Raw genomic sequence first — 72089 nt, 5'->3', positions numbered from 1 at the left:
TGTTTATATCTATTTCCCTTGTTTAAAAATTTGTCATGAAGCATCTCTTCATCTATTATAAAGTTTTTTTTTTTTTTGGTCTCTCTATAATAAGATTGTTTACATGTAAATACCATGTGATTGTCATTATCAACCTCTGTTTTGTTTCATTTTGTACCGTTGTAAGTATGTGTTTTGTATGAGGCTCACAGGGAAGATTGGGCTAGACCTACCTGTGTTGCCTCTATAAATAAAGTCTTTATTATTATTATTATTATTATTTAGTCTAATTTGTTAGAAATGTATATAACATGTTTGTAACTATTTGTCACAAAATTCTACCTCCATTAAATGAAATTTATATGTGGGGAACCATGAAAACTGAAAGCGTTATGTAAACACAGTGTGTAAATAAATAATGTAAAACGTTTGAATGTTTATTTGATCAGTAAATACAGTATTTTACAGATTTAATGGCTGCCATTTGTCTTCATTCTATACCATTACCAGTACTTATTACAACTTCCTCACATGAGATTCAGCTTCCTTGCATGCTTGAAATAATACAAATTCCCCTAATGTATGAAAAAATAGAACTTCCTAACATGTGTGAGGCACAACTTCCTCACATTCTTCAGATACAACTTCCAGACATGTGTGAGAAAACATATTAACTTTCTAGCATGTAGTTATGATATACGGAAAACAACTTCGCAAATGAGATTCAACTTCCTAACAAATTTGAGATAAAACAACTCTTCCCACATGTATGTGATAATAGTACTTTCTCACATGTATTAGATAATAGATCTTCATAACATGTATGAGACACAACTTCCCCACATGTTGGTGATAATACAACCTTCTCACATGTATGAGATAACAGAACTTCCATAACATTTATGAGGTACAACTTCTCCACATGTTGGTGATACAATCCTGAGGAAGCAAGGCCTGCACAATACTTTGAACTTTTATGGGGGAATGATCTGTGGAATACATTAGTTAGAGAAACAAACAGGTATGCCAGACAACAGAGAGAGAGGAATCCACCACCAACCTTTGCTCCAAGATGGCGGCCGGTAGATGTTCGACAATGAAAGCATTTCTGGGACTTACTTTCATCATGGGGATACTTCATCTACCTTCACGAAATGATTATTGGAGAGTCAGCAAAAGAATGTTCAAGACAGCGTTCAATTCTGTGATGCCAAGGGACCGCTTCAACTTGATTTGGAGATATCTCCATCTGCACGACGAGGCACCAGACCAGCAGCCAGATAAGCTCAGGAAAATAAGACCACTGATTGACTATCTGAATGACAAGTACATGAGTGCATTTACACCACATGAAGCCTACAATGCTTATGTCTTGGCGAAGGACTGTCACCCAGAAATTGTTCAGCGTGAATGGCCGCAGTTTCAGGACTTTGTCGAGGACTTGGTTGAGGATTTGATCGGGGATTACGCTCCCCTACGAGAAGCACCACTGGGCAATCTAGTGAACCAGCAAGCTGTAGCACCAACAAGGCACAAGATAACTGCTGGTTTCTTCCAGAAAAAAAAATCATGTAAGGACTGTAGAAGGAAAGCTGCCCCAGGGGCTCGTGTAACTGACACTCTTCAGGGATGTGAAACTTGTGGGGTTGCGGTCTGCAAAAAGTGTGTTGCTGAGCACATTCAGAGAGGAATTGCTTAGTGTAATAATGAGAAATAACAAGTTTAAATAAATGTGTGGAGATTTTTAGTGTAAATAAATGAAGGAAGACAAAAGCTAAGAAAAGCCTAACATGAATTGTGTACATATTGTAAAAATAACGCGCGCCGAGGAAAGTGTCGTGAATGTGAAATTTAGTGATTTATTTCATAAAAAAAATAGAGAAATAAAGTGTAAAAAGTGTAAAGTGCTGATGGAATGTAGTGTAATAGTATATATAAATGGATTTATAAACTATGGAGTGCATGATTTGGATATAACTGTGATAAAAAAAGGAATTTTAAGATGAAATTTTCTGTGTTATTTAAAGTTTAAAATTCTGCACATTTTGTACATTCACATATATGGCATATCAGTATTGCATCATATATAAATTTTTGTTTGAAAATGTGAGAACAGTTTTTACATTGTTTTTTTTTACATTTGTATATTTTTCTATGAATAAAATTTTTATTTATTTTTTCACACATATCAATGAAATTTATATTGATGAATAGGTATTTTTATCCTCTTTAATAAAATGTATATAAGTTACATGTTTTCTTCAATAATTATTTAGTTATATCCAACTGAAATGAGTAACCCCCCGAAAAAGCCTATGGCTTATCAGTTATTGGAAAAATTCCCAGATATTCAGGTATTGTTATCTGATTTGGTTCCAGAATGAAATGGGTTAATACAACTTTCTCATATGTAAAGATAATACAACTTCCTTACATGTATGAGGTACAACTTCCTAAAATGCATGATAAATATTTTGAGCCACAACCATGAGAAAACCAACACAAGAGCACCGCCTTGCCGGTGCTGACGCTCATCTGATTTTTTTGGTATAATAGAAATATTGTCCTACCCATGATTTTCTAAGTCTAAAAAGGGCCATCATTCTTGCAAAAAGCAGGATAGAGTTATGTTTCTTGACGTACAGTGTCCACTTATGATGGTGAAAAACAGTTGCAAGTTTTAAAGCAATAGCTTTGATAGTTTATGAGAAAAGTTGACATAAACATGATATTCAGCCAAGAAAATGATTTTTCTAAGTCCAAAAGGGGCAATAATTATTGCAAAAAGCAGGATGCAGTTATGTTGGTTGCTGTACAGGGTCAGCTTATGATGGTGAACAAGAGTTGCAAGTTTTAAAGCAATAGCTTTGATAGTTTAAGAGAAAAAGTTGACCTAAACATAAAACTTAACCAAGAAATCTGATATTTTCTAAGTCCAAAAGGGGCCATAAATCTTGCAAAAAGCAGGATGGAGTTATGTTTCTTGCTATACAGGGTCAGCTTATGATGGTGAACAAGTGTTGCAAGTTTTAAAGCAATAGCTTTGATAGTTTAGGATAAAAGCTGACCTAAACATAAAACTTAACCAAGAAAACTGATTTTCTAAGTCCAAAAGGGGCAATAATTCTTGCAAAAAGCAAGATGGAGTTATGTTTCTTGCTGTACAGGGTCTGCTTATGATGGTGAACAAGTATTCCAAGTTTCAAAGCAATAGCTTTGATAGTTTGGGAGAAAAGTTGACCTAAACATAAAACTTAACCAAGAAATCTGATATTTTCTAAGTACAAAAGGGGCCATAAATCTTGCAAAAAGCAAGATGGAGTTATGTTTCTTGCTATACAGGGTCAGCTTATGATGGTGAACAAGTATTCCAAGTTTCAAAGCAATAGCTTTGATAGTTTAGGAGAAAAGCTGACCTAAACATAAAACTTAACCAGGCAACGCTGACGCAGACGCCGACAACCGCTCAAGTGATGACAATAACTCATCATTTTTTTTTCAAAAAATCAGATGAGCAAAAAATGGCTTTGCGACCAGCATGGATCCATGTATTCTGGTTAGGATCCATGCTGTCCACAAATAGTTTCTCTAATTGCAGTAGGTTTTTAATGCGAACAGCATGGATCCTGACCAGACTACGTGGATGCGCAAAACCACTGTGTTGGTTTTCCCATGGCGCGGCTCATATATAGATAGTAAAAGAAAGAAGAGCTGTCCGTAAGACAGCGCGCTCCACTATTCAGGGATTTGACAGTAAAATGAATATATGTCTGAATAATAGACCTCTATTTTAAAAGGAAAATACACCAAGGGGCATAATTCCATCAAATACACTAATTTGAGTTATTAGGATTGTTAAACCACATGCAGATAATAATGATAAAGATATATTTTGAGTTTCAAGTCATTATCTTATATAGTACCAAAGTTATGTCCAGAAAACGAAGTTTGTAAAAAATTTAAGTATAAAAGGGGCGTAATTCATTCAAAAATACAAATCAGAGTTGTGGGGATTGTTACCAGACATGCAGATGATGATGATAAAGATACATTTTAAGTTTCAAGTCTTTATCTTATATTGCATTAAAGTAGTATCCAGAAAGCGAAGATTGCATCTACAAAATATAGTTCATAAGGCCATCCTTAAAAAATTGTTTGTTTGCAGTAACGCGACCCAGAAGTTTTAGTGTGTTTTTTTTTTTTTTTTTTTGTATGCTAATTGTACAACACCTGCATTTTCTTTTTAATACTCTGGTTTATACACCTTTTGGGTACTAACACTTCTCTGTAGAATGCTAACTTGATTGTAACATATCTGCAAGGGTGGTAGTTTTCACATAGTATGAATACTAATATTAATATCACCTTTTTAATAACAATAAAAACAACAGATAGCCTGACACCAGTCAGAAACAGATCTTATCATCTCCATATGAAACTTAAAAATTTAAGATTATCAATATATTAAACAAAAATAATTGGCCAGACCTTTTGAATGTCCTTGCACTGGTTGGGGTAATAAAAAAACATTACATTCGTTAGGATTCCTACTCCAATGGACAGCATTGAAGTACATAGCAAAATCTTTGATATTTTACCCTGTAGACCTGAGTCTGATTACTAGCACCACACTCCTTCAAAGTCTATGTATCATGTAATTTTTAGACAATACTTAATTGTTTTACATTGTTTACTCAGGGCTTAAGCTATGCTAATATTTTAGGGAGAAGTCATTTCTTCCTCAGCTAAGATTATGGAGAAGTGGAGAGATTTTAGGGAGAGGTGGAGTGATTTTAGGAAAACGTGGAAAGATTTTTAATAGCGCCATGACATGCAAGTTGAAAATGGAACTAACTAGAAAATGTTTTTGTAAAAAAGTGCATGTCTCCCCCAATGCAAAGTCCTACAGGCAAGAAGTCAATAGGGGTCAGGAGCAAAAATCAAAGAGACACTGATGGTTGGCTGCAATAGGGATCATCTACTTGGCATGTCCAGTCATCCCGCTAAATTTCAACACTCTTGGCCTAGTGGTTCTCCAGTCACTGTTCAGGCTCCTGTGACCTTGACCTTTGATCAAGTGACCTCAAAATAAATAGGGGTCATCTACTCTGCATGTCCAATCATCCTATTAAGTTTCAACATTCTAGGTCAAGTGGTTCTCAAGTTATTTCCAAAAAATGATTTTACATGAACAGGCCACTGTGACCTTGACCTTTAACAGACTGACCCCAAAATCAATAGGGGTCATCTACTCTGCATGTTCAATCATCCTATGAAGTTTCAACATTCTGGGTCAAGTGATTCTCAAGTTATTGATCAGAACTGGTTATCAATGTTCAGGCCCCTGTGACCTTGACCTTTAACGGAGTGGCCCCAAAAACAATAGGGGTCATTTACTCTGCATGAACAATCATCCTATGAAGTTTCAACATTCTGGGTCGAGAGGTTCTCAAGTTATTGATTGGAAATGGTTTTCCATGTTCAGACCCCTGTGGCCTTGACCTTTAACAGAGTGACCCTAAAATCGTTAGGGGTCATCTACTCTGCATGACCAATCATCCTATGAAGTTTCATCATTCTGGGTCAAGTGGTTCTCAAGTTATTGACCGGAAATGGTTTTCAATGTTCGGGCCCCTGTGACCTTGACCTTTCACAGAGTGACCCCATAATCGTTAGGGGTCATCTACTCTGCATAACCAATCATCCTATTAAGTTTCAACATTCTGGGTCAAGTGATTCTCAAGTAATTGACCGGAAATGGTTTTCAATGTTCAGGCCCCTGTGACCTTGACCTTTAATGGAGTGACCCCAAAATCGATAGGGGTCATTTACTTTGTATGTACAACCATCCTATGAAGTTTCAACATTCTGGGTCAAGTGGTTCTCTAGTTATTGATCGGAAATGGTTTTCCATGTTCAGGCCCCTGTGACCTTGACCTTTGACGGAGTGACCCCAAAACCAATAGGGGTCATCTACTCTTCATGACCAATCATCCTATGAAGATTCAACATTCTGGGTCAAGTGGTTCTCTAGTTATTGATCGGAAATGGTTTTCCATGTTCAGGCCCCTGTGACCTTGACCTTTGACGGAGTGACCCCAAAATCAATAGGGGTCATCTACTCTTCATGACCAATCATCCTATGAAGTTTCAACATTCTGGGTCAAGCGGTTCTCTAGTTATTGATCGGAAATGGTTTTCAATGTTCAGGCCCCTGTGACTTTGACCTTTGCAGGGCGTCAAGTGCTTTTGGGAGTCAAAAATATAGGTAGGATCCTGAAATATAGGTATTTGGGGGCCAGAAATATAGGATTATATAGGTTGCTTATAATGAAGAAAACAAGTCAGACAAGTGTTTTATCCTCCTCCACCACCTACCAGCACTCTCTTTTATTAAACATAAAATACAAAGGAACAGAAAAAGTGGCTACTTTTATGATTTTAAACAAATAACATTTTAACATATATCTTACTTTCATAATAAACTATTAATTCACCAACAGACAAAACCTTACCAATACTGGTACTCAAATCAGTTTAACAGGGAATTAGGCAAACCAAGCCATATTGCTAACAACATATATCAGTACATTGTTAATACAAGTATAAAATATTGTGTTGGGCCTGCATTTGTACATGAATGAAAAAGAAAACAATTATAATCAAACCATCTACAGAACAAAATTACAACAGTTTCATACTTATGAATACCATGATCTCTGTAAACATGATAACACATGGAGTCCCTTGACCCAGGGTCCTATAATATTGTTACATTAGACCTTCTTGGATTTCTTGGCATCTGTTTCTTTATCTTCATTCTTTCTCTTGGATGAATGCTTTTCTGATGAAGGACTTGACTTGGAAGAAGAGGCAGCTTGCTTGTCTGGTTCAGATTTTGAAGTTCTTGTTGAAGCAGTGGCAGAGCTTTTGGAACTTGATATGGCTGATTCTTGTTTCTTTCCTTTGCTTGATGATTTAGAACTGCACTTATCTAGTCTGTTAACCAGTAACTGTCTCTTTTGCTGCTCAACTTCCCTTTGGTTTTCACGTACCCTGTCCATTTCCTTTTTTATACCCTCTATCTTTGATGTGGCTGTTGCTATCATCATTTGTGCTACAGAAGCATCTTTCATGTCACTACTTTCAACAGCTTTAGACAGCTTTTTGTTCCCATCTTTTAACAGTTCCTCTGCTACAGTCAACCTTGTCTGAATCTCCATTTCTTTTTTAAGCAGTGTTTTTTCTTTTTCAAGCATGGAGGTCTTATTCTTCTCTTCTGTTGCAAGTTCTTCCAGTCTTTTCTTTTCAAGCCTTTCTTTCTCTCTCTCCTGTTTCTTTTTCTCTCTTTCTTCTTTTTCTGTCTCAATCCTCTGTTTATACTTGTTATGGGCCATTTTTGCTGCCAGAAGTATTTCACTGTTTAATGGTATTTTGTGAGGTTGCACATCTACAGGATCACTGAACTTAACTATGTCCTTCACAGTTCTGATGGCAGTAACAGTTTTCTCACTCAAGGCAACTCTGTCCTTAGTCACTACACTAGTGTTCACTGACAAACTTCTCTCAACCTCTGAATTTCCATGTGGTAATACCAGAGCTTTCTTGACAAGTTGGGGTAAAAATCTGTACTTGAGCTGCCCACTATCAAGCTTCTTCACAAACACTTGTCTCCAATAATGGTCAATTCTATCTTCTTCTTTCAAATCATCTTCTGTTTGATATACCTTCCATTCATCCACAATATTAACAGTCATATTTTCATCAAAATGCATCTCCCTGGACAAAATTTCAGCATCAATTACAGACATGAAAGCTTTAAGAAATGGAAAATATTCAAACTGAAAAAAGAGCTTCCATTACTTAAAGCTTTACTAAAGCTGGGCTGGGCAGGGTCGTTACACCTGAAAGGAATACAAATTTCAATGCCTAAAAGGTAACAGCATATTTATAAACTCAATTATCATAGAATTACTTCTTTTTTAATGGTCTGAATGACCTTTGTATTCCTTGCTTACCACACAATTTCCAGATTATAGGTATTTATAGGTATTTTGGCAAAATATAGGATTTTATAGGTTATTATAGGTAGAGGGCTAAAATATAGGAAAATATAGGTAAATATAGGTAACTTGACGCCCTGCCTTTGACAGAGTGACCCCAAAATCAATAGGGGTCATCTACTCTTCATGACCAATCATCCTATGAAGTTTCAACATTCTGGGTCAGGTGGTTCTCTAGTTATAGATCGGAAATGGTTTTCAATGTTCAGGCCCCTGTGACCTTGACCTTTGACGGAGTGTCCCCAAAAGCAATAGGGGTCGTCTACTCCAGCAGCCCTACAACCCTATGAAGTTTGAAGGTTCTAGGTCAAATGGTTCTCCAGTTATTGCTCGGAAATGAAGTGTGACGTACGGACGTACGGACGGAAGGACGGACGGACAGGGCAAAAACATTATGTCTCCTGGGGGAGACATAAATATACTTATTTTTTTTTTATTATTATTATTTCCTGCCTTTGTTTAAGTCTATTGATTTAAAGTAAATAACAAATTCATTGAAAATATCAGTGATTCTGTTTTCTTTACCTTCAGTGTAAACCTAATTTCTTATCCTTGTGAATCTAATGTGATTAAACTGCAAATTAAAGTTTTTTTTCACTCTTGCAATGATTGCCTTAACCAAGAAAAGCCTAATCTGAATATGAATACAATTAAAAACAAGAGGGCCATGATGGCCCTATATCGCTCACCTGTTATCATTGCACTTGAGGACAAGAAGGTCCTCAGAAAAAATATCTAAGTCCAAAGAACAGGAACAACAAAGGAAAGAAATTTAACCAAAAAGAAAAACAAAATTCTTACAAGGTACAGATATGTCAAAATACACCTAAAAATTGGAGGTACCATCCATGTTGTACCACAGAAAAGTGGTCTCGGTTTTTCCCTACGGCCAATAATAAAAAAGTTACTAATAATAGGCTATTTATAGTAACGTAAAAGGGAAGTAATTCAAAAGAAAATTAATGTAAGTTAACAAAAGAAGGATCTGCCAAATAAATCTAATGACATAAATGAAATTTCAGATCAGTATCTTCATTAGTTACGGAGATATACCCATTTTAATTTGAAATAAAGGGAGGTAATCTGAAATAAAATCAGTCCATAGTTATTTACCCTGATTGGCTCGGTCCAACTAATGACAATAATGAAATTTCAAATAAGTCCTGTAAGTACTTACTGATATAAATCCATTTTGACTACAATCAGTGGTGGTAATCAGATATAAAATAACTCTGGAAACTATGACTGGATCTGATTTGTCATGGAATCCAAGATTTATTGTTGTCGAAGATATTTTGGAAGTTTGTTTCAAATAAAACCATAAATGAAGTCTCTATATGGCTGCAAAAGCCAAAATAGCCAATTCTGGACATTTAAGGGGACATAACTCTGGAACCCATGATGGAATCTGGCCAGTTGAAGAAAGGAACCAAGATCTTGTGGTGATACAAGTTGTGTGCAAGTTTGGTTAAAATCAAATCATAAATGAAGTTGCTATTGTGCAGACAAGCTAGGTCAAAATAGCTAACTTTGGCCCTTTCAGGGGCCATAACTCTGGGACCCATTAGGGGATCTGGCCGGTTCAACAAAGGAACTGAGATCTTATGGCAACACAAGTTTTGTGCAAGTTTGATTAAATTCAAATCATAAATGAAGCTGCTATTGTGCAGACAAGGGCAAAATAGCTAATTCTGGTCCTTTCAGGGGCCATAACTCTGGAACCCATAATGGAATCTGGCCAGTTCAAGAAAGGAATCAAGATCTTATGGTGATACAAGTTGTGTGCCAGTTTGGTAAAAATCAAATCATAAATAAAGCTGCTATTGTGCATACAAGGTCAAAATAGCTGATTTTGGCCCTTTCAGGGGCCATAACTCTGGAACCCATAATGGGATCTGGCCAGTTCAAGAAAGGAACCGAGATCTTATGGTGATACAAGTTGTGTGCAAGTTTGGTTAAAATAAAATCATAAATGAAACCACTATCGTGCAGAAAAGAAATTGTTGACGGACGCACGGACGGACGCACGGACGCACGGACACACGACGGACGACGGACGAAGGGTGATCACAAAAGCTCACCTTGTCACTATGTGACAGGTGAGCTAAAAAGCCAGGTTATTTCCATATCAGCAAAAAATCAAGCTCCCAGTGCTAATGCACTCAAAGTCAAAACACAAAAACCCATAAAAGCATTTCACAGTCACTTCTTGAATTAAATACGTAATAGTTATAGTATGTGTGAGAGTGTGTTACCAGGATATATCAGAGCTAGGGGTACATTGAGGGTATTTTTCTCTGCACATATTGTTGAGGCCGGTAGGCCGAGACAGATATGTGAAGAGAAAAATAACGAGATGTACCCCTAGCTCTGATATATCCTGGTAACACACAAGCACTACATATTATAACTGTTTTATCGCATAGTTTATCATTAAATTTATATATTATTTTCATTTAAATTTGTTTATTATTATTTTTACTATTTTGATTCCCTTTCTGCGCCTCGCTGACTGAAACACTAAAACTTCTGTTTTAGAAAATGTGTTCCCCAGATAAAAAGTACCCAACAAATTTCTGCATTGGTTTTAAATCTTTGCATTTCATTGGCCAGACATATTGTAAAACTTGTTGTTTTGTTTGTAAAAAAAATCAAAGAAAAAGAAACATTTGAGAAATCTCAGAATTTCATATATTTCATGTATTTCTGAATTTGGCAATAACTACCAAGGAGAAATATTCTAGTTTATTTATTCTTTTACTTAATAAATGTAGGTGTTTGTGACAATTCTTTCTCTGTGAACTGTAAATTGGAGCTAAAATCATCTTTTCTTTGAAAGGAAAAAAATTATCATCTTTTCTTTGAAAGGAAAAAAATTAGACTCCCTTGATAGGACCTCAATAGAGAAAAAGTGTTCCGATATATATCGGAACAGTTTTACTGTACTGATATATATCGGAACACTTTTTTTCTTATGAAACTCCATAGAGATTTCCGTGTTGATATATATCGCAACAGTTTTGTAAGATATAGTAGACGCAACTTGACCGCGATGGTTGACCTTAGGCTGATTATTCATATCGGTTATTTCATTATAGAAATCAAGGGTGCTTAGGGGAGCCGTGTATATTTATATGGAATTAGTTTGTAAACAATGCAGTATCAAAGTATATATACTTACATTTGATCAATTAAAACTTTCCAGTACACTAATTTATATTTACACAAAATTATATTTCCTTTTTCTCGTGCAGCTCGTGTTTTACGTACACTCCTTTTCAATAATAGGTTGTGCCTCATTATGTATTATAATGCAAAGGTCAACCATCGGGGTCAAGTTGCGTCCACTATATCAGCACAGTTTTGTAGTAATAATGTGTGTTACTATGTATAACATGCTGCAAAGATCAAAGGAAAATTGCCGCACTATGCGATAAATGTCAATAGCAGTGACATCACTATGACATCACACAGAATACACTCTTCTTTGATCTGCTAATGTCTTCTTTGATCTGCTACTGTCGGCACACATTAAAAGAAACAGTTGTCAAACAGGTTAAACCCAGTTTCTGATGGCAGGTGTCAAAAATTTGCATGAATTTCAGTTACATTATTTAAGTCACAGAAAGTTTCAGTAATAATAATATGTTTCTAAAGTCTGGGTTTTGAAAAATAGGAAAAAGTGGACCCATGGAAATTTAATTTCACTTAAATAGGAAAATCTAGAAATGTAAACATTATGGATTTCTTTCGCTGGTTTTGGTCATTGCATTGAAAGGATGTTTAACTTTTATAAATAAATTTTCAGGTAAGAATATTTTGTTTGTCTAATATTTTTGACGTTTATTGTGCTCTTTCCAAGTGACTTGTGCAGTGTCACTGCAGTTTTATCCTCGGGGCAGATTAACAAGATAATGCAACGACAAAAGATCGAAACTAAAATTATTATTTGTTTGCAAAATTGTTTGAGAAATTATGATAGAACAATATCCAATAAATTATCTATTCCAGATGTTTTACATACGAAAAAAATCATTATTTTACAAATCTAAAACTCGGTTAAATATGTCTGCAGTATTGCACAGATAACACTATGTACCACGATTTGTCCATGTGGAATTTTCTAAACAACTTTTTGCATGATTTTTTTGTAGTATATATCAGGAAATCGGCAGGGCGTTCGGTAGACCCGAGGTTCTGGGTTTTCACTCGCACTTATCAAGAAAAACTCGTATTTGACCCGCACAAAAAATGTCCCATGCGTCGGCTTGACCCGAGGAAATTTTCTTTTATGCGTCTCGAGTTCGAAAGTACTGCCCCTTGTCAATCAAAATCCCGGTGAATTCCAATATTGTTCGCCGCCATAAGCGGAAGTATGGCAGTAGGCCGAGCTTGGTATATTAATTAGCTTCTGGCTAATGTCAATCATGCCACGCGCCAACTGACACGTGGGCTTCTCGCGGTTTGTATTTGGTACAATAATGTCCGTCATTGCCAAAGGTATTTATTGATAAATGTGTAAAAGTTAATTGATAAACAATGCATAGAAGAGCAGCCTATTATCGTATTTGTGTCACTTGTTAATTAGCGGTATACAGAAAGCGTAACATTCATATATTTTGTTTCTTATCGGTCATATGGATCATTCATGTAGTTGAACCTCAACGAACACTGTCTAGGAAAACTTAGCGATACAAACAGTTACCCAAAAGAAATAACGAAACAGGAAAGAATAAAAACATGGCACTGAAAAATTTTTTTTCCAAGTTTTGGGTTAAAAAATTGTTTGAGTCGCGGCGATTTTCGTGAGTCGGTCGCGTTACTGCAATAAACAATTTTTTAAGGATGGCCTAAAGCCCGGATATTAGGCCTAAGTTGCCCGGATGAGTATGACGTTGTTACTTTTTTAAGTAAAGGCCCAATCCTGCAGCCAATTAAATTGCCCATATCGCACACACGTAGGTGCGTGACCGATGACGTTGAAGTACAGTAGTTCACCAGTTGTATACTAACAAAATTATGCTTCCAGGAAAAGATCAAGGCCTGAAATCTTTGAAAGTGATACTGATCCAGATGAGTCAGAATTTGAGGGTTTTTCTGAATCAGATATAAGCTTGGCATCGGACACTAGTACTACAGAAGCGTCCGAGTCTGTGTCTGTTGTCAATCTTCATCAGCCTGCCTCTGTGCATTCATACAACCGCTTCATGGGAGGTGTAGACCAGCATGACCAGCTGCGACTAAATTACAGTATAGGACGTAACTCCAAAAAGTGGTGGAGGTACCTGCTTTGGTTTCTCATCAACTGTGTAATTGTAAATTCATACATTTTGAATAAAGAAACACCACGGCGCCCAAGGACAAAGAAGAGGTATACTCATCTAGATTTTAGGATTGAGCTGGCGCAAGGTCTCATAGCTGGCTTCTCCAAAAGGAAGCGCAGAGCCTAAGAAATGGACAGGGTTGGGCTTGTTGAGGGAGAGAATATCAATGGCCACATAAACTGCAAATTACCACATCCAAAAGGATGGTGTAAATACCTCCTAAAGCAAAATTAATGGGAATTAGGAAAGAAACTGTGTACGGATGTGCAATTTGTAAGGTTCACCTGTGTCCTGACAATTTAACATGAAAATAATTCCAAGTATAACAACTTTGTGACCTTGACCTTTGGATATAATGGGCTCAGCCCCTGCACATACTTTGTTTGTATGCTGGACAATATTTATGTGAACTTACAGTAAGATATAAGCAATACTAACAAAGATATGACAGAAAAGCAAAGGAAAGCGAAGATTGCCAAAAAACATTAAGTATGAAAGGGGCATAATTCTGTCAAAAATAAATAAGAGTTATGGGGATTGTAACCACACATGCAGATGATGATTATAAAGAAATATTTTTAATTTCAAGTCATTATCTTTTAAAGTACCAAAGATATGTCTATAAACAAAGCTTTCGAAAAAATTTAACATGAAAATAATTCCAAGTATAACAACTTTGTGACCATGACCATGGTATAATAGGCCCAGCCCCTGTGCATACTTTGGCTGTACGCTGGACAATATTTATGTGAACTTACAATAAGATATAAGCAATAGTAACAAAGATATGACAAATAAGCAAAGGTTGCCGAAAAACTTTAACCTTAGAAATAACCAAAGTATAACACCTTGGTGACCTTGACCTTGGATATAACAAAGACTGCGTGGTGCCATTAATGGACTTTGCAGAAAATTACCGTTGTGTGAATCAGGACGAAATTTAAGCTGCCTATTACAATTACCAGCAAGCAACTGTGTTCTCCTGTTGAAGCTTACCGATGCCCTGACTGCTCAGACGGGATTGTTTAAGAATCAGCGGTATCAAAAATCACCAGATCTCAAGCACGTTAGTGACGCTGCTCATGAGTTCATTAAAGAAACAGATGAATACTTGAAAGAGACTGTATCATTTTCACATGAGATACAGATGATTTAGTGACCAGTCCTGTGAAAAAAAAGATCTTGTAGGGAAATGGGAAACCTGCACACTACAAAGTACAAAGAAAGGCACAAGTAAGACCAGAACCAAGACAAAAGCAAAATCTAAGCGAATTAAGAAGAAAATGGAAGAAAACGTTAAAAACACAAAATCAGAACAGAGTACTGTCTTGTGGGTGAAGACGCTCATCTGATTTTTTGTCTCTGTTTAATAGAAATATTGACCTACCTATGATTTTCTAAGTCCAAAAGGGGCCATAATTCTTGCAAAAAGCAATACAGAGTTATGGTACTTCCTGTGCAGTGTCAGCTTTTAATGGTGAATAAGTGTTGCAAGTTTTAAAGCAATAGCTTTAATAGTTTAGGAGAAAAGCTGACCTAAACATAAAACTTAACCAAGAAACCTGATATTTTCCAAGTCCAAAAGGGGTCATAAAGATTCATAATCCTTGCAAAAAGTAGGATGGAGTTACGTTTCTTGCCGTACAGAGTCAGCTGATGATGGTGAACAAGTGTTGCAAGTTTTAAAGTAATAGCTTTGATAGTTTAGGAGAAAAGCTGACCTAAACATAAAACTTAACCAGGCGACGTCGATGCCGATCAAGTGATGACAATAAGTCATCATTTTTTTTGTTAAAAATCAGATGAGCTAAAAATGAATCTGAATGAGAAAGAAAACATGACAAAAGCTGAATCCAAATCAATGAATCTGAATATGAAACGAAGCAAGACAAAAGCCGAATCAGAACCTGGTGCTGACCAAACACAAAGAGCAAACAAATCTGATGTACCGAACGGCCATAATGACCCATTTCTTAACTGTTGCATGTTTCATGAATTGAACCAGTCACCCACTGCTGGTACTAAGACATTCTGTAACACCAACAAAGTTATTGACAACAGTTCTCTGCCTCTCGTTCAAGAGGATATTCCATTGAAATCTACTTCCCAACTGTATCCATGTTCAATCTATGGTGACGGCAATGGATGGATCCATAAACCGATCAATAAACTCCGCCCCTTAGTTACTGTTGCTGCTTCCAACAAGCTTCTTTCAAAATGGCGGATTAATGTACATTAGCGATTGACTCGCTAGAAAGTATTTCAGATGACATCTTTGTGAAATACTTACCAAAATGTGAACCAAAATGCACAAAGATAGCTGTCAAAGAGGCTTAGTTGTTTTACTAAAGATTATGTACATGACATTAAGGTAGACTCAGAAGAAACCACGGTAAAAGTTAGCGCCAAATGGTGGCGACTTATCAAAGAAAAACACTTTCCATCTTTGCTAGATATTCCTGACAGGAAAAATATTGAGTCCTTATGCAAATACATGGTATAATCACAATCTTAGTTATCTTTTAAGAAATTACGTCTTAGATATGCAAATACATGGTATAATCACAATCTTAGTTATCTTTTACGAAATTACGTCTTAGATTACTATATAAATTATTTGAACAAAATAGTATGTCCACTTCTGTCGTATAGAGACTGTATTTCCACACTAGGCTTATACGATAAAAATATCAAACATCATGTGCAGTCACATATGGTGTAAATGATTTCTTACATCAAGATAACATTTTCAACAGATAAAGAAATTTATTAATTGGTTCAATAGTTTTATATTAACGTTGCGTAATACTCTAATGTTCTTATTTTACAAGTATGTTTTGCGATCGCGCTGCTGTTGCAACTGACTGTGGACCTGTCGATCACCGCTGTGATATCAATTGTTCCCATTATATTATAATATATATTTGTAAAATACCATGCAGTTGTCTTAAAAATAAACATATGTCCATGCTTAGTGTATATTTCAGAACTAATTTTTGCGTGAAAACTTGCAAAATTTTGAACATTTGGTAGTCATATTAATTTTATTTTCAGTGCGATCAGACATTGCTCGCATATCATAGGGCTGATTAAATCTCCTCCACAACTTATATACCCTAAAATTGTTAGGGTTCATCTACTCTGCATGACCAATCATCCTACGAAGTTTCATCATTCTGGGTCAAGTGGTTCTCAAGTTACTGACCGGAAATGGTTTTCAATGTTCGGGCCCCTGTGACCTTGACCTTTCACAGAGTGACCCCAAAATCGTTAGGGGTCATCTACTCTTTATGACCAATCATCCTATTAAGTTCCAACATTCTGGGTCAAGTGGTTCTCAAGTTACTGACCGGAAATGGTTTTCAATGTTCAGGCCCCTGTGACCTTGACCTTTAATGGAGTGACCCCAAAATCAAAGTATAGTGTCATGCAGTGACAAGTGTTAAACAACGGTTAAATTATTTGTTTTGAAACGTTTAAAAAGTAGTTGTATAGATCTATGTAACAACCCGAATTTTGTTAATAATTTTTTTAAAAATTACACGCTGTCATTATAAATTGAAATGCTTTATTTCTTACTAGATAGATAAAATCTTGCAGTGTCAAAGTAATTGCTTTTAAATGTCTGTTAATAGACTTATTGCATTTATTACATAATCTTTATATCTGTTTAGTAAGATAATAATCATTTGACACGGAGACAAAGGTCCCTGACCACGTGAAATCTCACTAGGTGTCGCGGTATGCGAGATTTGTTGCTAGGGGACATGTAGGTTTCCTGCAATATCATTGGTTAATTTTATCGTTGTCATGAACCTCATAAAAAGTCAATGATAACAGAAATTTACGAAGAATTTTACCTACGAAATATGAAGGACATATACTTCTGTGTTTCGTGTCGAGATATCCGCCTAGATAATTACAAAGTTTTTATTAATGCTGTCGTGTGTTTAGAAATCGTTGTTGGTATGTGACATCCATATATTTTGTTGAAAACTGAATAAAAGAAGAAACAGAATCTGGATTTTGCTAATTCCCTCAATTTAAGCGGACAAATACATATTCGAAAAAACATAAATTGAGCTAACAATATTCCCCAAAGAAATTTCATGAACACGCGCAGCGTCACACTAGTATTCTGTATTATATAAAATGTTAATTTAATGTAACTATTCTGAAGAAGAGAAACCACCAGTAGCCGAGACATAATTATAGAACTACAGTCTTTTAAATTTTTTCTTTCAATTATTGAAAAATTCCGATACATATGTAATTCCCAGATTTTTCTTTTCATAATTATCAAATTCCCTGAATTTTCCATGCAGGGAATTTTTTCCCCAGCTTTTTTCCCTGTTTCCAGAGTCGGTGGCCATCCCGTATATGGTTCCTGTTTTGTACATTGTAGTGTCTACATCAACTTTGCTCAGAATGCTGTATCTTCACCAGACCTTGTCTACTGTTACCATAGTGTAAACATCATGTCACCAGACCATTTCAAGCATTCAGCTCCATGGTACCTTATGCTGAATACATGGAACACCATGGTCTGGTAAACACTACTGCAAACATCTACATGTATGTGGTCTGGTGAACACAACAGCATTCTGAAAAAAAAACAAACAAGATGAAAGATACACAAGCAGTATCCTAATAACAACACTTAAAAGGGGTGAAGAAATACAGTAGTATAACCATTACTTGCTTTAAACTGGCACAGCAAGCAGTCTGAACAAAAATATAGGTTTTGAGTGAAAATTACAGGCTATTTGGCCATTTTAAAGGTTTTTCCTTAAGATTTAAAGGTTTTAAAGGTTTGCTCTGAAATTAAAGGTTTTTAAAGGTTTCACTAGGAGGCCTGCCTACATTTGAACTTGACCTAGATCTGGTCAAGGCAATTATTCTGACCAAATTTATTCAACATCAATTGAAATACACAGTCCCCATCACATACAAAACGTTTTTCTTTCATTTGACCTTACGACCTACTTTTTGAACCCGGAAGAACCATATTTAAATTTGTCCTAGTATGATTTGATTCTCTCCATCAAGGCATTCATTCTCAATAAATTTCATGAAAATCCAGTGTAAAATGCAGTCCCTATCAAGGTTTTTCTTTCATTTGACCAGGTGAACTAGTTCTTGACCCTGGTTGACCCATATTAAAACTCAACCTAAATTTTATACAGACAAACGTTCTGATCAAATTGTGTGTATAAAACATGAGAACCTCAGGGCACTCTAGTCACCCCAGGGGTACAATTTGAACAATTTTGGTTGAGGACCATAAGACAATGCTACAAAGTATCAAATGCCTAAGTCCTGTGGTTTCCGAAAGAAGATTTTTAAACTTTTTTTCCTATATAGGTCTATGAAAAATTTGGGATCGCCAGGGCCGGGCCATATTTGACCCTAGAGGGATAATTTGAACAATCTTGGTAGAGGACCACCGGATGATGCTACAAACCAAGTAAGATTGGGCCAAAATTATGACCTCTTAAGTGTTTATATTAAAGAATTCTGACGAGTCGACAGACAAAAACGGACAAAGGGTGATCACACAAAAGCTCACCTTGAGCACTCAGTTTAAATCTGATAAATGTGATAATTTCAATACTAATAGAAATTTTTTAAACACAGTTAGAAAAGTGCACCACAAACCTGGAGTTTATCAAGACACTAGAGGAGGAGGGTGTTAGCAGACTGACTTCCAAAAGAAAGACTCCTGGTAAGATTCCTTTTCTCCATGACTGATGAATACAACGAATATGGCGATTACTCTGTAACACAATGTTTAACAGTTTAGTTTATACATATATATATGTACTTATTTTGTTTTTGCTGGATTTAACTACAGCTTCAAGCTCAAAGGAACCACTCACTCGTCCAATGCCTGAAAAAAAGGTGCTAGTGTCATAACATTTCATGGCTGTGACCCCATTGGGGCTCGAACTTACAACCACTAGACTGATCTGCCGACACCTTATTCACCAGATCACTCCTCCTGTTGTTACAGTTTGATGTTCGATATAGTACTGAACAAAATATTTTTTACCCATAATAACTGTGCTTGTCTAATTTGGAAATTTTAAAGGCCAAGGAATTTTACAGCAAATAATAATAATTTGATAATTAATATTTCAGAAACAAGAGCTAAAAACCGGGAATGGCCAGCATCTAGTGGAACAGTTGAGGCACCATACACAGACGAAAACCAAGAATTGACAATTCTTAAAACCAAGAATGCAGGTGACACTTTTTTTTTCTACAACTTGAAACATGTTTTCCATATATATTCTCATGCCGGGATATTCTTTGACTTGAATTTGGGATAATTTAAACAAACTTGGTAGAGAACCACTAGATGATGTTGCATTACAAATGCTAAAGCCCTAGGCTTTGTGGTTTGGACAAGATTTTAAAAGTTTTCCCCTATATAAACCATGTGACACCCTGGGAATATTTCACTACAAAACTCATGCATATTTCTCAATATACATCTTATAATCTCTAAATATTCAGAATAATTAAAATATGCATTTAAAATTCATACAACAGGAAAGTTCACAGTTGCCGTGGAAAGATTATCACCAGGTATGAAGGAGTACTTGATCAGGCCAATATCTGAGGCATGGGTACATAGCATTAAGGATTCTATTAAAATGACACCAACAAGTTCAGTGACAAGACTGCCAGTCCTACTGGATCCAATTCAAGTAAGAAATGAGAATAACAGGTTACTGTCTTTTGAGAAAAAGTTTCTCAGTCCTGGAAAGAGCAGGACAGCCCAGCCCTTTCACAGAACATATTTAGCAGAGTTTGAGAAATCTCTTTCTCCAAAGACATTTACCTGTTATTCTATTAATTTATCATGCGTAATTTATTAACACATTCTTATTCCAAATAATTTCGATGATCAGATTCTTTTGTATTTGTGACAGGGCATTCAAAACAAATGGACGGAATGACGGACGGACCAGATATAGTGAGTGATTTGAATAGCCCACCATCATATGAAAAAAAATATGTAAAAAAGTAATTCTGTGAAAAAATGCCACTTGGACCAGTATTGCGTTAAGCCAGCAATGTGTTTCTGATTGTAAGGTACTAACCAGTTACAATTTTTCATTATTACTAATACAAGAGATCACAGAGTGATCTTGGCGCCCACCAATGTGCCATTTTGGAGTGTTCCAAATTTCAAGACTAACTGACTAGCTCAAGGTCAAATTTCATTTCCGTACACAACACTGTGCATGTGGTCCAAATTCGAAAGCTGTAGCTTGAGAAATGTGAAAGTAGGTCACTAGATCAATCTTAAGGTCAAAGTTTATTTTGGTACACAAAACTATGCAAGTGGTCCAAATTTGAAGGCTTAGCTTGAGAAATGTGTAAGTAGGTCACTAGGTCAAAATCAAGGGTCAAATTTCTCTTCAGAACACAAATCTATGCATGTGGTCCAAATCTGAAGCCTGTACCTTCAAAAATGTGAAAGTAGGTCACTAGGTCAATGTCAAGGTCAAAGTTTGTTTCGGTACACAATCCTATGCATGTGGTCCAAATTTGAAGGCTGTAGCTTGAGAAATGTGAAAGTAGGTCACTAGGTCAAAATCAAGGTCAAATTTTATTTCAGAATACAGAACTATGCATGTGGTCCAAATTTGAAGCTTGTACCTTCAAAAATGTGAAAGTAGGTCACTAGGTCAATGTAAAGGTCAAAGTTTGTTTCGGTACATAAAACCATGTATGTGGTCCAAATTTGAAGGTTGTAGCTTGAGAAATGAGAAAGTAGGTCACTGGGTCAAAATCAAGGTCAAATTTCATTTCGGAACACAAAACTATGCATGTGGTCCAAATTTGAAGACTGTACCTTCAAAAATGTGAAAGTAGGTCACTAGGTCAAAATCAATGTCAAATTTCATTTTGAAACAAAGAACTATGCATATGGTCCAAATTTGATACCTGTACCTTCAAAAATGTGAAAGTAGGTCACTAGGTCAAAATCAAGGTCAAAGTTTTTTCAAGTGCACAAAACTATGCATGTGGTCCAAATTTGAAGGCTGTAGCTACAGAAATGTGAAAGTAGGTCACTAGGTCAAAATCAAGGTCAACTCATGTCAAGGTTCATCTTGCCACTCAAAAATATACATGTCCAAATTTGAATGTTGTAGTTATTGACAAGAAGATTTTAAAAGCTTTTCCCTATATAAGTCTATATGAACCATTTGACCCCCGGGGCGGGGTCATATTTGACCCTAGGGGGATAATTCAAACAAACTTGGTAGAGAACCACTAGATGATGCTACATTACAAGTATCAAAGCCCTAGGCCCTGTAGTTTTGGACAAGAGGTTTTTCAAAGTTTTTCTCTATACAAGTCTATATAAACCATGTGACCCCCAGGGCGGGGCCACATTTGACCCCAGAGCAATAATTTGAATCATCTTGGTAGAGGACCACTAGATAATACTTCATACCAAATATCAAAGCCCTAGGCTCTGTGGTTTTGGACAAGAAGGTTTTCAAAGTTTTTCCCTATATAAATCTATGTAAATTATAGAAATAAACAAAGGGCCATAACTCACTCATAAATTGTTGAACCAGTCTGATTTTCAGGGGGACACAACTAGGGTACCAATACATCATTCTGACAAAGTTTGGTCAAAATCCCCCCAGTAGTTTCTGAGGAGATGCGATAACGAGAAATTGTTAACGGACGGACGGACGGACGGACGGACGGAATGACGGACGGACGGACCACGGACGCAGAGTGATTTTAATAGCCCACCATCTGATGATGGTGGGCTAATAAAATTGTTACAATTTAAGATAACAAGCATGGAGGATTTCAGTCCTGAAATACTTGAAAATGACAATGTAAAATTGATTACACTGGGAGGTAATCATTTGACAACAGCTATTCAAGAGTTGCTTCATGAGGAGAGACAAAACAGTATGTTCGACTGTCTAAGGTAAAATACTTTAAAGAAAGCAATGGAAATCAAAACTATTTTCAGTTTTGGGTGAAAACAGTTATTCAACAGTATTTTCAGTTATGTAATGGCGGGCAGTTAACCTAACCAGTGTTCCTGGATTGTGTACCAGTACAAACCTGTTCTGCGCAAGTAAATGCCAACTAACCCACATGAATCAGAAGCGGTGAACAAATGCCTCGCCCAGGGCTAAAACTCACGACCCAGAGATCCGTAGATCTGCGCTCTCCCTATTGAGCTAATTAAAACATTTACAGCAATATAAACATAATGTCTATTTTTCATTCCTCTGCTATGTACAAATATTACCTTACAACTTTGGTATTATCTTCACACGTTTATAAGTTAATATCTTATCAAAAGTGGCACTTATAAATTTACAACTACCTACATTATTTTACAAATGTACAAAACTACTGAATAACTGTATTTCAATTTGACAATGATTTTAACGCTTCATATCTGGTTCAAGCACGGGGATAAGACTGCTTCCCAGAGGTCTTTCCTTATCTAAAGAACATTGTAAACTATAAAATTATATCTTGAAAAAATGTTTTTTCAACTACATAACTTAATTACCACAAATCTTCATTTCAGAGAAATTGACATAGAACTTTTCATTGGATTAACTGTCACTGAAGGAAAATTTATAGCAAGTATACACAATCAAAAAAGTACCACAAAAGAAGTACTTTTCCAGGTAATACCACTCCAGCTATTAACTACTTTTACAATTCAAATTTCAAGTTTGAAGAAGAGACAATGGGTTATCAATAAGTATGTCTCAGACACATGGTTCATACAGGACTTGGCAAAAAAAAATTCAAGGACTTTTTAAGGACTTTTTATGGATTTTCAAGGACTATCTTAATCGCTTTAAATCTTAAATTACAAAACCATTTAGGCTCTTCATAAGGCATTATGACAGAAGAAAAGTTACAGAACAGTTTTATTTTCCATAAGCTACAACAGCATATCTTAACCTTTATGAGATCTTCAATGGGATTACCTTTTATGAGCTATATTTGCCTGTTTACATACTTAGTACATGTTTGTTATAAGTCTTTCAAGCTCTCAAGACTAGTTTTCAATTTGTCCTCAAGGGACTTCACTTCTTGTTTTCGTGTGTGATTTCAACGCACTTTCTCCCATAGTTCCGACATCAATGAGTTTATCACATACACTTATGCTTGTCTGACTTAAACTCCTTTAACCACGATGAATAATCATCCTGTGTAAGCCATTTATTGGCGAAACTACATTTATTTTTTGGGCCACTCATTGTTGTTGTTGATAAGTCACGCTACAATGACCTTGCGCATAATATTTTAACGTTGTGAAAATCGCTATTCCGTATCTAACTTCCGTACCGAAACGGTGTTCAACTAGCGTTCCCTCCGTGGGTGTGCATGTATTTTTATTTTACGCCGTTTTTTCGCTCGTTTTGACTTATTTATTATTTATTTTTGTATTTCTCCCCTACAATACGATTGCACCCCCGTTTTTAGCAAAATTTAAGGACTTTTCTACCTTTTTTTTCATAATTCAAGTACTTTTTCAGGGGATTTTTGGAAGAAAAAAATCAAGGACTTTTCAAAAACTTAGGATCAAATTCAAGGACTTTCAAGGACCTGTGCGAACCATGAGACAGGTTACTACTGGTAATGTCAATTTAAATTGGGATGGAATATCTAAATTACAAGCTTCTTGCATTTTGAAACAGAATAAAACATATGAAGGGTCTTTTATTAATATCAACGCTTGTAAAGCTGTGAGATTTTACAGAGCTCTCCACAAGCCCCGGCGGCCGGGGATCTCGCCAGCTACTGACGGATGTACCTCCGGCTACTTTCCTCAAACTGAAGAAAAAAATGAACTTCAAAATGTAAAATAATAACCCAAAATTAATTGTTGAATGAAATCATAAACAAACCGCTACCATTATGGGCCTACCATTACTTTATACAATTTACCCACGCTTAATACCAAAATTCATGAAGATTTATTGAAAAATACAGTCTGTATCCCATACACAAGGTTTTCCTTTGATCTGACCAGGTGACCTAGTTTTTGACCCCAGCTGACCCTTTCTCGAACTTGGCCTAGATTTTATCAAGGTAATCATTCTGACCAAAATTCATGAAGATTAATTGAAAAATACAGCCTCTATCGCATACACAAGGTTTTTCTTTAATTTGACCTAGTGACCTAGTTTTTGATCCCAGATGACCCCTTTTCAAACTCAACCTAGATTTCATCAAGGCAATCATTCAGACCAAAATTCATGAAGATTAATTGAAAAATACAGCCACTATCGCATAAACAAGGTTTTTCTTTGATTTGACCTAGTGACATAGTTTTTTACCCCGGATGACCCCTTTTCGAACTCGGCCTAGATTTCATCAAGGTAATCATTCTGACCAAGTTTCATGAAGATCAATTGAAAAAATAAAGCCTCTGTCGCATACACAGGCTAAATGTTGATAGATGACAGACGCTGGACATCGAGCGATCAGAAAAACTCACCTGAGCATTGCTCATAGTGAGCTAAAAATACAGCCTCTATCCCATATACAACGTTTTTCTTTGATTTGACCTAGTGACCTAGTTTTTGACCCGAGATGACCCATTTTCGAACTGGGCCTGGATTTCATCAAGGTTATCATTCTGACCAATTTTCATGAAGATTAATTGAAAAATAAAGCCTCTATCGCATACACAATCTAATTTCATCCAAGGGAGATCATTTGAAGAATCTTGGTAGAGGCCCACTATATGATGCTACACAATAAATACCAAAATGCTATGCCCTATGGTTTTGGACAAGACGATTTTCAAAAAATTTCCCTATATATGTCTATATTAACCATGTGACCACTAGGACGAGACCATATTTGACCCTTGGGGGAAAAATTGAACATTGAAAGTTTTTTCCTTTTGGTTGCTATGGAAACCAGAGTTCTGCATGGAATTAAATTGTTTGAAAAGTTTTGAAAGGGAACAACACAAGGATCATTACTGTTAAGTTTGGTGTAACTTTGCCCAGTGGTTTTCAAGATTTTTTTAGAGAATGTTGATGGACGCACGACACACAACGGACATTGAGCAGTCACAAAATCTCACCATGAGCCTTTGGCTCAGGTGAGGTAAAAACTTGCAGACGAACCATGATGACAGGCACACTTACTTCACACTGCTGTAACTCTCTTTAGCTGGCTTCCATTTCTCCGGTTCAAATTCTAAACTTCCTCTCATATAATGCCTGTATGCCTGAAACAAAATCCGGAACATTTGACCTGTTCTAGCATGCATAGTGAAGAACATTTGTGCCAGGTTACATTAAAATCCCTCCATGAATGAAGAAGACATGCTCCAGACAAAGTCATTCTTGTGTCTGACCTTTGGTCTCTAAATGTGACCTTGACATTAGACCTTGGGCCTGGGTTTTGCGTATGACATGTTGTCTCATCCAGGGGAATACTTGTGCAAACTGATATCTAAATCCTGTTTTGTATGACAAAGTTATAGACTGGACAGGAAAAAAATTCTATTGACCTTTGATCTCAATGTGACCTTGACCTTTAAGCTAGGGTACTGGGTGTGGTGCATGACACGTCGTCTCATCAAGTGGAACATTTATGCCAAGTACCATTGTAATCCCTTGATGGATGACAGAGTTCTGGATCAGACAGGAAAAAAAACCTTATTGACCTTTGTAATATTAAAATCTCTTCATGGATGGCATGTAGAAATGGCATTGAAAAGCAAACTACATGTATTTGTAAATTTCTGCATTTATCGCAGTCTTTACACAAAATTTAATCCTATCACGACAGATCATTGTTGTGTTTGCCTTATTTAATTTTTTTCACGGGACACTATCTTCGTTGGTTTACGGAAATTCCAAATTCGGCGAAGCTTGGCGAGTGAATTAGTGACCAGCTGGTCATTAAATATTTTATGGTTTTTTATCCATTCGTATCTCAACAATAGTTGGCCATCCAAGTCTAACTAACAGGCAAATTTGTTCATTAGACTGTTCTCTACAAATCTACAAAGTTATTTGCTTTATGTTAACGGTGATTTTTAACAGGATTATAACTTTTAACGTCTGAATTTCCTCTTTTTTTTTGTTTTCTTTTTGTTTTTTCTTCTTCTTTTTTTTTTGTTCATACTGACATTGGCCCAATTCAGCAAATAATACTCAAGGTACGGAGGGTAAATCAGACAAACAGGACATTAGTTTGGTTTGGTCTCAGTTAATTACCGATAAATCGTGTCAAATGGTGAGTGATTACATTTATGAATTGTCAAGGTACTTACAGGAAATTTATACAAAATTTAGTGAAATAACAAGAGCTGTCACTATGGGTGACAAATGCCCCCGAAGTAGGCACAGGAATGCCACAGTTGTATTCGCAAAAAATAAATTTGTGTCCTTGACCTAAGAGGCCTCGGTCACGTATGACACATCTCAATATGGTTAACCCTTATCATGCTGGACACAACTTAATCTGCCTTTGCAAACAGTGAAGATCATGACAAGTCTGCACATCTGTACAGTCTGATCAAGATCTGCAGTTAGCCATTCAGTCGGTATAATTTTGGTAATTACCCCTTTTAACAGTTGGTGGTACCGTCCAAATTGAAAGATGGAATAGTTCATTACAGAAATTTAGCAAGGGAAGGTATGGGTTAAGATCTGTGTCAAATTATTTTCAAATCCCTTGATAAATGGCAGAGTTATGGATCAGACAAGAAACAATTTTGACTTTTTTTTTTCTCTTTTTTTTTTTTTGGTTGGATTTAATGTTTCACCGACATGGCCACATTCCAGCTTTAATCATGGCCAGATCCAGAAATTTTTGACTGGGGGGGACCAGTCTTGAACGGAGACATCAACGCCGAGGCGTTTTCGAGGGGGCGCCTTTGCCTATGTTAGGTAGGGATTCAGGGGTCAAGTGCGGATCAGATTGACTCCCCCTGTAATTTTTTGAAGTACATGCATACGATGGTGGCCTCTGATGCATTTTAGGTCTGAACTTTAAGGTATTGGAGGAGTATGATACTCTTGATTGGGGGGGTCAGGGATCTCCCCCTGGACAATTTTGAACTACAGGTATGAAATGGTGGCCTCTGGTGCATTTCTGGGTCTAAATTTTGAGGGGCATCTTTGATGAGTACAGGTCACTTCTTGGCCAACTGGGGGGGCACGGGCCCTGGATCCAGGCTTGTTAATGGTGTATGAATACCCAAGGTACCCCTCCGAGCACTATTTCAACACAAGCAGGCACCTGGGTAGAACCACCGACCTTCCTAATTAAGCCAGCTGGATGTCTTCCTCACATGAAGAATTCAACACCCCTTGTGAGGCTTGAACCAACATCGATGAGGGGCATTAGTGACTTGAAGTCAGAGACCATAACCAATCAGGAACGGAGACCCCTACAAATCTTGGAGCTAAGGGTCTGGGTCTTGCAAATGACACATCATCCATTATAGGGAACATTTCAAACTCCCGTCATCAACGGCAGAGTTATGGACCGAACAAAAGACCATGTTAACCTTTGACCTGTAAGTGTGACCTTGAACTTAGAGCTAGGGGTCTGAATCTAGCGCATGACACTTTGTCTCAATCTAGCTTTTAGTAGCCGTGTAAAAAAGATAGGGTCGTGCGCTTGATTTTTTGCTACCGTATACTGATTTGAAATGTTTTGACCTCACGCAATTTTTTTATAATGGCAGTCTATGGGAAAATCACAACTTTCATAACATTTTCTCAAAAAGAATTTTTCTACAATGTAGATTTTGATGAAACTTCTCGCAGTCGTAAATAAACATATGGTCTATAATGTGGTGAAATAAAATGTGTAGGTCCATGTGCTTGTTTTTGAGATATATGACCATGATTGAAGCAAACCATACATATCAAGCTCATTTTAAGACATGTATTATTTTAAATTATTTAAGATGTCAGATGTTTGAATATCATATTTCTAATTCAGAAAGATAGTAACAGTGTCATTGCAATAAATTTACTCATGGGTTGTTATGACACAGAATGATTTTCATTTCCGTACGCCGAATCCAGGCCGGATTTACCATATTCTACATTTTCCGGATAAGTTACGTTACGCCATCATTTCCGGTTTATCAAACGTGCAAAACTACCTTAATGGGCATAATAAATACTTCCAAGTGTTAATAATTAATTCCTACCTCTGGAACTATTAGCTAGGTACCATGGATTTCATGCAAGTGCAGTTCAACACCTAATGAGACATAGAGCTCCATATGGTTTGCAACCTTCACTTTCAGCTTATAAATGCACATGGAACCACTGAAAAATGTATCAATTTGACCACCACTTTCAGTAACATATAATTTATTAAAAAGCTGAAAAAATAAAAAAAATAAACAGTACTCTTAATGAAAAATTACAGGAGAAGATAGCAGTATGCCGTGAGATTTACAACATTTATGGAGAAACTGAGGAAAACTGGAAAGAACTTGTGGCAGCTTCACTTGGCTATTTACTAGGACAGGTATTTCGCATTTCAAATCTTTATTAAAATGCACATTACCTACTGCACAGTAAATGGGCAATTTTTTTTCAAAAAAACATGTAACTGCATTTCATTCATAGAGGAACATCTGCTTCAAGTTTTGTTAAAACTGTATTCAATGTGTCTTATGAGTATTCAAATACTGCAATTAAAAAAAAAGCACTTAATCAACCAAAAAAAAATATTTGAAAGCCATTTAATGGCTGAAAATAGGCCGTTTTTTCATGTAATGTGTTAGCACTGGATATTTTACAAATATCTAAGATCTAGGCCTTCTGATTTATTTTTAGAAAAATTTTTATTTTCCTTTGTAAAATCAAGTGACACCTTGGGCGGGGTCAATTTTGACCCTGGGGGTCATGATTTTAACAAATTTTGTAGAGGTCCTCTATGCAATGCTATATGTCAAATATCTAAGCTCTAGGCCTAGTGGTTTATTTTTAGCAAATTTATGAAGATTTTCCTATGTAAAATCAAGTGACCCCAGGGGCAGTGTCAATTTTGACCCTGGGGTCATGATTTAAGCAGAGGTATACTAGGCAATGCTACAAAAAAGAAATATAGAAAAAAAAATAAATTGTTTAATAAATTTTATTCTTGTGTCTTCATTTAATAGGTTGTTATCCAATTAAGTATAATATTATAAATGATAACAGGAAAAATCTGAGTATGGCTGTTTTTTTCCTTCTCTGCTTCGACAGGTAAAATAGAAAAAAAATTCTTCTCTTCAGGCAAATTTTCACAAGTTTCTTGAAAAGATGTACTGGTTTAATGATTTAGTGAATTTTCTCATCTTAATGACAGTTAACACCTAAAGAAACAAGCTTTTTTCATTCCCATGCAACCTCAGTCCCCTTGCCCAACCACTGATAGAAAATGATGAATAAAAACAAAAATCAGCAAAAAGTTATGTATTATTTTACTTTTTCAGGAAGTTAAAACATAACACTTCATGAACAAGAGTGCCAGAATGTCACAGTATATGCCCGTCACAGCAAATTTCTTTACACTAGCACCTGTATTTGCAAATGGAATTTTAATTTTCTAGTTGTTTACAATGGTTTTTTTTAGAGATACATGTAATTGTAATTCTTTTATTTTTCTAAGTCCACGAAAAAAATCCTTATCAGGTAGAGATTGCTTAAAATACACCCAAAATTTGAAAGCAATATCAATGTTGTACCACAGAAAAGTGGTCTTGGTTTTTCCCTATGGTAAATTATAAAAAAGTTACAATGAAAGTTATTTATAGTAACAACTAAGGGAAGTTAATCTTTAAAGAGAGAGAAAAAAAAAAGAAAAAAAAATTACATGTCCATAAAAAATCCTTACCAGGTAGAGATAGCACAAAATACACCTCAGAATTGGATGTAAAATGCATGTTGTACTACAGAAAAGTGGTCTCGATTTTTCCTTACGACTTGTAATGAAAGTTACAATATAATCTATTTATAGTAACAGCAAAGGGAAGTAATTCAAAAGAAGGGACCAGTGCATGACACTCCGTCTCATGACAGGGTTTTTTCTGAGCATTTTTATAGCCGTTATTCGGCTATATTCCCAATGCCAAAAAGTATAATGTATTTTTCCCAAAATTAATGCAAAAATTCCCAATCTATATTCTGAAAAAAAAAACTTCATCAAAATTGCACAAGGATTGACCAAGTTATGGACAATTTCGTAATGGAAGTATGTTAAAGAAGTTCTACAATGTGGAACAAGTGTATGAGAAAGTGCTTACAAACATCCTTACTATACCCTATTTGACTAAATATTTCCCAATTTGGAACATTTATGCATCAACATTCCTAATTCTGGGGGTAAAAGCTATGTTCCCAAATTAGCTAGAAAAAACCCTGCATAATGGCGTACAATTGTGCCAAGCTACATCAATGTCCTTTCATGCATGAAGATATGTGCTGGACAAAGTTTTCATTCTTGTATCCTTTGACAACTAAGTGTGACCTTGACCTTAGACCTGGTTCTTGTGCCTGACATTCCCTCTCATTATGGTGAACAACTGTGCCAAGCTACATCAAAATCATTCCATGCATGAAGAAGATATGCTCCGGACAAAGTCTTTCTTGAATTTTTCAATCTTGTATCCTTTGGCCTGTAAGTGTGACCTTGAATTTAGACCTAGGGACCTGGTTTTTGCGCAGGACATTCCGTCTCATGATGATATTGTGGCAACTTTCATCAAAATCCCTCCATGCATGAAGAAGATATGCTCCAGACAAAGTAATTCTTGAATTTGACATTTGACCTCTAAGTGTGACCTTGACCTAGGGACCTGGTTCTTGCACATGACATTCCATCTCATGATGGTGAAGAACTGTGCCAAGTTTCATCAAAATCCCTCCATGCATGTAGAAGATATGCTCCGGACAAGGTCTGTGGACGTCACCCGCCCGCCAGGGGCGTTCCCATAATACATCCCGTTTTTCAAACTGGCGTATGAAAAGGCTTAACAAGTTAGAAATCTTGAACTTTAATTTCTGACTTTGATGCTAACACATTCGGCCCATTTACTGTGCAGCAGGCAACATACTAATAAGAAAAGAGCTTTCCGTAACAGATGTGCAGCCAACCCAGACTATTTGAATTATTGTCCCAGAAGCAGGAAAATGTAATGCAAAAAGGTTAAATATCAAAAGAGTTTTAAGTCAATTTGACCAAAATGCCTATCAGAGTTAGAGACTTGCTGCTATCAACTACTTTAATAACCACAAAAGACACATGTGAAGTTTCAATTCAATATCTGCATTAGTTTTGGAGATAGAATTTGCCCAAATTAGATGTCAGAGTCACGGGACCCAGTGCAGATTGGTTATTGATCTAGAAAAAGAAAAAATAAGTTTCAATGTGGACAATTCACTGCCTGGAACCTTCTGTCCAAATTCATACTTGCATTTGACATCTACAAAGAACATTTCAATAATTAACTTATACAAAAGCTCATTAAAAACTAGAGTTGCTTTCAAAATTTGAGATAAAGGAATGTCTCCCACAACTGCCTGCTCATCTAAATAGTAGGTCAGTCTTTATATACTGTTTACTAGAGCACATGCGCATGCACTTTTTTGACACCAAAAGGAACTATAAATTATACTACTTTTAACAGTAGTACAAAGGTCCTTCTGGTGTCAAAAAGGAAGTTTGAACATTTCTTGATATTTTAAGTGCCATAATTCAGAGTGCCAAGTTATCAAACTTGGAATAGCACTTACTCAACACATGACATTCTTTTTAAATTTGGTGAAAACTGGATGAGAAATGTTCGACTTAAAAGAGTGCGGACAAGCTTTGTGACAGACACACACACAGAATCAGTATGTGACCAACACCACTGTGTGGTGGGAGATGTAACAAGAGGGTAAAGAAAGCCCTGTATCGCTCACCTAACCAAATAGTAACCCCTTATAACTACCTTTTGATGAGATCTGAACTAGTGCAGGGTTTTTCATCAGGAGATTGGAAAGAGCCCTTGACATTTGAATTTGGGAAATAAGAGTTTTTTCTTTCAATTTTGAGAACATAACATATACCCTCAATATTGGAAATTTTGACACATAAACATTCCAAATTCGGACATATTTAGTCCCATAGTAATATAGTAAGAATGTGTTTAAGCATTTTCTCATACACTTGTTTCACATTGTACAACCTCTTTAACATACTGCCATTACAAAATTGCCCATGATTTGGGCGCTGTTTGTGCAATTGTGATGAGATTTTTTCAGAATGTAGATTGGGAATTTCTGCACTTATTTTTGAAAAAATCAATACTTTTTGGCATAGGGAATATAGCCCAATATAAACGGCTATAAAAACAAGCAAGGAGAAAAAAAAAAAAAAAAAAAAAAAAAACAACTGAATTTATGCATAATAATTGGAAATGACATTAAATTCACCACAGATGAAATTTCCCATTGTGATAAATGCCGTTTTTATACTAAAACTCGTTGATAGTGTAACGATTACTGAAAGCATAAAGGGAAGTAATTGTTATAATAGTATAAAATTTACTTGTTGGTTAGCCCAGTCGAAGACAGGCCTGTGATATGTTTGTCTTTTTTTCTCTCGATTTTTTGTTCCGATGACCAATTTTCAAGAAAATACAGTCATAAATGTGGCCTATATAGTGTTAAAAAACTAAGGCTTTTTCTTCGGTTTTTAGGTCACCTGCATGACATACTTTTTAAAACCCATCTCAAGCAGATATGAATTGGATTTAACTATCATCAAGATTAACATTCTTACCAAGTTTCATATTGTGTATAAATGTGGCCTCTGGAGTGTTAATAAGCTTTTCCTTTGATTTGACAGTATGACCTAGTTTTGAGTTGACCCCAGATTACCCAATACAAAACCCATCCAATATTTAATCAAAGTTAACATTCTGACAAGGAAACATCCTGACGAATTTTCATTAAGACTGGGCCAAAATTATTACTTCTACAGTGTTAACAGTTGAACTGCATTGTCGATGAATGACTTCGAGAAACACACAATCATGTAGATCATAAAAACTCACCTTGAGCAGTTTTTGCTCAAGTGGGGATAAAGAACCCGACATTATTTTTAATCACAACATAAACTTGTTTCTTGATAAAAATTAATAATATCTTTTACAGACTGTCAAGAAAGACAGTATCAGCACAATCCTTGCCCCAGCAAGTTATGATACAACTAATTATGAACTGGCAGCGAGGATTTTTGATGATTATAGACAAAGTCACCCTGACAAAAGTTTTCCACAACTTGTAAGTTGCATCTATTACTCTTGTAGAGTACGTAAATACCTCAAAACCTTTCTCAAGACTGATCACCTTAAATATATATTTCTGAAACAGATCTGAAGATATTTTGAGTAAAATTCTAAACGAGTTTATATTTCTGACATTTCTAAAAAACTTTAACCAAATTCGGTGCTAGTAGAAAAGCACCGCTATTCCCCGAATATTCTAGCTAAAAATACAAAGAAGAAAAAAAGAAAGAAAAAAACTAAACTTGTGTCCTGTCAAGCTGGGCTGATTAAATATATACTTTTCTTGTGTGTTATTTAAAGGAAACTCGTATACATACAGATTCCATTTCTTGTCCAAGACGAGGACATCGTTGGTGAAACAGACCATTTAATACTGTTTCACTGTCCAAGTAAAATACAATACAAAACTTATATATTTTATAAATTCAGTAAGTACAGTGTATACAGCCTACAAGCCCAAACACTTTGTCATTTCTTTATTGAATAGGCGTACAGTGTTTTGGCGAATAGTGGAACAGTTTTACAGGGCTCCAGATAAGATGCGTATTAGCGTACTTTACGCTTTGAAATAATGCATATACGCATGTGCGATCATTTTTAAGCGTATAAAAACGTTTAATTAACTAGAAAATGCTTTTGTAAAAAAGCGCATGTCTCCCCCAATGCAAAGTCCTATAGGCAAGAAGTCAATAGGGGTCAGGAGCGAAAGTCAAAGAGACACTGATGGTTGGCTGCAATCGGGATCATCTAATTGGCATGTCCAGTCATCCTGCTAAATTTCAACACTATTGGCCTAGTGCTTCTCAAGTCACTGTTCAGGCTCCTGTGACCTTGACCTTTGATCAAGTGACCGCAAAATAAACAGGGGTCATCTACTCTGCATGTCCAATCATCCTATTAAGTTTCAACATTCTAGGTCAAGTGGTTCTCAAGTTATTTCCAAAAAATGTTTTTACATGAACAGGCCACTGTAACCTTGACCTTTAATAGACTAACCCCAAAATCAATAGGGGTCATCTACTCTGCATGTTCAATCATCCTATGAAGTTTCAACATTCTGGGTCAAGTGGTTCTCAAGTTATTGATCGGAACTGGTTATCAATGTTCAGGCCCCTGTGACCTTGACCTTTAACGGAGTGACCCCAAAAACAATAGGGGTCATGAACAATCATCCTATGAAGTTTCAACATTCTGGGTCAAGCGGTTCTCTAGTTATTGATCGGAAATGGTTTTCAATGTTCAGGCCCCTGTGACCTTGACCTTTGACGGAGTGACCCTAAAATCAATAGGGGTCATCTACTCTTCATAACCAATCATCCTATGAAGTTTCAACATTCTGGGTCAAGTGGTTCTCTAGTTATTGATCGGAAATGGTTTTCAATGTTCAGGCCCCTGTGACCTTGACCTTTGATGAAGTGACCCAAAATCAATAGGGGTCATCTACTCTTCATGATCAATCATCCTATGAAGTTTCAACATTCTGGGTCAAGTGGTTCTCTAGTTATTGATCAGAAATGGTTTTCAATTTTCAGGCCCCTGTGACCTTGACCTTTGACGGAGTGACCCCAAAAACAATAGGTGTCGTCTACTCCAGCAGCCCTACAATCCTATTAAGTTTGAAGGTTCTAGGTCAAATGGTTCTCCAGTTATTGCTCGGAAATGAAGTGTGACGTACGGACGGGCGGACAGGGCAAAAACAATAATATGACTATCCTAGAGGGGGGGGGGAGACATAATTACAGAAACTCCTGCAATGACTTTTTACTAGCGTAAACAAAATCTGAATCATCTAAAGGCTTTACATAACAAAGCACGGTCAACATTAATTCTCCCACACAGAACGTACAAACGCATTGAATGGTACTTTATAAGTTAAACTATATTATATACCCAATGCATTCGTAAATCAAATAGTTGGGAAACAATACTGATGGTAACGATAGTGTATTTTAAAGCGGTGTCGATTTAAAATATCAACCTCCGGTGTAGAGTAAACAACAAAATGTCTCTTTCTAAGATTGTAAAAAGTGAACAAACACTATGCATCTTTAAACCAACAAGAACGATCATTAAAACATATTTAAAGCTATATTGAGTATTATACTGGATTCAGTAGCGGGGTTTTAAGCCAAAGTAATCCAAGGGAGAACAAAAAGCAAAAACTTGAATGTTGAATTGAAACTGAACTGCAAAGAAATTCATGGGTGTTACACCAAATTAATAAATATGTTATAAAACCGTTTTCTTTTTTCACATTTACAAATTTTCAGGAGTAAAATTACTCCTAGTAAATTTTAGACTTTACCATTTTACTCATTCACAAAAATTATGATGAGTAAATACTCATAGGCCAAAAAAAATATCTGGAGCCTTGGTTATATATACTGGTACTGATGATAAACCCGAACAGAAAATGAGGTTTTTTACCTGTAACTTTTTTATTTCTGCAAATTGAAATCAATGGTCGGTATCAAAATAAACCTTAAACTTTGCTGAAAAATTTACATAATTCAAATTCATATTTAGTAAGCAAACTCACACAAAGTGAGGGCTTGAAAGGGGTATGTAAAAAGGGGACTGTATGAACGTTGACTGATGATAAATTCGAACACTTTGTCGTTTACAAAATTTTCTTGGTATTATTATTGAAACATTCCCCAAAAAGCTACAACAGTCATTCCTGATCAAGTAATGAAAAGTTAACAAATGTCTGGCCTTCATGTTTCGACAGTGAGCATGCACAAAAAAACACCCTCTTCCCCAGTAATTTTGGATAAATATTTTTTATACAAATTTATGTAAGTCACTTATTTATACAGAATATTTACCAATTTTGTTTTTGGTTTTCACCAGTTGGGTGTTGTAAGTGGAAACTATTTGATAGTGTGTTCAATTTTATAAATAACCGATTGTAATCGAATATTTCCAAGGTGTCCGACTTTATCATCTGTCCGGGTTTATCATCAGTACCAGTAGGGTTTTGCGACTAGGCGGTCAGAGCATAATTCAGATGCATGTTGAATTAAACAATATTTAAACCATCCAGGATTGTAAATTCATATTTGTAGGTTTATACTACCGTATTTTCCCGAATTAAGCACCCCCCCCCCCCTCCCATTTTGGAGGGGGAAAAAAGCAAACAAGAACGGGAAAAAAATCACCATCCTCATTTTTATAAGTCCATATAATAAGTAATTTACAGCACTAAAGTCAAATGTATTAAAAAATTAAACACACACTTTTATACAGTGAGTCCATGTACCGTAAGTCCAAAACATTTGTACTAAGTACGGTACGTAGCCAATCATCAAACAGAACATTAAACGATTGATTTGTTTTTACACCACTCGCGCACACGCTTCCTGCCGAATTTAAACAAACTTGCAGCAATGTGTTTACCATATACCCTTTTCTTCGGCAGTTTTAAGAAATTTTAATTTAAAAGCAGGCACAGCAGCGTGTCAAACCATTGACATTGTGTATTGCACTATTAGCTCCCCGCATGTACTAAGGAAAATGTTATTGGAGTACACAGCTGTTTGGGTCATGACGTAATGGGTAGTGTCCCGAGCGTGGAATACACGAGGTACCGTATTTAAATGCATAAAAGACACACTGCATTAAATTGGATGCCAAATAATTATGTTTTTTGGGTGGGGGGGGGGGGGGGAGGGGGGGAATTAAACAACACAGAAACACTTTACAGCTAGTTTGAACGATGTTTTTAAGTTTTGTAAAAATTTTCATTTTTAATTGTTTTACCTCAAATAAACGCCCCCTCTTTGGAAACTCAGGGGGCGTTAATAGGGGAAAATACGGTATTTGCATGGATTTATAATTTAACATTCGGAAGCGGTTCTGACACGTATTTCACTCGCAGTTCCTAAATAATGGGCATTTTTAGCTTGGATGCATTGTCTTTTGCTTTGATCTGCTGGGTTTTGGGTGAAAATACATTTTAATTTCATGTGTTAATGTCTATTTAACAGCAGTTCATTGCAGAGACTTTTATCATACATTGAAAAATATATACAAGAATATTTATTTCAAATTGCTACAGAAAAAAATAAAAATACTCGCTACTGACAGCTTCCAAAAAATGGAAAAACTGAAGTGAACGCCAAGTTACTGGCGACTTCCGTTTCGGTGTACAGTCTATACACTGTGAGCAAGATACAGTGTGCGACATTAACGGTAGCCCAATCGCCAATGGCTACGAAAATTCGGCTCGGGCAACAGAAAATCGGCAGACCGTAGCCCGTCGGGCTATAAAAAATTCTGAGGAATAAATTTATCAAAAAGATCAATGCAAACGTGGGAGCAAAATAGTTGCTTTGAAGCTTCAAACTTCACTTAAATCCAGTCTCAAAGCGAATTCAAGTCGCCCGAATTTTTTTTTGGATGCGCACCCGCTAATCTTTTGACAATTTGCACCATGTCATAATGTACATTGAATACACATACACACTCGCCGATAGCATAATTTAAGCTCCGCCTACTTCAGGTACTTGTGAGATTTTCGCAAGAAGTGTTGAAAGCAAATTAAATTATCGGTTTCACCAGAGGCAATTGTAATAGGCCAATCAGCGCGGCGGTTACGTCTTTGACACTTAGCATTTAATTGTCAACACGTGCAGTCGTATTCTAAAGAATTGTCAATTACGTATGCAATTAATTGGAATTATAGACACAATTATTTGGTATCCATGGTAAAAGAACGACATGTAAAGTATTAACTTCGTAAAACTAACTTTGATGGATGAACTGATTTGAATACCGGTATGTATTTCTAGGTTTGACACAGTTTACTTCAATTCAGTTTTATTGGAATGAGAAACTGTTCATACAAGTGGTGACTTGGTATAAACTGGAACATCTGATACGGGGACTGGAAACCGGCATTTATCTTATCTTACTCACATTTCACTGTGAGTAAATCAATTATTTACTAATTTCGTGTTCCTATACTACAAAAACAACAACAACAACAGGTTTTAGGTAACAGGCATTAGTATTTGGCAGCATTTCAATCGACATGTATTGGCAGCAAAAATATATATTATATTATATACAAGCGGTACATAAAGCTACTTCTTTGATATTAAGTAGCGAAGTGTCTTTAACACATCAGCACTTGAATGTTATTTTTACGTACATAACTCCATGTATCCGAATAAGAATTGTTCACATTATCCATAAAGGTTATGAATGTTCTGCGTCATTATATAGATCCTGAGGGCGGCAAATGTTCCAATAGTAACTGCTTCTCAAACTACTTATTACGTAAAATTCCATTCAAGTTTATTGTTATTTGTTCTGTAGGAGATATAAATAGTAGGAACATGACCAATGCGATGTGTCTGACATCAGTATCTGAAAAAGACTAACTACATATGTTAAATATAATGTCAAAATTAAGCAAAGACACAATATCAAAACGTATGCAGCAGTTCTTTGCAACTGAAAAAGAAACAAACTTCATCATTACTGAAGAGACTGTAGACTTGCTTGATGCTGAAAGAGGGAGGGTGGGAGGGTTAGTATGCAACAAAAACAACTTCGGTGTGTAACTGCCAAATACCTAGCCTCGAGTGATTGACAAAGGCGAAATCCCCAATACATAACGCTATAGAAAATCGCTCAATCGAAACAAAGAAGCGCGAAACTATCAAACCTTGAAAAACATAGACTAGCTTAAAACCCAAAATAGACTAGCAACCACATACTAGTAACAGCGAAAAACGTAAATAATTTTATTTACTCACATTTCACTGTGAGTAAATCAATTATTTACTAATTTCGTGTTCCTATACTACAAAAACAACAACAACAACAGGTTTTAGGTAACAGGCATTAGTATTTGGCAGCATTTCAATCGAGCAAACAAAGAAGGTAAATGATTTTAATCTAAATATAAACGACTTACTTTATAAGAAGTTACTAAGTTTTTTATAAGTAATTTATAAGATGAAGAAAAATAAAAACATGTTAATCGACCGACCAATTTAATCGTTACAAGAGGAAAGCTACTTTAGTGATAAATATTATTTCTATTATTATGGAAAAAAATGATACTTATTGAGTACGTATGTTCTACATTCTCCGCATGGTAGATATGGAAAACGATCTATGCAAAAGATGGAATTTCAGACAACCCCTCATAAAACGAAATGAGACTGAAGATGTGTCATCTAAACCTGTAACAAATGAACATATTTAATCACAAATAAAGCATTCCCTGTTCATTTAACAGTCAACTCGATACTAAGAGACGCCCAGAAATCAATCAACGGTTAATGTCAAAGAAAGGCGAATAACACAGATCTGTCAAAGGTCAACGCCATAAACGACACGAACACCGCTCAAAACCGATATCACAGACACGATTTCAATTCAATAGACGGCGAACGCAAAAGGCAACGCAAGTATAATTAACTCAAGTTTCATCGACAAAAGCGACGCTCCCATAATTCAATGATCAACACCATAAACTGCACGATCGCAGTTAAGTCGGTAGTCAACGCCATAAGCGGCACGATCATATTGCAATCGACAGTTACACTACAAACGGCAAGACCACAGTTTAATAAACAGTCAACGCCACAATCACAGTTCAATCAACGGTCAACTCCACAGACTGCACGATCACAGTTAATCGACGGTCAACGCCACAAAAAGCACGATCACAGTTCAGTCAACGTTCTACACCACGAACTGTAGGACCACAGTTCAATCGGGTCGACGTCATTAACAGCGTGACCACAGTATGCCATAGAGGACAGGACCTCAGTTCAATAAAAGGTCAACGCCATAAACAGCACGACCACAGTTTTATCAACGGCCAACGCCACAAAAACGGTACAGCCACAGTTCAATCAACGGTCGACGCCGCAAACTGCACGGCCACATTCAATCAACGGTCGACGCCGCAAAAGGCACGGCCACAGTTCAATCAACGGTCGACGCCACAAAAGGCACGACCACAGAGCAATCAACGGTCAACGCCATAAACGGCACGACCACAGTTCGATCAACGGCCAACGCCACATAACGGCACAGCCACAATTTTATTGATAGTCAGCGCTATAAATGACACGATCACAGTACAGCCCATGATCAACATATAAATCTAAACACTTATCTTTGTTTGTTGAGTCCATCTTCGCATACTCTTTATAAGGTAGAGATACATCTTTAATAAGTAATGATCGATCTTGGAAATTCCTCACAATACACGGTAAATCACAAATCGATCCATCATTGTCCAACACTTGTCCTGCCAAGTGAATCATCTTTAAACTGTATTAATTCCCCGTTGAAATAAATCCAAAGGTACTGATTTGTGTATTGAAATTGAAAAGAGACTGAATACTTTTAAATCTCACTGAAACAATCATTTTTCTTTGCTATATTAAAGAACACTGCAAACCTAGACTAAAAAATACAAAATTAGTCAATTGATCATTTATTAATCACAAATATATGTACTTGAATATGACATGCTGCTTTATGGGCATACAATTAAAAAGTTAATTGTGCGACAAAAATAAATGCTTATAAAGCATTTCTAAAATGAATCACGATTCAAAGTACACATATGTGTAAGAACGAATATTTCACAAATACTGACTGTACTAAGTTCATAAAGAATTACACACAAATCTTCTGTGCACAACAGAGTTCTGTCCACTTATAACCACCGATCATAACTGTTCACTGTCTACGAAATTAAAACGTAGAATATCACTGAAACAAGTTCAAAGATTTAAATTTAAGGTTACTGAAAGTCTATCCTGCAATGAGTCTTTAATATAACCGTCTTTTGCGGTTTCAGATCGCCATCTACCATGTCTTTTCCAAAGACGGTCTTTTGTTCCGGAATTTGCACTAAAAGTTGCGCCACCAGAACGAAATGAATGAAGTCCGAATAACTTATGATCTAACCCAAGCTGATTTAGTTTTTCAATAAATAATTCTCTGACTCTAGAATAAGATAATGGCTTATTAGCTTTACGTAATACAAACTGTTTAGTACTACTACAAAACTGAACTGCTCTGAAAAGATACTGACCAGAGCCCTTAATTAAACAAGCTGCACAAAAGTATCTATCCAATAAAGTTACAGGACACGTGATATTTCCTGTCCGTGCCAAAACTACATGCTGACCATCTCTGTATATATCTGTCTTTGATTTTTCAATTTTGATAGAACAATAATTATCAAAAAAATTGAATGTTACATGCTTTTAAATTTAAAGCTTCACTGATTCTAAGAAAACCAGCAAATGAAATGACAAAAAGTGTAATAAGCCTCAAATCTGCCAGCGTGCAATTTTCAGAAGCGAATTTATTTACTAAAGTCGATAAAATTTCGACAGTTATAGGTTCTTTTTTGATGAGAGGTTTAGAAACTTTCCTCAAGCAGCCTTCTAAACAAAGTTTAAGCCATTCATCAGAAGAAGGATTAGAAATTTCGCCATTAAGTAAATGTGCCCATTTTATAGCGTAGAAAATTGAGTTCAATTTAGATTTGCTGCAAGAAGTATTTGTATTTTGCATAACAGATACTAAATATAAAGCTACCGTGACCGGTGAAGCCGGAAGGGATGAAAATTTACATTTTTTGCACCATGATACGAATTTACTAAAGCAGTTCTTATACTGACATACGGTAGACTTTTCCTTGCTCGATAAAACAGCTTCTTTCACTTCTGAAAACATCCAAGAGGGCAGAGCCGGATTACTACATTTATCCATAACATCATCCCATCTGTTGGATTTAAAAAGTCCTGTTAAGAAATAAATACAGATAACACAATGCAGCTAATATTTTCACTAAGTAAACATGATACATGTATATAATACAATGGCTAACATTCTCAGTCATAACGCAGTTATCTCCCTTATATGTCACACTCTATCCTGATAACTAATACTTTGCTGGTAAATTTTTCAGAACCAAAAATAGTGTTTTTGAATTTACCTTGAATGTAAATATCAGAACTATTTCTAAAAGCTAAAGTATCTTTAATAAAATCTTTATTTATTGAATTCGGGCCAAACAATAGAGGGAAAAACGGACTAGATGGCCAGTACGGAGCTATCAACGTTCCTTTTGCTCTGCAGAATACTAAATGATTGATAACTTTGGGTATGTAAACTACTGGAGGTACCAACCAATTATTTTCATTTTGCCAGTTTAAAGAAAAGGCATCAACATTTTCTGAAGAAGGGGTCCAGTACAAGGAATTGAACCTTGGTAGTTTGGTATTGTAATCATTTGCGAAACGATCTATAGTGTGTGGGCCAAACATTTGATCAACAAACTGAAAAAATGTATCTGAAACACCATAATCATCATAATCAACCATTTTGCTAAGACTATCAGCAACTGTGTTTTCGTTTCTTCTAATCCACTGTAACTCAAGTGATATGCTATGTGAAATGCATAAAGAATGAATGCCGACAGCTATGTCGTGTAAGTCGAGCTTCATACTACCCTTCTCAAAAATATGTAGACAATTCTGATTATCTGTAAACCAGACCACAGATTTTCCTTTTAACTTATCAATTAAACTTTGCAAGGAATACTTAATAGCCAGCAACTCTCTCGCTGTAGAACTCTGCATTTTTTCATCTTCTGACCAAAATTTATGGGCAACTGTCTGATTACATTCGACAATGTAAGCTGCACCAGCTGAGCTAGATGCGTCCGAGTACACTAGTACTGAAGGTAGAGGTTCAACAAATAATTTTCTAGCAAACGGTGATTTTAGCTGACGTTGCCAAAAAAGAATCGCCTGAACAACATTGTTTTCTATGACCATTTTCCTGTCCCAAGAAACCCTATTTTCAATGCACCTGTAAAACACTTTAGTCTCAAAAAGAGCGCTACTACCTAACACAGGAGCCATGGAAATGATTTTCCCAGACAACCTCGCTAACTTTCTAGCTGTAGAGCAAGGTAGGTTAGAAATTGTATTATGAATACACTCTAACGTATTTTTAATTCTTCTGTCTGGTATCTTCAGAAAACCTGTTTTTAAATCCCAGACATAACCTACCCATTCTAATACTTGGACGGGTATGAAGACAGACTTTTCAATGTTTATAACAAAACCAGCTTTATACAAAGTTTGTTTAACAAACAAAGCGTCTTTTTGTGCCAGATCGAAGTTTTTGTTTACCCCCCAGCCGTCATCAAGAAAAACAACAATTCGTAAACCAGCAGATCTCCAGTATTTGACCAGAGGACGAAGTAATTTTGTAAAAATGAACGGAGCGCTGCTTAAACCAAAAACTAGCACAGAAAAAACGTAATATTTCTTTTTTCCCATTACATTCCAAGAAAAACCTAAGTAAGTATGGTGTATTTGATTAACAGAAAGATGGTGATATCCTGACTTCAGATCAAATTTAAACATATAACCACCAGGGATCAAATACTCCAAAGCAACCTTGTAATCTTCAAACTTTACGTGATCTTTTTTCACATACTGATTTAATACACTAAGGTCTAAAATTAGGCGTTTTTTGCCTGAAGAATTTTCAGCTACCGACAGGGGACTGACATTTCTTGGTTTGGAGGAAACCTGGTATATGCAATTTTTAAGAATAAGATCTTGAATAGCAGATTCAACAAAAATTTTGTTTTTTAAAGCAGATTGATTGTTTTTCATCTCAAAAGGAGGTGGGTTTTCTATAAAAGGAATAGTGTAACCATTGTCTATAAAAGTTAAAATTTCAGTACTAGAAGGTTGAATTGTATCTTTCCAAAATGACAAAGATTCTTTCAATCTATCTTTTACAGAAATATCAGAAAGTCTGTCACTATCTTTAAATTCACAAAAAACAGATGATTCATGTAAGTAATCATTATGTTGGTTCAAAAATAAATACTTATCATCTGTTGAAAAGTCGTCTGGTTTACTGTTTGGTGGTAAGTTCGGAATTACTTGACTGTGCTGAATCTGAGGTAGCCACTGGTCCCTGTCTGGCATTGCCGACGGGTTCTGGATATCCACTGGCACATCCGTTTGCAAAATGCCCCAATTGCCCGCATCTGTAGCAGACGACTTCACGCTGGAAGTTGCGATCGAAGGTGCGCTTTCCCAAGGGCTGCTTGTCCATGGACGATCTGCTGAACCTGCTTTTAAAGGTTGAGGAACGAAAAGTATCAGAAGACATGTTAACAGATTTTTTACTTTCAAGCTTCTTTTTAGCACGCTCCTCTGCGCGCCGGATTTTGCGATCATCATCGGAATTGTCTGCGACATCAAGCTTTTCATATTCTGCGATGGTAGCCCAGCCTGCATCCGAACTATCTGCAATACGGATGACCTTATTCCTGTGGGCAATAGCAGTTTTAAGTTCTTCAGTGAATTTTAGCGCCTTGTCTGCTTGTCTCAAATTAACTGCTCTCTCAATGCTTTCTACATTATCTAACAACGTGATATTGAATTCGTATTGTCTTTTGTTAGCAAAGTTTTTAAAAGATAAAGAATGATCTTTCTTTACCTTTTTTGCAAATGTGTCCGTCATCCACTCCGCATCTCTTTTCAGGGTGTCGAACTTGTCGTCAAAATAACCTTTCAGCTCATTGAAAATCTCAGATTCTGAATGACGATTTCTATCTGGTGAGCGACGAGAATTTCGGCGTGGTGAATTTTCCTCGGCCGACATTTAGTATGCAACAAAAACAACTTCGGTGTGTAACTGCCAAATACCTAGCCTCGAGTGATTGACAAAGGCGAAATCCCCAATACATAACGCTATAGAAAATCGCTCAATCGAAACAAAGAAGCGCGAAACTATCAAACCTTGAAAAACATAGACTAGCTTAAAACCCAAAATAGACTAGCAACCACATACTAGTAACAGCGAAAAACGTAAATAATTTTATTTATGCTGTCGTCCAATCGAAGCGTATGCCGTAGGTTATTCTGGTATTACTCAAACACTTACGCCTTACAGTTTAACTCATCCTTTCAGTGAAAATCTGGGAAAGCATTTGTTGATTTTTTTGTTGAAAACAAAAGTTCTGCCATGAAATTATTGCCTGCATCTGTTTTTAAATGGAAAATATCTACATTCATGTTCCTTTTCGCCCTGTGAAAATGGCTAAATCTAGACTTGTCTTACCCAGAGAGAAAGATGTCGTTTTTTACATGATATTTGCCTTGTTGATTCAGAGTATTTAGAACAAAAAAATGAGGACATATTTTAATGGAAATAGCAAGTCAAAACTGTAAACTGTTGCCTGAAAATATTTGTTTATGATATTGCTCTGTTCTTCACCATTTAAATGCGTGTTAAACCTAGATGATTTTCTGCAGTTTTATCTAAAAGTTCGGAATACTAAATGTAACTTCGTTGTCGGCCTTTTTAAAAACAATACTGTTATTTTAATTTAAATACATTGTATTTTTCACACATCAGTTTTAAGATTAAACTAATTTTTGGAGTTTAAACAACAATTTCGTTTGAAACATTCCCTACGTTCAGGAAGAATGTTTGTTTCTGTATGTAGAAATCCGACATTATAAACAATAATTATAATTATGGCTCTACAAGATTAAGAAAAGTGTCAGCTTTCTGTTATTTTCCATTTTTTTTAATTCAAATCCAACAAAAATCGACCCTTTGATAAAGGTTTGAAGTTACGTGGTAAAATATTTCTTCAGGGAAGTGACCTCCAGTTAATTCACAATAATTAAGCATATCACCACATGCAGTCGCATGCTTTTTTTGCTTCAGAATCCCTTTAGATCAATCTCTGATCATCTAATTATCGCCACTTAACATGTGACTGGTAAACCCTTTGAACAATAAGTGTTATAGCTCCATGATTAACATGAGGTAATATGCTAATTACACGCTAATCGATAGTGGCGAAAACAAAATATCGATCGCTAACGACTGGTCGATATTTATAGGTATGGACGATAGCATAATACAGATAAATGTATTGATTTATACTGAGTTTCTACTCCCCATATTAGACCTTCCTGGTATAAATGTGTATGGTAAAATGATGTAACTAAGAAAATGAGTGGTCATTGAATCAATTCACAACGTCGAGGTAGAAATATAAGAATTAATGGAGTCTTCCAACTTCTCCTTAAATCAGTTTGAGGGATAATTGACTTCTCCCAAAAAAATAATGGGCCTAGCGAGACCCCTGGTCAGTCTACTGCCAAGCTATTTCTTGTCTACCATGTCTACAAAGCTGTTTAGATCTCTTTTCATGACTCTGTGTCTTTGACTTTCTGCACAATTTTGTGAACACTGTTTCAGATTTTGAAATCAATTCTGAAAAACTCATACAAATTTCTGAAATATATCAATATTCACCAACCTACAGCAGTATATTGAAAGAAATTAAATATTACTAGAATGAAAGTCTTGTTCATTCTTGAGCGAAAAATTAGTGGGGCTACGAAAAATTCTGTCGGGCTACAAAAAAATTGGAAGTCCGTAGCCCCATTGGCTACGGTGTTAAAAAGTTAATGTCGCACACTAAAGATATAAACAAAATACCTGAAATTAATTACAGCTGTTCAGAAGACTATTGGGAATTTCTGAAAAGTGCCGCACACCATACCTATCAAGAAGTATAGGCACAAATGGTCTTAAGCAGGCACGTCAAGTGCAGAAAGACATTTGCACTGAGAACCTGAAAAACCTGTTTGTAAGGGAACTAGAGGTAGCTGACTGGGCTGAGGCGGAAGACATATATCCAGATGAGACAATCGAATTAATGGAATTTGCAGGTAAAAGTATAATAATCACATACCGGTCAAGTTTCCAAAATATGAAGGAGTGAGATTTGTGCGAGTTGACGCGCAACAAATGGAGGTAGGGGCAGGAGAAGTCTTTCCGTCCCAACCCCCACCGCCCCCAAGAAATTTTTATGTATATATGAAAATATGCATTCGGGTGCTTTCTGAGATCATTAATATGAATTATCCATTGTCCACAGTCTATTTTTGTCTTTGCATTCTTTGTTTAATTTCATGGACTAGTTATACACAAGAGAAATTTATTTTTCTAAAATAACAAATTAAATTGATAATGCAAATTTTATATAACTGATTTGTCAGTACAACTGTTTTGATTTTTATTACAGCTGCGGTATCTATGACCTAAATGTTTTAATACAGACAAAACGTCTCACTGATCTAACATATTCTAACATTTGATTTGAAATGATACTTTTTGATTTGGGAACCTGCCACCGGAAAAAACAGTTGTGCCAATAAAAGTATAATTTCTGCTCATAGCTAGCACTAGCAAAAAAGCAAATACTAGTCCGTTGTTTTCTTTTTAATTATAAGCCAAGGAAATTCCAGTTCCCACGCGTTGTTTTATTTGATGAATAATTCCGTTTTTTTTTTTTTTTTTTGGCATCTTCATGGTTTATTCTATATCAAAAATCAAGTGTCGAATGGTTTCTAATTTCTTTTCCGACAATGCAATGTCCATAATAGCATAAAATTTTAATAGTATAACGCAGTGGTTCAATATCGATATCTTTAGTAATAGACTCGTATGTAATACAAGGAAAATTGATGCATCAATTTGCTAATGATACATCTTTCGGAATCTTCCAGGGTTCAAATTTAGACAAGCATACAAGCTAACATCTAGTGGAATTTGAGAATAGCTATGGGCTTGGAATGTACGTACTAATTTCAGCTAGTCAATAAATATATCAAACAAATTCTTCAAGCTTGAATAAAGTTTTTCTGCCAGATATACATTTTCTGCATTGAAAGGAATGTTATCATTTATGTTTATAAATGATATTTCCATTGTTTCAACAAAAACTCGATATAATTCATGATTGCAGCTGGCATCAAGTTAACATGGAAGGATTTGACTAAGCTAAAAAGGCACTAGCTGTTTTAAGCTATAATATTAAATTTTTTTTTGTGACTGGCTACTTACAGAGAAGATTAATCAGGTAGGTTTTGGCCAGCAAAATATTTAATAAAGTAATTAAATACTGATTGTTTTACATTGACCCGGTATCTTTTCATTTTTAGCTTCATGAACAAAAAGGCAATAGCTATTTTAGCTATGAGAAATGTGATTGCTAAAAAATTTGCACCCCTGTTCTCGGTTAAAGCAAAAACTGAACCAGAACATTTCCGGGCATGCGTCTGTAATGTAAATCTAGAGTACATTACAAGACTGTCTGTAAGACAGCCAAGCCAGGAAAAATTTAACCAAAAAGGTTAAATAGCAAAAGTTTTCAAGTGCCAAAAGTGGACATAATTTGAACCCAAAATGCATAATCATTTTTATAGACTTGTGCCTCTAAGCACATTGTCTATGTTAATACCTAACCAGGAATTTTCTAAATCCAAAGGGGCATTAATTTTGTCCTAAAATACATGTCAAGAGTTATGGGACCTGACCCAGGAGGTGGTAATTGAACTAGAAAAAGAAAAAATAACTTTCAAAACTATATGCCTGTTAGAAATAGCTGTATGTACTTGCACACAAAACTTTACCAGAATTTTCCAAGTCCAAAAGGGGCATAATTTGGCCAAAATAAAGGTCAGAGTTATGGGACTTGCTGCTATCAACTAGTTTTATAACGCTGAAGACACATGTGAAGTTTCAATTCAATATCTGCATTAGTTTTGAGAATTGAGAAAACTGCATGTAAATTTTCTAAGTCCAAAAGGGGGCATAATTTGCTCAAAATACATGTCAGAGTTATCAGAATTGACCCAGTGAGGTTGGTAAGTGATTTAAAAAAAAGAGAAAAAATAAGTTTCAAAACTATATGCCTGTTAGAAATAGCTGTATGTACTTGCACGCAAAACTTTAACCAGAATTTTCTATGTCCAAAATGGGGCATAATTTGGCCAAAATAAAGGTCATAGTTATGGGACTTGCTGCTATCAACTAGTTTTATAACGCTGAAGACACATGTGAAGTTTTATTCAATATCTGCATTAGTTTTGGTGATAGTAACTTGCATGTAAACTTTAACCAAAATTTTCAAACGTCCAAAAGGGGGCATAATTTGCTCAAAATACATGTCTGAGTTATGGGACTTGACCCAGTGAGGTTGGTAATTGATCTAAAAAAAGAAAAATAAGATTCAAACTATATGCCTTTAAAATGCTGTATGTACTTGCATGCAAAACTTAACCAGAATTTTCTTAGTTAAAAAGGGGGCATAATTTGGCCAAAATAAAGGTCAGAGTTATGGGACTTGCTGCTATCAACTAGTTTTATAACCCCGAAGACTCTTGAAGTTTTATTTCAATATCTGCATTAGTTTTGAAGATAGTAACATGCATGTAACTTTAACCAAAATTTTCTACGTCCAAAAGGGGGCAATATTTTCCTCAAAATACATGTCAGAGTTATGGAACTTGACCCAGAGAGGTTAGTAATTGACCTAGAAAAAGGAAAAGTAAGTTTCAAAGCTATATGCCTTTAATTGATGGCTGTATGTACTTGCATGCAGAAACTTAACCAAGGTGTGACGCCGACGCCGACACCGACGCCAGGGTGAGTAGAATAGCTGAGCTAAAGAACTTGATTAAACACTGAGTTTTCAAAACTTCAGATTATACCTAGAAAATTAAGCAAATAAAAAATATAGGGTCGTGTGCTTGATTTTTGGCTACACTGACTTGAAAAATAGGGACCTCACGCAATATTTCATAATGGGAGTCTATGGGAAAATCATACAGCACCATAAATTGAAAGCAGAACAGATTTTAATCATTTATAAAATTTATGCATCCATATATACCAGCGTTTTCAAGGCCAATAGAAAACTGATGCCATACATGAGCATTTTTAAGACAAAAACAAAAATGGCATTAAAATATTGCGTAATTATTATATGATACAGCCATACTAGTGTAAAGTATATGCTTAAAATATTTCAACGACCATGATTGAAGACTTCTTTTTTTTTTTAATTCATACCCCACCCAAAAGTTACTCCAGAACTGCTCTTTAATCAACAAAGTATAACACAACTAATATGCTTTCTAACTTCAGACATGGAAGTAACCACAAAAAAAGTACCCATACGAATTCTGGATTTCCTCAAAAAAGTAAAAACGGGACAGAGCCAAGACCAGGAAAATGAAAAAGAAATGTGTCGAAATAATTATAAAAATAGATGGAAAAATATACTCAACCAGCAACATACATGTTGAACAAGCAAAGACAAGGTGTATAAGGAAGTTGAAGAAAGAAATAAGGAAAATAAAGTTTGCAGAAGAATAGTGACTGGTCAACAAAATCAATCAAAATCAACAAAATATGGGTTTTAATACAAAAAAAAGTTTCTTTCTTTTCTCCAGTTTTACAGACAGGTAACATTGCGTGATCTGGCTTATGACATAAAAAGTAATATTTCTTGAAAAATAATGATGATATTTCTTTCAAACTTGGTCCATTTATTAAGCATAACAAATGATACTTAATAGTTATAGTATGTGTGAGAGTGTGTTACAAGGATATATCAGAGCTAGGGGTACATCGAGGGTATTTTTCTCTGCACATATCGTCGAGGCCGGTAGGCCGAGACAGATATGTGCAGAGAAAAATACCGAGATGTACCCCTAGCTCTGATATATCTTCGTAACACACGAGCATTACATATTATAACTGTTTTATCGCATAGTTTTATCATTAAAATTTATATATTATTTTCATTTAAATTTGTTTATTATCATTTTTACTCTTTTGATTCCCTTTCTGCACCTCGCTGACTAAAACACTAAAACTTCTGTTTTAAAAAAAAGTCTTCCCCAGATAAAAGTATCCAACAGATTTCTGCATTGGTTTTATATCTTTGCATTTCATTGGCCTAACATATTCTAAAACTTGTTTTGTTTGTAAAAAAAATCAAATTGAGAAATCTCAGAAATTCATATATTTCATGTATTTCGGAATTTGGCAATAACTTTCGAGTTTTTGAAATATTCTAGTTTATTTATTCTTTTACTTTATAAATGTACCGGTAGGTGTTTGTGATAATTCTTTCTCTGTGAACTGTAAATTGGAGCTAAAATCATCTTTTCTTTGAAAGGAAAAAATTATACTCCCTTGATAGGACTTCAATAGAGAAAAAGTGATGCGATATATATCGGAACAGTTTTACTGTGCTGATATATATCGCAACACTTTTTTTTCTAATGAAACTCTATAGAGATTTCTGTGTACTGTTGATATATATCGTAACAGTTTTGTAAAATATCAGCACATATTTTGTAGTATTAATGTGTGTTACCATGTTTAACATACTGCAAAGATCAAAGGAAAACTGCCACACTATGCAATAAAAGTAAGAATAAAAATAAATTGGCTGCATTCAGTTTTGGTAGAATTATTTCCCATTTTCAGATTTTTTTTAGGCATAATCTTTGAAGTCCAAAAGAAAAGGTTCTAAAGAAGCTGCATTCAATAAACGCCTGATGCTCCCGGCGGCAACCTTGACGATAGAAAGCAGCCCAAGTCCAAAATGAGGACAAGGTCAAACTGAGGTCAGGTGATGTTGGAACATGAGGAATGGTCACAGGTTACATCTGCATTAGTATCAATTCATTCTTGTAAGCGGTGTTAATGCTAGACAAAACGATCCCATTTGGTTAACCAAGAGATGGCCCATATAAAGCAATCTAAATCCAAAATGAGGTCAAGGTCAAACTGAGGTCAGATGATGTTTGAAGATGAGGAATGGTCACAAATTACATCTGTATTAGTACCAATTCATTCTTGCAAGTGGTATTGATGCTAGACGAAACGGTCCCATTTGGTTAACCTCGTACGTACGGACAGACGAACGAACAGACGGACTGACAGGGCGATCACTGTATATGCCTCCCGCATCAGTAGATGCCAGGGACATAAGAAAGGTTAAATGGCTTTCTAATGCTCTAAATTATTGCGCTAGTACATGAATATATACATTACTCTTCTTTTACTTACAACATTATGGAGAAATATTAGTTCTAAAACAAGGAGCTGCGTTCAATAAATGCTTGATGCCACCGGTGGCATCCTTGTCAATACAACAGAGCTCCAGATAAGCTTTTGGTGCAATTGGGTATTTACCCATCACTTTTTGTCTGAATTGGGTATTGGAAATTTGAATTGGGTAAAAATAATATCATTACCCAGCCTTTTCAGAAGTAATTGGGTATTTGCTAAAAACAATTGGGTATTTTACCAATCTCGCACTAACAATTGAGTATTTTTTTGCTTACAGTATACATGGTATATATCATTAAACAGGACTGACTAAGTATTTTAATGGCGCCCTTCAATGTTTAATACAAAAATGTATTTAAAATTGTAATGAATGTTTCATACTGTTGTTTTCTTTTTCACTTTTAATGCAGTCTGAGATCAGTTCATCCACAATATCCCGAACGATGTGGTCACCGCAATATGCATTCTCCCAAAAGATGTCATCCAGTATTGGTGACACTACATCATCACAAACAGATAACTGTCATTGTTGAACAGCAAAATATCCCACTAATTTGTTTGTTTGTGCTGCAACAATATTTTTTCCTGCAACCTCTTTACATTTTATCGGCGTAAAATTGTTTACAAAGCGTCCAAATAACACTGATCAGCCGACTGAATGGTCCTGTTATTTTTCCGATAAATTGCAACCTGTTCTGCAGTAACGTATAACCAGTCAGTCAAATCTAGCGTTAAAGTCTCGTACCCGTTCTAGTTATAAGGAAAATGCGATACGCAAGCTATTTTTTACGAATTGGGTATTAAGAATTTTAACTGCGTTCCAGTACGCACACTGTATGAATTCAATTGGGTTTTCTGCAATTTTAATTGCGTAAATACGCAAATACGCAGCTTATCTGGAGCTCTGATACAAAGCAACCCAAGTCCAAACTGAGGTCAAGTTAAAGGTCAGACTGAGGTCAGGTTACAACTGCATTAGTATCAAGTCATTCTAGTGAGGGGTATTGATCAGATGCTAGACGAAATGGTAACATTTGGTTAACCAAGAGATGGCCAATATAAAGCAACCTAAGTCCAAAATGAGGTCAAGGTCAAACTTAATATAAAGAATAAAGGTATTGGCACGTAAGTTTGGAGTAATAGAAAGCCATTGAACCTTTTCTGTTTTAAACACTGCATTGAAACAAAGTCTTTTTGGACTTTAAAAATTATGCACCATAAAATACTGAAAAAAAAGAAGTATTTCTAACTTAACTGAAGGCAACAAAGTTGTAATGCTTAATAAATGGACCAAGTTTGAAAGAAATATCTTCATTACTTGTCAAGAATTATCACTTTTTCTGCCCCGATTGGGTAATGTTACCAGCCTGTTTTATGCAAACAAATGCCTACCTGGTAAACTGGCTAGCGTCCAACAACTGGACTTTTGTAATATTTTTCATCCCAGCAGAAGAGCTATTTTGTTTACTTCTAAAATTAGGTAAAGTACTTTTTCGAGACCCGAACTCATATTGTTTTTAGGTCTAACAGTACCATGTTTCCGGACCATATAGGGACAGAGAGTTGTCACTTGATTGGTTTTCAATTTACATTCAATATTGAATTCAACTTTATTTTAGGGGACCTCACCTATTTAATGATTTCTTGTATATAATACTTACAAATTATTGTAACCTGATGTTTACGATTAACAAACGCTACATATCATGCCTTTCACATAATAATCATACAAGAAACATGATGTCTGATCGCTCGTCGTTCCGTGACCAGTTTGAGTATGACGTTGTTTTTTTTTATTATTTGACAAAGTGACCTAGTTTTTGAGCCACGTGACCCAGTTTTGAGCTTGACCTAGATATCAAGATAAAAATTCTGATCAATTTTCATGAAGATCCATTGAAAACTATGGCCTCTAGAGAGGTCATAAGATTTTTCAAATTTTAGACCTAATGACCTAGTTTTTGACCGCAGTTGACCCAGTTTCAAACTTGACCTAGATATCATAAAGATGAACATTCAGACCAACTTTCATACAGATTCCATGAAAAATATGGCCTTTAGAGAGGTCACAAGGTTCTTCTATTATTTGACCTACTGACCTAGTTTTTGATGGCACGTGACCCACTTTCAAACCTGACCTAGATATCATCAAGATGAACATTCATACCAATTTTCATGAAGATCTTGTGAAATATATGGCCTCTAGAGAGGTCACAAGGTTTTTCTATTTTTAGACCTACTGACCTAGTTTTTGACCGCACGTAACCCAGTTTCGAACTTGACCTAGATACCATCAAGGTGAACATTCTGACCAACTTTCATAAAGATCCCATGAAAAATATGGCCTTTAGAGAGGTCACAAGGTTTTTCTATTATTTGACCTACTGACCTAGTTTTTCACAGCACGTGACCCATTTTCGAACTGGACCTTGATATCATCAAGGTGAACATTCTGAGCAACTTTCATGAAGATTTTGTGAAATATATGATCTCTAGAGAGGTCACAAGGTTTTTCTATTTTTAGACCTACTGACCTAGTTTTTGACCGCACGTGACCAAGTTTCAAACTTGACCTAGATATCATCAAGATGAACATTCTGAACAACTTTCATAAAGATCCCATGAAAAATGTGACCTCTAGAGTGGTCACAATCGAAAGTTTACGCACGGACGGACGACGGACGCTGCGCGATCACAAAAGCTCATCTTGTCACTTTGTGACAGGTGAGCTAAAAAATGTCACATAAGTTTTAAGTATGATGAGCCATGTGTCACATGGCTAAATTGTATTATATACAAAAGGATGAAACTATTCAATAGTGCAAATCATATGTAAAGAAATGTAACCAACTGATTCTGCCTTTGTGACCAGTGTAGATCATGATCAGCCTGCACATCCTTGCAGTCTGATCAAGATCTATACTGTTTGCCATTCAGTCAGTATATTTTGGTGAGCACTCCTTTTCACAGTTAATGGTATTGTCCAAATTGAAAGATGGCTGAGCTCATTGTAGAAGTTTAGCAGGGTATGGGTTAAGAATGTTATCCAGTGTATGATTACAGCATTGTTGGGAAAACTTGCATTAAATATTATTATCAGTGGTATAAAGGAGTACTGTTCTCTTCTACCAGGAATGTAGAGTAAACTAGCTCTGAATTAGCCAGTATCAAATGTAAACTGCTTTGAACTTTACTGACATTAAATCTGTGAAACTGTTACAATTGTACACTTGTATTTAATTAAGAGCTTCTTTAATCTAAAGTAAATACATACCACAGTGCCAATTCCTAGTATGAAAGTTGCAACATTTTTACTGTCCTATAGAAATTTCTAAATGTCGCATAAATTTTTTAATTGTCTCATAATGTCACTATGTTTCAAAAATTGTTAGGTCCCACCATATTCTCAATTTTACAAGATTTCTGAAATGCCTAAACAGAGGAGCTTTAACGAGCCCTAAAAAAACAAAACAAGCTTGGTGACCTGCTTTTTCTTCTCTTGCTCACTCCTACATCCTTAAATGTAAGTGTGCCTAAGGGCATAGCGCATAGCTTAATCATTTTTCTGGCATCCCAGTTTTAAGAAATAGAGAATAATAGGTTAGTGCCGTAGATGGAGAAAGTTTATCTGGTGAGGTGGAGGAGGTTATCAGGTGAGCCGAAGGCGAACCTGATAAAGTCCGGAGCCGAGTCAGATAACCTATCTCCATCTTAGGCACTGACCTATTATTCTATTTATCTTGTCATTACTTCATTTTCCGATATTTGGCAATTTATTTTACAAAAATTAGTGTTGGACAACCGTTTTAAGGACGTCATATTCGTAATGAAGTCACTTATATAATGAGGTCATCACCAACACAGTAATGTGGTTACAATTGAAAAATCGCAATAACTTCTTCTTATATCAAGAAAGATATAAGGCACCCTGATATCGGGTCGAAAATACTGCAAGTGACAGGATAAATGACAATTCGTATTATATTGTACCACTAAACAGAGAACTGCTCTTCTCTTCAAAACATTCAGCTATTTAAATATAAGTCCAACTATAAGACTTTTGTGTGTTTTTGTTAAAGCTAATTAATTACATTTAAGAAATAATTTATAGCAAAACAGTCCTTTATGACTATTTATACACGATGGCGGTTATACGTCAGGCATAATAATTTTACGAGGGCGCCGCCCGACATTTAGTTTAAAACATGTTATTAAGTTAAATATTTCATGAAGTTTGAAAGCGCTATTTCTTGATGCGTACATGGCGCTAGATATCATGTTGACGTGACGTCAGCATAACATCGATGTGATGATTAAAAGCATTGTAAGTGCTGTATTTATTGTCATTATGCGTTATTGTACATATACTTGTATATAATTATGTTGTGCTCTCCATTATTGGGGGAATAAAAGATACCTATCTTTCTTCTCTCATCCCACTGTTTACAAATGAACAGATTTAGGGTGTAGAGAATAGCTTTCCCATTAATATTTTAACACATTCAACTTTAAATTCTTTTACGTCATAACACACCTCAGTTCACAGATGAGATGTGCGCAAAGCGTGACCATAAATCCTCAGTGCGCCTTTACATATCAAGCTGAACGGACGTGGTCTTGTTCAGTATTGATTTTTACCTAAATCCTTGGTATAGCGTACATTTATTAATACATGTAGGCTACATGTTGGCCTATTTGGGTTACGATGTAATCCATACTGTTTATTGGGCGTTGCTCAATATATTTGTACATTATATTAAATTTCTACCTTGTAATTGAGTTTATGACGTTGTCATAAACTTTTTATCGTATAGATAATTTGTACAGTTTTATTACGGTGTCGTAACAGTTTCTATATATTATCACAAAATCTTCTACGTAGTAAGCAGAAAATTGACAGTTCCTGCACATATTTTGTGTACGTAGTATACAATTTATACATGCCGTGCGTAAATTGATGACGTAGTGCACATATTTACCACATTTTTTACACAGTATTGTAAGATGGCAGATGCTATGTTGCAGCAGCAATCTGTGCAAAAAGATGCGTCTACGGATGCTACTACAGTTAGTAGACAGCAAGAAGGCTCCTCAAAGGGTGCAGGTACTGTTAGAGCTTCTGAGTCGGGTAAGCCTAGAGGGAAACAACCCGCTAATCCGTCAAAAACTCCTCATGTAAAGTTGACCACGGCGACTAATTCAGATGCATTTAATGCTGAGGCACTGTCCATTTTAAGACAAATGAATGCTAACATTAATAAAACAAATAAGACAGTGGAAGAATTAACCGGTAGAGTTGATGCCTTGTATAATGATTTTGATGGAGGTGACTATGACTTGTCACAGGGTAATGGAAATGATGACTATGACGTTCAAGATTGGGAGCAAGATGACCAGTATGCTCCTGATGATCAGAGGTCTTTGTCTGGAGATGATGATGACGTTTTCAGTCGATCTGCAAAGAAATTTCAGAAGTCGGACTCTGTTGCTCCTGAGGTGTCTGAAAAATTGGCTACTGTTGTCAACAGTACATTTAGAGAGGGCATGTCGGATGAACATTTTTGTGATGTGTCTAAGAACATTTTACGCCCAAGTAACTGTGAAGCCCTTAAAGAAACAAGAGTTAATTCAGGTGTTTGGTCAGTTCTGAAGCCAACCACACAGACAGATGACTCTAAGATGCGAGGTATTCAGAATAGTATCGTAAAAGCAGCCTGTAACATTGTGAAAATTATGGATAAAGGCAGTCAAATGTTCGATGATGAGATGTTAGTTTGGGGTACTGATGCAATTGGTCTTCTAGGACATGCAAATCGATGGATTAATATCCGTAGAAGAGACTTGCATAAGAGGGATATGGATCCGAAACTACACCACCTGTGTTCACCCATGGTTCCTTTCACAGACCAACTTTATGGTGACTCTATGATCAAAGATATCAAAGATATCCAGGAGCTCAATAAGATCAGCAGAAATGTAGTTAGAGGTGGCAGTAGTGGACGCTTTAGAGGTCGTCAGTTTAGAGGCCGTAGGTTTCAACCTTACAGCAGACGAGCACCTTCTGGGCGTATGAGATCTGGTACTGGTAGATCCCGACAAGGGATGAGAGATCAGAAGAAGTCTACCACTTTCCAGGCAGGTAGGTTAGCTCTTTTTGAAAATAAATGGAGAAATCTTACTTCTGATGAAAGAATTTTGGACATTGCTTTGCATTGTCATATAGAATTTACTCAAAAACCTGAGAAACAAATTGTTTGGCCAATGCAGTTTTTTACTGCAGATGAGAGAAAAACTATTGATGTAGAGATTGAAAAACTGCTTGAAATGAATGTAATTGAACAAGTTGAGTTTAATGATAATGATGAGCAGTTTATCTCTCCAATTTTCACTGTACCTAAAAAGGACGGAGAATATCGCATGATCTTAAACCTGAAGGAGTTCAATGAAACATACGTGGTGTATCATCATTTTAAAATGGACTCCTTTGAAACAGCATTAAAGTTGGTTAAACCCAATTGTTTCATGGCTTCAATTGATTTAAGACATGGATATTACTCTGTTCCAATTGCCTCAGAACACAGAAAATATCTGAGATTTAGATGGAGGGGTAAGATTTATCAGTATGCTTGTTTACCAAATGGTCTGGCCTCGGCTCCCCGTTTGTTTACAAAATTGATGAAGGTTATTTATGCCAAATTGAGACGACTAGGTCATAAGAACTCTGGTTACATTGATGATAGTTTTTTGCTAGGAGATACTAAATCTGAATGTTCAGATAATGTTAAAGATACTGTGAGTGTCATGGAAGATGTAGGCTTTATCATACATCAGCAAAAGTCAGTATTTGTTCCTACACAGAACATAGTTTTTCTAGGAAATCACATTGATTCTGTAAGAATGATAGTATACTTAACAGAAGAAAGAAAACGTATCATAAATTTGGAGTGTTCAAGGTTAATTGGCATGATATTCACTAGTATAAGGGAAATGGCCCGAGTAATAGGTCTCTTAGTTGCCTCGTTTTCTGCAGTTGAATATGGTCCATTACATTACCGTACCCTTGAGAGGGCAAAAACCTTGGCCCTTTCAGAAAACCGAGGAGATTTCAGTGCCAAAATGTTTTTGTCAGATTCAGTAAAATCTGAGTTAAATTGGTGGACCAAAAATTTGTCAACTTCAGTCAGAAATATTTCTCATGGTTCACCGAAGCTTGTCATAGAAACAGATGCAAGTCTTTCAGGTTGGGCTGGAGTTTGTCAGAATGAACAAATTGGGGGTCGTTGGTCAGAAGAGGAATCAGGCAACCATATTAATTACTTAGAGCTTTTAGCAATATTTCATGCTTTGAGAACATTTGCGAAAGATCTGTCAGCTACTCACATTCAGATTAGAACTGACAATACATGCGCAATGTCTTACATTAATAATATGGGTGGCATATAGTCAATTATTTCTGACCAGTTGGCTTGTAAAATTTGGCTTTGGGCTATTAAAAAAGATATTTGGTTGTCGGCAACTCATGTCCCGGGTAAACAAAATTTAGCAGATCATGGTTCTCGATTTTTCAATGAAAATGTGGAATGGATGCTAAATAAAAGGTTTGCTAAGACTATTCTGAGTTTATGGGAGACCCCTTCACTTGACATGTTTGCAAGTAGATTGAACAAACAGTTGGATAGATTTGTCTCATGGAAATTGGATCCAGAAGCAGAATTTGTTAATGCCTTTAATATGAATTGGTCAGACACTTATTTTTATGCTTTTCCTCCTTTCAGCCTAATTCCTCGTGTGTTGATGAAGCTGAGAGAGGATGCAGGCGAGTGTATTCTTGTAGCTCCTTTGTGGATGACCCAGAGCTGGTTTCCGGCTGTAATGGAAATGTTAATTTCCTGTCCTTACATTCTTCCGAAGGAACGGAATTTACTGACGTTACCAGGAACGGTGAAGGTACACCCTTTGTACAAAAAACTCATACTGATGGTTTGTCGCTTATCAGGAAAACCCTCCAAAAACGAAACATTTCAGTCAGGTCTACAGACATTATTATGGCCTCATGGAGGTCAGGAACTCAGAAACAATATAACATGTACTTACGAAAGTGGTTTCAGTACTGTAATCAAGAACAAATTAATAGTTTTCAAGCAACTATAGGTAATGTTACTGATTTTTTGACACATTTATTTGAACTTGGATTAACATACAGTGCTTTGAATACAGCACGTTCAGCTTTGTCTGCTATAGGGATTATAATAGATGGGTTTACAATTGGGGCTCACCCTCTTGTCATTAGATTTTTGAAGGGTGTATATAATTTAAAACCGCCGAAATCCAGATACTGTGATACTTGGAATGTCTCAGATGTGTTAAAATACTTAAAGACGTTAACTCCTGTCACTGAAATCAGTTTGAAGTTATTAACTCTCAAATTAGCAATGTTAATAGCATAAACTACAGCTTCACGTTCCCAAAATTTACATTTACTGTCTGTTAGAAACATGAGGAAGGAATCCTGTAAATATGTTATGTTTTATAGTGGTTTGTTAAAGCATAGTAGAAGGGGTAAGGTTACCCCACATATTGAACTTCATGCATACACATTAGACAATAGATTATGTGTGTACAATACTTTGACTGAGTATCTAAGTAGAACAAAAGGCCTACGAGGTAATCAGGAATGTTTATTTATAAGTTACATTAAACCTTTTGGGCCTGTGTCAAGCAACACAATAAGCCGCTGGATTCGCACAGTGATGTTCAGTTCCGGTATTGACTGTAGTAAATATAAGGCACATAGTGTTCGTTCAGCCTCCACTTCCAAAGCAAATGTTAACAATGTGCCAATTAGTGACATTCTTAAAGTTGCAGGCTGGACAAATGCAGTAACTTTTGCTCAGTTTTATAATAAGACTGTAAAGGATGCTGGTGCTGAATTTAGTTCTGCAATACTGTCTTCTACCGAGACTTAGTAATATATTTTACTGTGTGGAACATACATAATATACTTTGAGTCATGCTTGTTAGGAGGTACAGGACATTTGTATGATGTAATGCGTCATGTGTACCATAATGATGCGTGTGAATAAAATGACTGTGCTTTCTATTTAATTTTATTCTGGTCTTTCTACTACAGTTGATATTTGATGTTCAGCTAGGGTGACGGGTTTCTTTCCCGAAAGTTTCGGCTTTGAAATCTCATCTGTGAACTGAGGTGTGTTATGACGTAAAAGAATCCCCCCAAATAAACGAGACTTACCTTGGTTAAGTTGATGTTTGGTTGGGATTCTTTGTAGTCATAAAACACACCGAAGGGATCAGATGCCCACCCATTGCTAAGATCAGTTCAGTAACCCTCCCTGACAAGTTTATTATCTAGAATATGTTCAATTTACCATTATGAACAATGAACTCAGAAGATAGGATTTTGTGCCTGTATGGAAAGGAAAATTTTGGGAAAGAATTTTCCGGCTTTGAATACTGAGGATTTATGGTCACGCTTTGCGCACATCTCATCTGATCCCTTCGGTGTGTTTTATGACTACAAAGAATCCCAACCAAACATCAACTTAACCAAGGTAAGTCTCGTTTATTTGGGGGGATTTCTATGAAATATTTTTCATTCACTGGTTTTCTTAAAATACACAGTGATTTGCTCACGAAAAGATAGCTTAAATTTTCATTTGAAGATATGCAAAAAAGAACAGGCAAACATTCAAAATGTCTGTCTGCCTGCCATTAAAAGAATGATAATTATGAAACATGCAAAATTCATCAACCCGACCTCTACACCCTAAAGCATTTTTAATAAATATATATTAATTGTACTTGTTTTCAATCAATTCAGTAGACAAATCTAAAGCAATCAGAGCTTTTCTTGCATTGCCGACTTATAATAAAAATTAAGTATATCATATCCTCTTATCTGGTATCAAATTATATCTGATCCAAGGCCCTTTTAAATTTCAATATAAAAAAGAAACGTAAATGTTATATTTGGAAGAAAATCATACAATCAAACACTCTTATTGACAGTATTTTTGTTTAATATTTTTCTGGTTGTGATTTTCTCTAGGTAGGGCTCCTATTAACGAAATATTTCCTGAAACATAGCTGTATTTTGGAAGCTCTAACTTCAGCTGTTAACATTTTGTTAAGCAATTTTTGAAAAGTTTTGAAATTTTTGAAATGTACCAACACCTGTTTTGTAGCATTTTCATCCATGTAAGTAGATAACTAGAGAAATATGATGGACACAAGTGATTTTGTATATAACTGGTCTGTATGTGCTAAATGTATCTGTGATAAGTTGATAACAAAAATGTATTAATTGTGTTTAATTTTATGAAATATGTTTAGTAATGCAGTAATCCTGTGTTGTACCAAACAGTGCTTTAGGGGATAGTGGGTAGCTAACTAATTTTTCCTAGGTTCCAGTTCACAGAAATGACAATAACAGTTTTTTTAGTATATCAGACAGAAAACATCTATTCTTAAAACAGTCCGTTTTTCATAGAAATTCATGTGTTTTTCCCTCCACTCAGTTGTTTACATACCAGCTGATTTAGGGTGTACAGGATAGCTTTGGTCATCTTTTCCATTTTTAGTTTAAAATCCACCTCTGAACAAACTTTCCAAGACTTCTTTAATAAAAATCAAAATAAAAATGTATTCTGTTTTCAAAAACATTCAGCTTTTTAAATTTCTATCTCACTGACATACACTGTATACAAATACACTGATTTAGTCTATAGGGGATAGCTTTATTTTACATATGAAAAATAAAACACCAAGCAAATATTTAAAATGTTTGTCAGAATGTCTATTTGAAGGACAGTAAAAGAATGATATGAAAATTTATACAATAATTCAAGTCTAAATATAAAATTTATCAAATCAATCTATCCGCTATACAGTACCCTAAAATCCACTATACCCTAATGTATTTGTTATATTATTTTTTCTTTCTTACACTGATTTTTTTATTAGATTAGCATGGACTCCAATGGAAATAAGCTTTTAGCTTAACGAGTTGTCCATATGTCTTTAGATTTTTCTAAAGTATAACACCTGGCTAAGATTTTTCAGTTTTATTAAAAGTATGCATCTTACTTACTGGTACTGATGAAAAACCTGGACAGATGATAAAGTCGAACACCTCGGAAATAGATCTATTCAATTGCATTAATGCAATCGGTTATTTATAAAACTGAACACATCATGTATATACAATTTCCACTTACAACACTGACTGGTGTAAACAAAAACAAAATTGGTAAATATTTTGTATAAATAAATGACTTACATAAATTTGTATACCGACCATCGATTTCAAGTTGCAGAAATAGAAGTTATGCAGGTAAAAACCCTCATTTTCTGTCCGGGTTTATCATCAGTACCAGTATACATTTGTTTTCAAAACTATGAAAAGAAATGATTTTTTATATGCTGTGATATTATATTTATTGCCTTGTGTTGGGTTATATGCTATCGATATTAAATGTCAATCAATAAATACAAAACAATATCTTCTTTAAAATTTTAGTTTGATTTTTTTTTACAGAAGAGTGCGATTGTAACAAGTCTGTTATTCAAAAGTAATTTAGAGACATCCGCATATATGTTAATTCAGACGTAATACAGAAAAATTAATTTGCAGATTGTGGTATTCTTTTTTGGAGTCATTCTCCCTTAGCCTAGGCTTAGTTTGTCACAGTTCCCAGGCTCCCGCCCTTGAACATAATAATAAGACAACTGGAAGATCTAGATAGAATACAGACATACTCTCTAAAAATTGGTTTGCTCTAGAGTCTACATAAACCTTATCAAAAGTAAGCCGACCGATTACATTTTACTTACCGCAGATTATATTCCATTATGGTTTCTTTCTATCCACGCTCAATGTCATGTCACTGAATAAATTTGGGCTTTGATTTTAGCTCCACCCAATATGATATTTTTCCGAGATTTGAAATATGATGCTACGATGAAGCCGGACTCCAATATATTGCACAACCAATCAAAATCCAAAATTCAAACTTGATTGACATGCCCTTGAATGCTGAACCTATCGTGGTCGCGCCACAAACAAAACGTCACAAAATACGGCGCATGCAGAGAGTAATGACACAATCATTACTGGGTCACCTCAGTTTGCGTACTCAACAATAAAACTTATTGGCAAACTGGTACTTATGGTGGGTTCATCATGACTTACACCAAGTTCTAGCCGTATTACTGTATAATATAAAAACTTTCAAAACAGGTTTGACTGCGTAACTGATACAAAATTCTATGGGAAAAAAATTGTAAACGCTGTAGTACACAGAAAAAAATGCAATTTCACGTTCTGCATTCAATAACTTCGCATATTGTATTCGTGTTAAAATGTTTGTAGGAACATTTTGAAACTGATCCCTGCATTTGTCCAGGATTTACAGCGATGTCATCCAAGATAATATAATTTCTTTCATGGTTGTGTCAAGTAAATGGGTTTAACGAGGCAGAATTCTAACTCAAACATTGAAAAATAAACACTGACTTCTGTGGGACTGTTTAAAATTTTGCAGCTTCCTAAAAATATGTTTGGTGCCGAAGTAAATCTTCTGCAATATATGTTTTAACAAGTTTTAAAGACAAACTATGGGAACTTTTACCGCCTGCAAGTCAGTATTTTCCAAATTGTCCAACTCTGTTACAGAGGTAAATTAACTAGGAACAGCAAGAATTCGATTATAAAACCAAAGTTCCATTTTTGTACAAATTGTAACAATAAATAGGTAGTCTTAAAAAATAATAAAAACATACTAGAAAATGGTACCAGTGATACTTAAACCCATGTCACTTGAAAACGTTGTCAACAGCTACTAGGTGGAGTGAATCAGTTAAACAGTGTCAAAATTCTTGTTGATAATATCTAGCTTTGAAATTCACATTCACTTTGGATGGATTTAAATATTTCTACATATGCCAATACTTGAAAATGTTTACGTTGTCTATGGTTTCTTTTGACAACTAGTCTCACATTCAGAAGAATTCTCGTGCACGCGGTGACTTTTTAAAGTCAAGGGCATTTGATATGAACAATTTGAGGTAACAGAGCGGTTTCTGATACAGCCCTCCATATGTTGAGGAGGGGGTAGGAGGCTCTCCCCCTCGGAAGAAGTTTGAAAAACAGTTATGAAATTGTTCCCTCTGGTGCGTTTTGGAGTCTTAATGTTGCGGGCAGAATAGTAGGGTGCATCTTTGATGAGTATAGGTCACTTCTCAATCAACGGGGCGGAGTGGGTGGGGCCTAGATTCAAAGTGAATTTTGTTATTTAAGTATTTATGAAACAGTTGAAAAACGACAAATAGCCAAACGTAATAATGCAACAGACAGTAAAATAAATGCTGCAAATAAATTTTAATAAACAACCAATGTGCCCTTGCTTGAAAACGTGGGAAAAGTACGTAACGTTTTGTTAACTAGCTTAAACTTCACCGTAGCGTGAAATTGAACCCAGTAGTCAAGGAATTTTATGAATCTGATTAATTCACAATAAAGAAAAATTTACACAGGGAAGAAAACCAGCAATAAATAATTTTTATGTGTTCACTTTGGTTAATTTACTAACCCGAGGAGACCAGTAAAATAGTTGTGTGATGATACTGACATTTGATCAGCTTAAACTTTCCGATACACTAATTTATATTTCCGTTTTCTCGTGCAGCTTTGATCAGATTGTTGTACACCGAAGAAAGTGCTGCCGACACAGCCATTGAATTTAAATAAATGTTGAAACTAATTACTTTTCTATATATACGCTGATGTATTTTTCAAATCTAAGGAATGCTTTCTGCAAAATTGATGCCAAAATATTTCTACGATAACACTGGGTCCAATTACGATTTCATCAGTTTGCATAAGGAACAGTTAAACGCTTTCCGGGTGGTAAGTCAAGAATGTTTGAGCCTAGAATGCAAGTTACAAACGCAGAAATATAAGTCGTTTTGAGAAAATGATATCTACTTATTATAAAATATTATACAACACATGCGCACAACGTCGTGCACAGTTGTTACACCATACCAGAGCATGTGAAAAAGGTTAGACAAGTTCTAATTCTGATGTTAATAATAAAATAACAAGCAAATTCGATGAATTGGTATCCCCCGCAGAAAGTGTCTGTGGTGAGGAACGGCAAAAAAAAAAAAAAAACCCGTCTGGCAAAAAGTTAAGAATGTTACAAAGAAGCAAATAATTTCATAACTCAAAATCAAATTAGAGGGCGGCGGGAGAATCACGATCGGGGTGGTGAGCATGACTGGGTGGAGGAGTGAGATGAAAGAATGGTACAACTTTGAATGTTGATAAGTACTCATGGAAGGTTTTAAAAAATGGGAGGGGGGAGTGGGGGTGGGATGGGGAGGTGGTTTGTCATGACCAAGGCAATGTGGCAACCCGGTATGGGTACACAACGTCACATGTTTATAATAAATATTCTTGAGAAGAATCAAAGAAGTTTATTGAATTTCTTCCAATTGGTTGGTTTGTTATGTACAAATCTGTGGATTTTTACACATTTTAAGGGCAATTACTCTATGGAAAATAGACCAATAAAAAAGAAAATGACGAGCATCATCACAGTATGTTGGTTCATATTTATTTCAAGTTTCATGAAATTCTACAAACTTGATACTGAGCAATGGCTGCAGACGTGTATTTTTCATTAAATCAAGGACAATAACTGTAAGAGAAATTGATCAATCAAAAAAAAAAAAAAAAAAAAAAAAAAAAATGCGTCATTACAGAATCATGGTTGCCTCATGTTTACTTCAAGTTTGATGCAATTCTGCCAGTTGCTAGTTACTGAGAAATGGCTGGTGTCGGACATTTTTCATTAAATCAAGGGCAATAATTATTACTGTATGGAAATTGTTAGTTCATGTTGTTTTTTTTTTCAAGTTTGTTAAAATTCTACCAGGTAGTTAATGAGAAATGGCTGCGTACGGACGAACTGACGGGCGGACTGACAACGCCATTTCAATACCCCTCTCACGATTTCATCGGCGGGGATAAAAATGGCCTGACGTTGTAACGTGGAACAGCTAGCTACCATATCGGTTTTATTTTAGGACAAAAATATTCCGTAAAACAGAGGAAACCCCGGAAATATTATTAGTGCCGGGTCAATAATTAGGGCAATAGACAATATCTGTGTCCTATAGCATTAATGATTTAAAAATATATATATACTTTTTATTCATGTATTGTATATCTGATCAAGGAATAACGATCGTCATGCAACAACTTGATATAAATTCACGGCTCTGCACTCAAAATCAGGATAAACACGGAGGAGTATAAAAAGATAATCATTATAATTACTTTTGTCATATGATGATGATTATGCTAAAAAGATGATGACAAAGATGAGGATAATGAATACGACGACGATGAAGCCGTAACTGCACAGCCGGGAAAATAATTTTAACATAATAAATGCTTTATAAACACGCAACCAAAGTGTACAGTTGTGCATTTGAATTGATCTGTCAACATAGGCTAGAACAGAATATAATGAAAGCCGGGTCGATGTTTTGACAGGTTATTAATATAGTAAGATACGATAAGATAATATAAGATAAGATAAGATTTATTTTGAGTCGGCAAGACATTTAAAATTAACATAAGCTCTGTCACGTAACACAAACACACAACACGAGTCTGAACGTTTTTGATGTTTACATGGAAGAATATTTCGTAGACTCTACATAACCTTCATAATTCATTTTGTAGCTTCTTAAGTCATAACAGGTGTCAAATTTAAAACCTAACTTAATATCTACGAGACCCATTATTAGGTATCGGTCTGGAAAACCGGCCTAAACCTGGTCTGCCTTAGACCCCTTCTGACCAGTAGCCAGGATTTCAGTTTGTTGGTTTGTTTGGGATTTAACGCCGTTTTTCAACAGTATTTCAGTCAGGTAATGGCGGGCAGTTAACCTAACCAGTGTTCATGGATTCTGTACCAGTACAAACCTTTTATCTTTATATTAAGTAACGGTCTAATGAAGTATTTCGACCCCCATAAATTAACGATCCCCCGGCCATTATTCTATAGAAAATGTGACTCCTTTCCTGTAAAATATTGACTCCCCTTATAAAAAACTGACTCCCTTTGAAAACGTTATAGAATAATGATCCCCCGGTCATTATTCTACAGAAAAACTGACCCTTCTAAGTAAAACACTGACACCCTAATGATGACTCCCTTCGAATCTCACAGAAATAACGACCCCAGTTATTATTCTATAGAAAAAGGTACTCCTTCCATGTAAATTACTCACTGCCGAAAATACTACATTCGAACACTCATACAATATCGATTCCCGGACATTTTCCATTTAAAAAAGTTACTCTTTCCGTGTAAAACACCGGCTCCTAAAAAGACTTTCGACGATAATCTATTAAAAAGTGATCCCCACCAAACCTAATGGACAATTTTACTAGATCTACTACTCTAATACCCTCCATTGCCAATAGTTAACATTTTGATTGTATACTACTACTGGTGGAGTCATAGTACTATGATCTGGAGGTCATAATACTATGACCGGGGGTCATCATTCTATGGGGGTCGAAATACTTCATTACAACGGCCAGAAGTGTGGGACTACTGATATCAGACACAATGTCGTTCATCAAATAGTCATGGAGAACATAGGCCCCACCCGAGGTTCGAAGTCGCGACACCCGAGATCCGTAGACAAACGATCTTACCTTAAAAACCGTTTATTAAGAAATCTGCCGTTTGATAATTATATAATCTAAAGTGCAAAAAAGACACGAGGCCACATGACGTAATTATATCTCATAGACGATGACGTCATTTCTATTTCGTCATACAGTATTACTTGAGCGCTCTCTCTTGTAGTAGCATTTCATTGTTCAGTTGCACAATATTCTTTAAAAAAAAACAACTTCTTAAAATATAGAAGCGGAAAATTTAAAACATAGCTGTATATTAACTAAAGCTAAATAAGAAATATAGACTTGTGTCAGGAATTAGATATAAGTTTTCAGAGAAGAGCTAGATCTAGACTCTATTGACAAAATTCGATATTTAACAGAAGTTCAGAGTCATCAACGACCATAAAATTGATCTACATGTTTTGACGAAGTTTGAAAGTAAAATTAGCATATTTGCACGGAAGAAAGACTTATTTATCGGAAAATTCTAAAATAAGACAATAAATGACATCCATGGATGACTCGCTGAACTTAGTCATCCATGGATGACTCAACTGCTATTGAGTCATCCGTGGATGTCATCATACAATACTGTGCGAGTGAGACATCCATGGATGACTGACCCCTAACAATGCTACAGTTTTGACATAATTGTAACGTAGATCTACTGTCTTCCATTATGAAATGGTCATAAATAAAAACAAATAAAATACAAGGTATGGTCAAGCTTTATTTCATTTAATGGCAATACAAATGAAAGTTACATAACATCAAAAGAAAAAATTAAAATCAAAAACACCCGTTTTCTTATTTAAAAACCATATTCTGAGTTCAGATAATTCCCTGTTACTACCAGAGTACCCATAAAATAAAACAATACATAATAAAATCATTTTGTCTTGAGATCTACCTAGATCAGAAACAACTGGAAATGATTATCTGCAGTAAGGACACATTTTACGATAATATGGTCAATTTCTAAATTAAGTGTAACTAACCAACAAGTGAAAACAGACTCGGTAAGTTCTCAACTTCAGGCTTTGCAAGAATCTTATCGAATCGTGTCTTAGGCTGTTTCAGTTCAATACAGTGCAATTACACACAAGTAAATTTATTCTTGAAAATAAACCTCAAAAATCTTCTAATATTCAAATTTAGTTTGTAAACAGTGTAAATAATGACATGAGGCAAAGTTTTAGACTTTTTATGACCATGTGTACATCATTACATGTACGTATCATTATACTGGTATGTTATGATGTTTGGTTCAAGTGAGTGACGTGAATCGTTACATCCTTACTGTTTATTAAGAAGAAGCCTGAAATGTCACCTACTGTTTATTAACAAGAAGCCTGAAATGTCACCTACTGTTTATTAACAAGAAGCCTGAAATGTCACCTACTGTTTATTAACAAGAAGCCTGAAATGTCACCTACTGTTTATTAAGAAGAAGCCTGAAATGTCACCTACTGTTTATTAAGAAGAAGCCTGAAATGTCAACGCTCTTAACTCTTTGATGACTTTTGGTTGCCTGTCATTGTTTAAAGAAGCATTACAATTTTAGCTTGAAATATTGCTATCATCAGCTTTTATTCAACAAAAAATCACAACCAAGGGTACTCCGGTAACTGCGTGGTATCCGGGTACAAATAAGCTACCCGTCCCAGTTCTAGTCACCAACTTTGAGGTCACAAGGTAAAGGTCACTTTGACCTTTAATAGAAACAAGAGCTGTCCGTAAGACTGCCAAGCTCGACTATTCGAAATATTGGCCCAGAAGCAGGAAAATATTACCCAAAACGGTTAAATATCAAAAGAGTTTTAAGTTCAAAAGGGGACATAATTTGACCAAAATGCATATCAGTTATGGGATTTGCAGCTATCAACTAGTTTTATAACCCCGAAGGCACATGTGAAGTTTCAATTCAATATCTGCATTAGTTTTGGAGATAGAAACTTGCATGTAAAACTTTAACCAAAATTTTCCAAGTCCAAAAGGGGGCATAATTTGCCCAAAATACATGCCAGAGTTATGGGACTTGACCCAGTGAGGTTGGTAATTGATCTAGAAAAAGAAAAAATAAGTTTCAAATCTATATGCCTTTTAGTAATAGCTGTATGTACTTGCACGCAAAACTTTAACCAGAATTTTCTAAGTCCAAAAGGGGGCATAATTTGGCCAAAATGAAGGTCAGAGTTATGGGACTTGCCGCTATCAACTAGTTTTATAACCCTGAAGACACAGGTGAAGTTTCAATTCAATATCTGCATTAGTTTTGGAGATAGAAAATTTTGGTTGCCTGTAAAACTTTAACCAAAATTTTCTAAGTCCAAAAGGGGGCATAATTTTCTCAAAATACATGTCAGAGTTATCGGAATTGACCCAGTGAGGTTGGTAATTGATCTAGAAAAAGAAAAAATAAGTTTCAAATCTCTATGTCTTTTAGTAATAGCTGTATGTACTTGCACGCAAAACTTTAACCAGAATTTTCCAAGTCCAAAAGGGGGCATAATTGGCCAAAATGATGGTCAGAGTTATGGGACTTGCTGCTATCAACTAGTTTTATAACCCTGAAGACACATGTAAAGTTTCAATTCAATATCTGCATTAGTTTTGGAGATAGTAACTTGCATGTAAAACTTTAACCAAAATTTTCTAAGTCCAAAAGGGGGCATAATTTTCTCAAAATACAT

The 72089-nt window shown here is 35.7% G+C and overlaps 2 protein-coding genes across 2 annotated transcripts; both read left to right on the top strand.

Annotated features, from left to right (window-relative positions):
* The first annotated feature begins 18847 nt into the window (after positions 1-18847).
* LOC123541849 (uncharacterized) lies at positions 18848-52892 on the top strand. Its single transcript, XM_053522451.1, has 9 exons — positions 18848-19091; positions 19508-19612; positions 19922-20079; positions 22192-22334; positions 22953-23055; positions 28799-28900; positions 33559-33687; positions 47248-47464; positions 50727-52892. Exons 3-9 carry the CDS (start codon positions 19960-19962, stop codon positions 50885-50887), a joined length of 975 nt encoding a protein of 324 aa, XP_053378426.1. The 5' UTR covers positions 18848-19091; positions 19508-19612; positions 19922-19959; the 3' UTR covers positions 50888-52892.
* Positions 52893-57501: 4609 nt separating this feature from the next.
* Positions 57502-60521, top strand: LOC123530066 (uncharacterized). Its single transcript, XM_045310757.2, has 2 exons — positions 57502-58806; positions 60443-60521. Exons 1-2 carry the CDS (start codon positions 57672-57674, stop codon positions 60445-60447), a joined length of 1140 nt encoding a protein of 379 aa, XP_045166692.2. The 5' UTR covers positions 57502-57671; the 3' UTR covers positions 60448-60521.
* The last annotated feature ends 11568 nt before the right edge of the window (positions 60522-72089 follow it).

The sequence above is a fragment of the Mercenaria mercenaria genome, chromosome 13, assembly GCF_021730395.1.
Source record: "Mercenaria mercenaria strain notata chromosome 13, MADL_Memer_1, whole genome shotgun sequence".
NCBI classification, from domain to species: domain Eukaryota; kingdom Metazoa; phylum Mollusca; class Bivalvia; order Venerida; family Veneridae; genus Mercenaria; species Mercenaria mercenaria.
This window is presented reverse-complemented; position numbering and strand designations above follow the sequence as displayed.

Excerpts from the sequence above, each read along its gene's own strand:
- LOC123541849 (XM_053522451.1), top strand. The coding sequence starts at position 19,960 with ATGAAGGAGTACTTGATCAGGCCAATATCTGAGGCATGGGTACATAGC. Across the intron at positions 22,335-22,952 it reads AGTATGTTCGACTGTCTAAG|AGAAATTGACATAGAACTTT; the intron begins GTAAAATACTTT and ends TCTTCATTTCAG. Across the intron at positions 23,056-28,798 it reads CAAAAGAAGTACTTTTCCAG|GAGAAGATAGCAGTATGCCG; the intron begins GTAATACCACTC and ends GAAAAATTACAG.
- LOC123530066 (XM_045310757.2), top strand. The coding sequence starts at position 57,672 with ATGGCAGATGCTATGTTGCAGCAGCAATCTGTGCAAAAAGATGCGTCT.